Here is a 72089-nt window from a genome sequence, read left to right on the forward strand (position 1 = left end):
CAAAAATTGAGAGGTTTTGAAGGTACAGATCACTCAATCCAACAAATACAGCTGACATAAGAGAGACTGGAAAATATAGATCAGCTTCATGCTTGAGAAGAAGAGGTATCAGGTCTGATGATCAGCTAATAGTCTTTTTTAAAATGTACATTTAGATAGATAGATACATAGATAGACAGATAATACATATAACATTGCTATTTAAATTAGTCTTAGACATGTTATTTCAGAATTGCAGTCCTTGCAGCAGTCTTAGCATTAAAGAAATACATATGATATAAGAAAATTAATTTTTGTACTTTTCTCATAATATAGAAAAAGGCTGGACAATTTTGCAGCAAATATATCAATATAGAAAATGAAAAGAGCTACTCCATAATAGATAACCTTCGAAGAGAGCTGCATACACCCTTCCAAAAATAAATACATTTCTATTCTATAGCTAACCCAGTGGATAAGTGATTTTAATCCAGAGAGAAATCATCTAGCAAAAGACTATGCTATTTTAAAATGTTCACTTTTTCTTATCGAAAAGTTTTGCATTTCAAACCATACAAGTTGATATAGTTAAGGGTTGGGGAAGAGAACAGAGAAGAGAGGATTTAATTTAGCGGTTATGTTTGAGCTGTAAAATTTTAGGAGCACGATTCAATGTATTCCATATGCTTCTTCTGGCTTCTTTCTTTCATCTTTTCTATAATGTTTTAAATTACCTTGTCGGGCTTTCCTTTCATTGTATTTTCATTTTCACTAGTTATTTCTGACATGTAGAAATAGTATACCCCTTTTCTTGTTGTTTTATCAAAACCAATGGCTTTAGTTATCTTGTCTATTCTTAACTTATTATATGTCGACAGAGTATTATTACAATCATTATGAGAATTCTTTTCTTCATTTTTAGATACAAAAATTCCCTTGATTATTTGCACAAATCAAAAGAATCGAGGCAAATAATTCATGTGACCATTAAAAGCACAGACTGTAGTCCGATTCCCTGGGTTTGAATGCATGATTTTAAGAAAGTTACTGCACCACTCCTTGCTTCAGCTTTCTCATAGGAAATGAAAATTCTATTAAGATAAATCTCACAACTATTAATATTTTAAGTAACTTTCAATGGATTCTGGTATCAAGTAAGTGCTTGCTGTATGAATAAATAAACTAATAGTATTAGAAATCATACAGAAACTATAAGAATATCTAAGGATTTTGCATATTCAATGGAGTTGAAGAATTACTTTTTCACCATTCTCAAGGTAGATTTGAATATGCTACCTATTGCTTATATATCTCATTTTCTTCATCTAAAAATATATAAAAATGCTTAACATTTCATAAGAATGTTTCTATAAATGAACTGAAATTTAAAGGGTTTGACAAAGTGGTGTTTAGATGACAAATGAGGGAGAAGGGATACTGAGTACTTAATGAAGGAAGAATATTATGTAGTTCTAATATAGGTATTACTCAGTAAATGGTGATGAGGTACCTGAAAAATAATATAGCAAAAAGAATTTTAATTTCTATATTACTTCTTACATTAACATGAACTTAGACATAAAAGTGAATTATCCAAACTATTAGGCAAAAACAGAAATGTATTTATTTATAATCTCATCAAATGCATAAAATCATAAAAGAAAATGTGTTTTACTCCACTGACGTAATAAAACTTATCTACTAGTTTAGAAGAACTGTTGCCTTTGAAAGCATGTCATAATTACTTTTTATTACACTAGAAATCAAGCCTTCTGCCTGTAAGGAATTTAAAATTTAGCATGTTTTCAAATAAATTAACTTAAAACATAAACAAACATTAAATAAAAACAAGGAAGAAAATGTGTTCAAACAGGTATGATTTGTAATTCTGGTGAAGTTATGTCAAATTTGGAGAAAAGTTATATGAAATTAAGAATCAAAATTGCTCAAAGTAAAATTAATTTCTATTTGTGACATATTTCTCCATGAAACCTGTCTAGACTTGTTAAAAATTACCAAATATTTTTAATATCACTCAGAAATGAATAGAATAATTTACAGTGAATGAACCCAATCATAGTTGCTTTCTGCTTCTTGATCTGTACACTTATTTATATATCTTTCATTAGACTCTGACACGAGCATGGCCCTCTGGGTTTTCCCTGACAAATAATGGGAGACTACACTGCTATTCCATAATCCCATTTGTCAGCATTCTTGTGATCCTATCTGACACTGCTTTCATTTGTTTTAGAATTTACTTAGCTGTATCAAATTGGATGCTGAATTAATTTTCTAAAGAGTTAAGTTTGAGTTATCCCTCAATTAACTTGTCAAATTATTAAAATTGAATCATGCCATCAAGGAACACTATCCAAGTGAATAATCTTGTTTCTGTAGGCTGATGCTGCCTCTTCATTCTGGAGTGACAAATGCAGCTACAAAGTTATCAAACTTTTGGATGCTATTAAACCTATATTCTTACCACTTCACAATTTAGAGTTCTGCCCATGGTGACAAAGGATCCACAATCAAAGTTCAAAAAATGATTACAGCCTGTGTGGTTGTGGTAGTTAGCTTCGACATGACAATTTCTTTATAATCATCTGATTCACACTCCTAGGGTCAGATATATTACTTCTACCCTTTCAGGAAAATTGACGTTCTATTTGATTTTTTTTAAATTATTTCTGTCTTAGGTACTTTATTCTTGCTTTTCTCTGACTACAAAGATTTATCTGGAATCCTCTGCATGCTTTTAATTCTTCAGGAGTTAAAACTTCTAGAAAGTTTTAAAAAGTTTCAGACTTTCAAAAGTAGCACACTGTTCCCATGTGTCCTATACTCATTTTACACTAATGATTAACATCTTGAGTTACTATGCTACATTTGTTACAATTAATGAACCAATATTGATTCACTGTTATTAACTAAAGTCCATATTTCATTCAGATGTCCTTTACTTTTTACCTAATGTCCTTGATTTTTGTTCTAGCATCCCATCCAAGATACACCACATTACTTTCTGGCCACCCTATGTCCTTTGTCCCCTCTAGGCTGTGAGAGTTTCTCAAGACTTTCCCTGTTTTTGGTGACCTGAAAAGATTTGTAAGACATTTTATGAATATTGCTCACAGGATTTATCTGTTGATTTTTTTTCATGGTTCCTCTGGGGTCATGAGTTTTTGAGAGGATGATCAGAGAAGTGAAGTATTAATTTCATCATGTTGTATGAATGAACATATCAATGCATCACTGGTGATGACTACCTCAGTTGCCTGCTTTATGTAGTCTTGTCAGGATTCTCTGCTGAAGGTCATTCTCTTTTATACATTTTGCCTACTGTTTTCATTGGAGGGGAGTCACAGTACATAGTCCACATTTAACATAAATGCAGCATGATACCTATATATGTAATGTGAATTACTTCTGCACAGTTCTATTCTCCCCTATTTTCTTATTGATTCAATTTTATTTATTTATATTAGTATGGGCTTATATTTTATTCTTCAGCTTATAATCTAATTCAGTAATAACTTAATTATTCCAGTTTTGTCCATTGAGAATTCTTGCAATTGGCTGCTAAATCTTTTTGACATTCTCTCATCATTATAAGCTTATTTTTATTTGAGAACTTTCTCATTCCAGGCTCATCTTGAGTATTTCTTATCCCAGTCCTATAATCAGTCATTTCTCCCAGGATTCCCTGATTTCTTTTACTTTAGAATATAAGAAACCAAGATTTGGACACTAGGTGCAACCATTATTACTGGAGTGTCATTGCCTCTATGGTTCTTAGCTCACACAGCAAAGAAATACTTGTATATATACTGACTCATGTATCAGTAAATATGCCCATGAGAAACCATCTGTATTTATACTAAGATAAACATGAGTTTATGCCAGGCTTTCTGACTTTAAGCAAATTGTCACATAGATTATTTTTGCTTCCATCTCCTGTTTTTCTATAAACAAACATAGCAACCATGAGAAACAAATCACTATTTGCATTTGGTTATTTAATTGATCAATTAAGGAACACACACACACACATGACACATATATGTAATGGTACAAAATTGTGAATGTATATTTGTATGGAATCCCAATTTATTAGAAGGGTACAATGTTTACATAGTTTTGCTTTTACTCTTACAGACTGTACTCATTTCTAAAATTACTAATATTGACACTATCCCCACCCTTATCACACTTCCTTCAGTTGGATTTTTTCAGACATTTTTATCTGAGATGACCTGACCACTGAAATTATTTTAAAATGTGCATACCTTAAAGTCCATACATTGTGTTATAAAGTCTTATGGGTTTAAAAATGTAAAGGGTCATTTATATAGCATTTTAGTATCCTAAAGTTTCCTCTTATAACCCTAAAAACCAAAAATCTTTTTGCTTCACCAGTTCAGATTTCTTTACCTCCCCTGGAATGCTTTGGAACCATTTAACTTTATATTATTGCCACAGTTTTGCCATTTTCAACATGTCATATAAGTTTAATCATAAAGTAGGTATCTGCTGGGAGCCATTAGCCAAGTAGGTATGACAATTTCCTTGCCAGCGTACCCCATGTTGCTTAGTGGAAGGACTTGTGGAAATAGGACATTTTGCAGTGACATTGCATGTAGGTGACCTTGCTCAAGGACCAGGGCGGATCCGGGTTTAGGGCGTTCCCGGTTTAGGACATTCCAGGTTTAAGGTTATTCCTGCTGAGAATAGGGCGTATCCTGCTGCCTGAGTTCCCCTTGACTTCTCACGGGATTCAGATAGTATTTTTTGGGAGACAGAAGCCCAGTGGGGGTGGATTTGGGCAGAGAACGTGGATTTCCCCAGAACGTGATTGTAGACGGCTGGTGTGAGTTTGGCTGGGCACAAAATCACGAGCCACCACACAGCTCGTAGATTCAAACAGCAACTCTTTATTCCCGAACTCACACCAGCCGTCTACAATCACGTTCTGGGGAAATCCACGTTCTCTGCCCAAATCCACCCCCCACTGGGCTTCTGTCTCCCCAAAAATACTGTCTGAATCCCATGAGAAGTCAAGGGGAACTCAGGCAGCAGGATATGCCCTATTCCCAGCAGGAATAACCTTAAACCTGGAATGTCCTAAACCGGGAATGCCCTAAACCCGGATCCGCCCTGGTCCTTGAGCAAGGTCACCTACATGCAATGTCACTGCAAAATGTCCTATTTCCACAAGTCCTTCCACTAAGCAACATGGGGTACGCTGGCAAGGAAATTGTCATACCTACTTGGCTAATGGCTCCCAGCAGGTATCTTTCTCAAATTGGTTTCAACATGTATTTATAATTCATCCCTGTCTTTTGGTAACCTATTTGATCATTTTCTTCTAATGTTGAATCATATTCTACTTTATGACATACTACAGTTTATGAATTCCTTAAAAGTACATACTGGATACTCCCAGTTTTAATTGGTTATGAAAAAAATGCTACATAAAAAACTCACATAGGTTTTTGTGTGAACTTTGATTTTCAAATCCATTGAATATATGCCTGGAAGCATGACTGCTGAATCATATGGTAATAGCATTTTTAGCTTTGAAAAATTGTCAAACTATTTTGCATATTAATTATACTATTTTACAAACCCACCAACAATAAATGAAGTTACTTATAAAAAATTGGTATGGTAAAAAGTTAAAATTTTAGCCATTCATGTATAGTAATATTTTATTATTTAAAATTATCTAAAGACAAATGATGTTGAACAAATTTTCAAGTCTGTTTTGTTTTGTTTTTTGTTTTTGTTTTGCCATTTTTACACCTTTAGTGGACTTTTCAGATATTTCACTTAGTTTTTAACTTCAATTCTTTTGTTAATGTTGATATTTAAGCTTTCTGTGTATATTTTGGCCAAATCTTTTATCAGATAAGTATTTTGCAAAGATATTCTCCTAGCCTGTCATTTATATGTTGATTCTCTTAAGATAGTCTTTTGCAGAGAATTTTTTTTAATTTTAGTTCAATCCAATTAAATTTTTACTTCTACAATGATACTCTTGATATTTTATCATCCCTATATTACTTAAAACACGATGTCTCTACTTCTGTGAAAGCACATATTCTTTGCATTTTTGTTATTATAAACTATTTTTATATCTTCACTAACTTATATATTCATAACTCCATCACTAACACTGAAACACATTTGGTGTTATATCCAATGAACATGGTTTTAAATTGGGATCTGCCTATCTCTACTATTTAGATCCCTGGTTAACAGTGTTATTGATTCTCTAATTTCCCTATCTGTGGAATAGAAGAGTTCCATTTCTTATGGCTTAGGGCCTGATTTAGACCACTTTGAAAGTAGCATCTGGAGACTAAAAGATGCTAAATTATACTGCTATTTTCGTAGAAATGTGGGCCATTGAAATATTTGGAATATTGAAAGATCTAATTAAAAGTGGGTTGAGAGGGCAAATTTTTGTAAAATATTGTATCAGATCTTAATAATATCAAATGAAATGACTATCCATTAGTGATGAAATACATTATCAAAAAGTGGATGTAAGTAGAACAAAATAGTCACAAAATACTCTTTAAAGTAGAAATAGTTGCTGTTAAAGTACTATTGAGCAAAAGGAGGACTGGAAATGTCTGTAATGTAGATTTTATTTGTTTAATGTACTAAATATATTCTAAAAGAACAAGTTGTTAAGTAACTAATGTAAAGTTTAAATCATATTAATGAAAAATCATTCTTAACATATAAAAACATGTGTTTAAGAGTTTCCTGAGTGGTCACATCTCCCTTGTTATACTTGGTGATGATATTATCACTTTCTTTTACTCCATGAATTGCATAGATGCTGTTAAATGTGAATTTAGTAAAACCAAACATGCATCTGTGGTCTATGATTGTGCATTACTATTACTAGATTATGGAAAATTTCTTGTTGGCATTAGATGAACAGTGAATTCTCTGAAACTGTCACACAGAATTCCCATGAAATCCACCAGCAGTGAGCACTGGAATTGATATAATATGAATTTGTAAAGGAGTTATTCTTAGAACTCAGTTTTAAAAGAATCATGTTTCATTGCAATAGCATACTAGACCAGCATAAGTCTGTCCTTCTAGATCCTTTTATAGAATGCCCTGAAATATATCTTATTTTTAAATATTTAAAGTTTATGGAATTTACTATATAGTTTAAAGGCAATGTCAATGTAACATTTACATAAGTAAATGTATAAGAAGAGATTCAGAGTGACAGAATATATAACATTCAATGTCTTGAATCTCATGATTATACTAAATGCAACATAACTACTAAAATGAAATAGAGAAGAGAAAAATCTGATTATGTGAAGAATTTTAGCTTGAACATTTGAATTAAAAATCACTGTAATGGCTACTAATAATGCTTTAACATCAAATCTAACCAACAAAACAACCAGAGTCTAAAATCACAAAACTATAAAACTAAACCAATTTTGAACATTTGCTTTGCATTTTTAGATGCACAATCAAATATTATTGCCAAAACTCAGGAAACAAGGAAGAGATTTGGAAATCAGATTAAATTTTCAACATGGCCTGGGAGAAATTACCAAGCATTAGGTTTTATAATATATGGTTTCTCATTCCAACACTAACTTGTCATGGGATTTGGGGCATTAACTTGTATCTGTGACTCCATCTGTCAACTATGGATTAAACTATCTTCTTGTATCACATGAGTGGAATAAAAATAAAATGAGAAAAATATAAGTATACATATTTTGAAAATGTTGATATACTAATGTAGTCTGTTACTGCTACTATAAAAAAATGCCTTTTGACTCAGTGAGTATAATAACAAATTTACTTTACACAGTTCTGGCGACTGGGACATCCAAGATCAAGGTACCAGCATTCAATGTCTGGAAAGAACCTTCTTGCTGCTTTTACATAGACGAAGACTAGAAGGGCATGTATAGACTCTCTCCAGCCCATTCATAAGACCCCTAGTGCATCCCTGCAGGCTCCACCCTCATGACTGACTCCCCTCTGAATTCCTCTCCTGTTAATACTATACCACTGGCCATTGAGTTTCAATATATGAATTCATGACTTTGAGAGAACACATATGAATACTATATTACAGTTATCAAAAAAAATAAGAACCAATAAGATAGATGACAGACACATATATAGATGGATGGAAACAAATTTACTTGAATTGTCTCAAGTGAAAAAAACTGATATTTACAAGCTGGGTCAACTTGCTGGAAATTCAGGCAAGATTTAATGCAGTGGTCTTAAACAAGGTCTGAAAAATCAGGCATATTTTGTTTCAGTTTGGAGGTAGCTTTCCTGCTCCTTCAAGTCTGTCCTCAAGGGTGATCTTATATTTTCCTGACCAGCTTGTTTAGAATTATGACCTAATCACCTATATCCCACCTTGCTTCAAACATTCCTTGTCTTTATTTCCCATTTTGCATATTGTTTCACTGAATTTATTGCCAGTAGACATACAACTTAATATTTCCAGATTTAATTTTATTCATCTATAAAAGAGTTCTTAAAATATTATTATATTATACACTAAGTAAAGTGCCTGGCCCAATAGTATTGATGTTAGAACCTCCTTTATTTGACAAGAGACATAAATTCAGAGTACTGTAAAACTGCTTTAAATTCCTTTTGACTATCCCAAAATTGGCTTTGTCATTGTCCAGGTAGGGAAAAAAAAATAGTAATAATATAAAATATAAAAATAGTAATATAACATAAAATATAAGAATAGTAATATAACATAAAATATAAAATATAAAAATAGTAATAATAGCATCTATGATCACCTGATGGATAATCAAGATTTAATAAGAGTGTGGCCACTATTTTCATCGCATCTGTTTATATAATGGTATTCTTTTATATACTGTAATATAGTCTGGTTAAAAATGTGATAAACAATTCCTGGATCTTGAAATTACAATTTTAGCTACAATAAGGTAAAAGGAGTTAAAGATGCAGTATTACACAGTGGTTATAAATCCAAGCTATTAATTTGGGTTTTCTAATATTTCTGCTTACCAACTATCCGATGTAGGTATATTAAGCAAAAATTTAAACAAGTTTTTTTCAAATGCAAAACAGCAATGATGACAAAAGTATCTGCTTTAGGAGATTCCTGTAAATATCAGAACAGATAATGTGTTAGTCGGCTTTGTGTTACTGTGCAAAGTACCTGAAATAATCAACTTATAAGGAATCAAGGTTTATTTGGGTTCATAGTTTCAGAGATTTTGGTCTATGGTTGCTTGACTGTGATACTTTTAACCCCCTAACAATATAGTACATCATAGTGAGGTATATGGTAGAAGAAGGTACTCACTTCATAGTAGCCAGGAAACAGAGAGAAGTAGGGAAAAGGGTCCAACATCCTCTCCAAGGGCATGCCCTCAGCAAATGAACTTTCTCCCACTAAGGCCTATTTATTAAAGTCCTACCAGAGATGCCATGGCCGATAACCAAGTCTTTAACACATGGGTCCTTTATCCAACCCATAGCAGATAACAATAACACAAAATTTGACCCCTCGTATGCTTAAACAAAAAGTGGGGTCCTTCTTGTCACTGTATGTATTCTTCTGTCATATGACCATTTTCAAAACTGAGGTGAAAAGGCATTAATGCAGTTACCCTGAGATTTTTTTTTTCCACAATAACAGTTCTACCCTGAAGGACACTCTATGTTGCCTCCTATGAAACACTACTGGCATCAAATTAAGTAAAAAATGTGCTGATTCTCATGCTAAGTGCCATAGTGTATGTGTTGGAGGTGGTACACAATGTAAAACCATTTAAGACAATCACTTAATGCAAGGGGTTCATATGAAAACTTACAATACTAGGCAATGTATGACATGTAATGTGAGAAAACTCAATCATCATTAGTGAGAATGCATCAGTCACAGACACTCTTTTTAATGGACAAACTGGGCTGGCTTTAAAATAACTTTTCTGTGAACAATGACAGAGATGGTTCAAACAACCCACAATGACATTTAAACCATTTGACACTATAGATTTTAAAGATGTCATTTGAAAAATTCCAAAGAAATAATTACTTTAATTGTTTTTGAGAGTGACCTAATTTACATACCATCACTCCACAGACATGAGCACAGGCTATCCCCACCTCAGGATCTCACTGAGTACCTAAAAAGGCCCCTTCATTATCCAAAGAGCTAAGAAGAAATATTTATACTCAGAATGAGTGTTTTGGGGAGGTAAAAATTTCTTTCTTATGTTCTCTGTCTCAGAAATAGTATATTCAATCTCAAGTTTCCTGGTTATGTATAAAGTTGAAAGATTTAATGTTTTTTTCTATGTGCTTTGGTTTTATTTTTATTATGTAATTTATTTTCTGGTTTTTTATTTGTTTGTTTTTTTAATACACTGGTTGAAAAACTAGGGAAGTAGCCAGGTACAGTGGCACATGCCTGTAATCCCAGCGGCTCAAAGACTGAAGCAGGAGGATCACAAGTTTGAGGCCAGCCTCAGAAACTTAGCAAAGTCCTAAACAACTTTGGGAGACCCTGTCTCAAAATAAAAAATAAAAAGTTCTGGGATGTGGCTCAGTGGTAAAGTGTCCCCCCCAACCCATGTTAAATCTGCATTACAAAAAAAAAAGGCAACAAACATATGAAAAAATCTTCAACATCTCTAGCAATTAGAGAAATGCAAATCAAAACCACTCCAAGATTTCATATCACTCCAGTCAGAATGGCAGCTATTAAAAATACAAACAACAATAAGTATTGGTGAGGAAGTGGAGGAAAAGGCACACTCATACACTGCTGGTGGGATTGCAGATTGGTACAGACAATATGGAAAGCAGTATGGAGATTCCTTGGAAAACTGGAAATGGAACCACCATTTGACCCAGCTAACTCACTCTTTGGTCTATACCAAGAGGACTAAAAAACAGCATACTACAGGGACACAGCCACATTAATGTTTATAGCAGCACAATTCACAATAACTAAACTGTGGAATCAACCTAGATGCCCTTCAGTAGATGAATGGATAAAGAAAATGTGGCATATATATACACAAAAAATATTATTCAACATTTAAAGAGAATAAAATCATGGCATTTTCATGTAAATGGATGGAGTTAGAGAATATAAGGCTAAGTGAAGTTAGCCAAACCCCAAAAACAAATGTTCAATGTTTTCTCTGATATTAGGAGGCTGATTCATAATGGGGTTGGCAGGGTGGAGCATGGGAGGATTAGAAACTCTAGATAGAGCAAAGGGGAGGGAGAGGCAGGGAAAGAGCATGGGGGTACGAAAGATGATAGAATAAGATGGACATCTGCTAAGAGCCACAGCCAAGTAATATGATGCATGGCATTTTTGGTTGAAAGGTGATGCCAGCAAGCCATTGAGATGATATGATTATGTTAAGATTTGCATTCATATGGATATTGGACTCCTGCTGTTCACCTCGGCCTGCTATGGGACTCCTGGAGAGTTCCCATTGGTTGGGGAAGTGCGGTAGGAGGGAATTCCGGAGGAGGAACTTCCTCTTGGGATCCGAGAGAACGCTGCGTGCATAGGTCGGCAATCTTCCAGGGAGCGTAGGGGGCATTGGCGGCAGTTTCAAAAATAAAGTTTGTTCCTGCTTAAGTGGCTCGTGATTTTGTGCCCAGCCAGACTGCAGCAGACATCATTATCCTAAGTAAAAAAACAAAATTGAAAAAATTAAGTACATGTATAAAGTTAAGTACACCTATAAAGAAACGAATGGTGTGATTATACTTTGTGTACAACCAGAGATATGAAAAATTGTGTTCTATATGTGTAATATAAATTTTAATGTGTTCTGCTGTCATATATAACAAATTAGGATAAAAAATGAATGAATAAATATTTTTTTAAAAAATGAAAAACAAAAATAACTGAAGAAGTAAATTATTAACTTTCATTTGAGAACTGTAAAAAAGAACCTGAAGTTTGCCTATATTTTAAGTAGCTAATTCTTCAGCCAATAAAATTTTTTATAATGTTCTTAGAAAATTAGTTATATTAGTATTTTAAAATATTATCTTTCAAGCAATCTCATTATCAAGACATTAGCCAATATCTAGGAACGTTAATAATTAACATAAAACATATACACAGTGATTTTATTTATTCTCACTATATTTACAACGGTAAAAATATTAAAAAGTTAAATATCCATCACTAAGTTAATTAGTGAATAAATCAATACATGTATATCCATATCAAGAATTATTATGCAGCCATGTGGAAAAGAAATTGGACCCCCATCCCCAGCATTTTGATGAACCAGGCTGCTTTTGAAAACCTCTCACTAACAATTCCTAAAGATGTGCATGATGAATGAAAATCAGTGATATTTACCTTTTTTAAAAAATATATATTTATTTTTAGGTGTAGATGGACACAACACAATGCCTTTATTTTTATGTGGTGCTGAGGATCGAACCCAGGTCTCACCTGTAGTAGGTGAGCACTCTACTGCTGAGCCACAATCCCAGCCCCAATAATATTAACCTTTTAAAAATAAGTTATAGTTGAGAATTAAAGAAACAAGCAAGAAAAATCCTCAAGTACCAATGTAATAAGTATGGCAGAAGCCAGAAAAAAAGTATGTGAGCTATGAATTTGTAGCCATGAAACTGTTTGGATTCAATATTGATTGAGAGAATAGGTTTTATCCTTTACCTCCACTGAGAATAGACCAGTCTTTATAACCACAGGAGAATGAGCATTAAAAGTGACATAGGAATAATAATATGGTAATATGGAAAAAATATAGAATGAGACAGGCATCATTACCCTAGATACATGTATGACTGCATATATGGTGCAACTCTACATTGTATACTACCAAATAAAAAACTGTGCTCCATTTGTGTATAATGAACCAAAATGCATTCTTCTGTCATATATAAATAATTACAACAAATAAAAATAAATAAAAACTCAAACCTTTGAAAACTCTACACACTAGGAGAAATATAATTGTAGCTAAAGAAAAAAAAATAATTAGAAATACTGAACAGAAAGAGTACAATTAATGTAATATTTTTCGAGTATCTGTGTAGGAAAAAATAGCTTATGGAAAATTGAAAACAAACCTCATAGAAGATGGGGTCCAATTTTACTCTAATAAACAAAAACTCAAGTTGAAATTTTTATTTAAAAACTTGTCCCATACAAGTGATACCACTTAACAAAATCAAATGCAAAATTTTTCTGGGCTGATACTTCAAAAACAGAGGACACGTGAGATTCTATGTGGGAAAAAAAAAAATCACTGTAGCTTAAAGATGAACTCATAGGAAAAAATATTCTTAAAATATATGAGACTAAACACCATGAGTAGGAGTCTGAGGATATGATACTAAAATTATAAACCATCTGCATTAGCCTAATAAGCAAGAATGCACAAAATCATAAGCTATCTACTTTTTTAAAAGATAGAACCAACAGAGCAGGGGAAAAAAGACATCAGGAAAAAAAAGCAACAAGTAGATTTTATAAATAACCAAACAGTACATACAGAAATGAAAGATAAACGTCGTGAAAAAAATGAATTTATATATTTATGACTGAAGTAAACAATATGTCTGATACATATATTCTTAAAGGCTGAGAGCTGAACTAGGTAACCTTAAGGTCTTAATAAAAGAAAAAAGAAAATATTAAATGACCAAATAAGTAAAAATTGTATCCATAATCAAATTTTTTAAAACCAATAGTAGCAAAAAAAAAATAATAATAAATAAGAACTTGTGTGTGTGATGGGGGAGGATTATAAATAGAAACAGTATCCAAGAATAAATTTTAAATTATTAACATAAATGAGGGGAGGGATATAAGAAATGTGTTGGACTGTAGCTGTAGCTCAGTGGCAGAGAGCTTGCCTAGAATTGTGAGGCACTGGGTTGGATCCTTAGCACTGCACACAAATAAAAATAAACACATGCTGCCAATACACAACTATAAAAAATTAAAAATAGAAATTTGTTAAAAATAGGTGAAATATTACTGAAATTAAAAGTAAATTCTATTTGCAGAAATGTATACAAAAATATGATAACTAAAAAAATGATAATCATCTCAGGGTGACCTCTTTAAAATTGTATAGAACATTAGGATGTCATATACTGAATATGAACAATTTATATAATAAAAAAAAAAAAAAAACAGAAAAGGAAAGGCTAATTTGATAGTTTAAAAAATTGCCCTCATTTTCACCCCATTCCTGCCATCCAGTAAAACTTAAAAATTTAGCTATAAGAAAGAAAAAAACCCACAGCAGTTATCTAATTTTATTTGCTCAGGAGGGCTTCTCTGTTGAAGAAATAGTCTTGGCACCTCAGTGTCTCCATCACTATGTTTTTATGTTAGTTTTTATTTGCTTTTCCTTATTTTATATATAATTTTCTTTTAATTCACATTTTCTTCTGAGGGCCTGAAACTCTCAAAGATGAACAAGAGTTTGTATAATTCATTTTCATATAGGTGTGATTGGCTATTTTGGTTTTTCATTGTGAGACCAATTTCTATGACTTTCAGGCACTTGAGGATGTCCATATTTGGATTTTAATGGCAATGTTAGACCTGTAATGTTCCTCATAAGGAATCTTCATTTAATCTTTCATCTTCTGGAAGATGATATTCTGCCATAGACACCAGTTGGAATTATCCTTCTGCTCTGTGATGGCATCCAAAACAAAAGTCTGATGAAAATTTGTTCAACATTCTCTGCAATCACACCATCCTTCTTATAATATTAATATCTATTTAGTATACAATATTCTATAGTTTCATGAGTCTGACTAGACCTTCTAAAATGTTTAAAAACTGAAGAGCTGGTTTGTTCAAAGTGCAAATTGTTGTTATGACATTCTCTACATTTTTTTTCTAACAATTCCTTTCATGAGCAAGTGTGCCAAACTGTAATACAAAAAGGTATATACTTTAAGGAGACCAAATGCATAGTAGAGATTTTCCTAAAAAAGTGATTTCTTTGAAACTCTGGATTATTTCCTGAATTTGAAGTAACATTTACTGTGTTATATTTACATAGATGCCTAGACTAGATCTCTCCCTTTTTCAGTCTTTTGAGTAACAACCTTTTACTTGGCTGCACCAATTGCCATCTCCATTAACAATTAAAGCCTTTCCAAAACAATGTAATACATGATTAAATAAAGTGAACTTCAGTTGCCATAACCTCTAGGGAAACTACCAATAGGTTTTACTATCTGAAGGGTCAAAGAAAGTGTTATTTGAGTTAAATGATCCAATTAATAAAAACAGCAGGCAGAAGATATACACAAGATTATTTCAAAGACCACAGACATAATTTTTGAAAGATATTGCTACTTTAGATTCTGGAAGGAAAGGGTGTACCATGGAAGTGGAAAGCTATTGATTTTAAGACTTTTCTGGGAAAGAAATGCCTAAATGCTAAATATTCTCCAATACCCCATAAAATGAAAATTTGATCCCCACATTTGTGCTATTAGGAGATAGAACCTTTGGGAGGTGGGACCTAGTAGGTGGATCTTAGGTCATTGGAAGTCTTAGGTCTTTGGAAGGCCATTCTCATGGGATGGTGGACTGTAACAAAATCCTGAATTTTGTTACATCTTCTCCCTCTCTACTTTGGGTTCACAATTGCCAACCATGTCATGCGGTGATGCAACCAAGGGGTGTCAACTGAGCCTGTGCTATGCCCTTTTGCATTTAGACTCTAAAACTATGTTCTAAATGAACATTTTCTCTTTGTAAAATTAGCTGCCTCTGGTATTTTACTATAGTAACAATGCTGACTGGTAGAAATGGTTTCACTTAGATTTGGTAGAAAATTCTCTACTCTCCTTTTAAGAGCTAAGTCATTCAATCAAAGCTGCCCTTTCTTCTTCTTCTTCTCCTTCTCCTTCTCCTTTTCCCTCTTCTTCCTCTTCTTCCTCTTCTTCCTCCTCCTCTTCTTCTTCTTCTTCTTCTTCTTCTTCTTCTTCTTCTTCTTCTTCTTCTTCTTCTTTCCCACCTCCCTTTAAGATTAGAAATTATAACAGGTCAGAAACCTTGAATTTCCTTATCTTAGAAACCAAATAATCCTCCCTTCTATTTATCTCAAAATACTTAGCACACTTCTTCATTGCTAGATGGGCTCTAAGAAATTTGTGTGAGTTGGGAAGAATTCTGCCTCTTTATGAATAATCAAAAACATAGCGTTGGTTGGGAGTGGAACTCTAGGGTAGAGCACTTGCCTAGCAAGTAAGAAATCCTGGGTTCAATCCCCAGTACTGCAAAAAATAAATAAAATTTTTAAAAATACAAAATTAAATAAAAACATGATCTCCTACAGACTACCAAAGCCCCTGAAGATCTAATATCACACAGTCCTTGGAAAAATTCAGTCCCTTAAGGTTGTAGATGGGAAGCCCTCGTTATTTAAAAGACAAGATCACTCCAGCACAAGGGGAAAAAAAAACCCACACATACAAACAAATAAACAAACAAAAAAGGTGAAAAAATGGCTGGGGGCACTGGCACAGGCCTGTAATCCCAGTGAGTGAAGAGGCTGAGGTAGGAGCATCACAACTTCAAAAACAAAACCCTTCTTAGGGGAAAAAAAGATGAAACTTTCTCCAGCCACCCACAGGAACCTAGACCAAGGTTAGCCCATGACTGCCCCACCCAACAGCAGACTCATGCCAGAGCCCAGGTCCAGGCATAAGACTACCTCCATTGACCAGCACGGAAGTCTAGGCCAAGGTTAGGCACGGGAATGACCAGCAGACCCACAGTAGATCCCAGACCTAACCCATCTCCATCTTGGGACACTGCAGCCATCACTACAACCTTCTCCACAGAGTAGTCTCTACCTTGGGATAACACATAGGGCCTGGAGACAGCTGCATCTCCAAACAGGGAGCCTACCTTTTTAGCCCCATCTCTGAAAGTGGATATAGTCATCTTGGGACACCCCACTGCTATCTTGAGTTACCTCTGCTATTGCCACTACCACATTTAGTTGCAATAGCATTTATCATAGGATGTCAGTCAGGGACTAGAAGACCAACACCAAGGTGGGGTAGAGGTAATCTGCAGGGACAATACAAGATTATAGCATAGAAACTGCAAGAAAGAAAAACATATAAACAACATGAAAAAACAAGGGAGGAAAGTGCCCCAAACAAACCAAGACACTACAGTAATAGAATTCACTGATAGCGCAGTTGATGAAATGTCAGAGAAGGAGTCCAGAATGTACATAATTAAAATGATCTAGGAATTAAAGAATAACCTAAGCAAATACAGGCAAAAATTTATCACTCCAACAGAGAGATAAGAGAGCAAATACAGGTAACCATTTATCACACCAACAAACAGATAAGGGAGCAAATACAGCAGAAAAGCTCTGTAGCATTCTCAGAAAAATATTCCAGGAGGAGGAAATGAAACAACAATGAAAATCAGCAAAGGGAGGAACGACAGTAAAGGAAAGGCCAATCAAAAAAGAAACCAAGACAAGTTAAAATTCAAAAAATAAACCAAAATTATCAGTAATGCAAATCCTATTTCAATAGTCATCCTAAATGTAAAAGGCCCAAATTCATCTACTAAAAGACATAGTTTGACAAACTGGATTTAAAAAAAAAAAAAGACCCAACAATATACTGCTTTCAAGAGACTCATGTCAGAGGAAAAGACATTAACAGACTAAAGGTTAAAGGGTGGAAAAAATGTACCACTTACATGGACCACATAAACAAGCAGGGGTTTCCATCCTCATATCATATAAAATAGACTTTAAGCCAAAGCTAATGAAAGGGGATAAAGAAGGACATGTCACACACTGTTTAAGGGATTAATACATCAACAAGACATATCAAACCTAAATATCTATGCCCCAAACAATGGGACATCTATATATATATATATATATATATATATATATATATATATATATATATATATACACACAACTACAAGAACCAAATAGACCACAGCATAATAATACTGAGTGACTTTATATACCTCTCTCACCACTGGATAGATCTTCCAAACAAAAACTAAGTGAAGAAACTATGGAACTCAATAATACAATCAATAATTTAGACTTAACAGATATATATAGAATATTCCATCAATTAATAAGCAAAAACACTTTCTTCTCTTTAGCACATGGATCCTTCTCCAAAATAGAGCATATGTTATGCCACAAAGCAAATCTTAGCAAATACCCCCCCAAAAAAGATACTACCCTATCTGATCAAAATGGAATGAATTGGAAATCAATGATAAAATAAAAATAGAAGCTATTCCAACATCTGGAGACTAAATAATATTCTACTGAATGATGCATGAATAACAGAAGACATCAGGGAGTTAGATGTGTGGCAGTTTGTGTATGGGTTTTGGGTCTCTGACAAACTTCATGACTGTGACATGCTTGGTAACGAGGAAGTTTCTGTGCAAAGACACAGGTGTGCCCAGCTGCTAGGATATACCTGGCTACTGGGAAAATCCTGTGCAAAAGCATGGGATGCCCAGCTGCCATAGCAATATTTACCCTGTCTCCCAGGCTTGGAAGGCCCAGCAGTTTCCCCTCCTTGAAGCTACTAAGATAATTATGCAGATGCACTATCTGGTTTCCTTAGCAATGTTCTTAGAGAGAAGGAGCTCTGTGTTTGTACTAACCTGGACCTTATCTCAGTTAGCTAGCATTTGGGGTTAAAGAAATACTAATTAGAATGTAGCCATGGTAATGTAGTATGTAACTTTTTGAGTTAATAAACTCAGCAAGAGGGAGGAGTGGACACTTCACTTCTACACCTCTTCTTCATTCTGTCCCCTCCTTTCCACCTGTCTTCCCAATTCTACCTGGTTTGTGTCTGTTCTTTTATTTGTCTCTTCACAGGTTTTCTTCTAGGTATTCTTTACAGAGATGAAAAAATTCTTAGAGGTAAATGTGAACTCCAAAACGACATGTCAAAATCTATGGGACACTATGAAGGCAGTGCTCAGAAGAAAGTTCATAAATGACCTGACATTACAGCTAAAAAAGAGGAACAAACCAACACCAAAAGTAGTAGAAGACAGGAAATACTTAAAATCATGGCAGAAATTAATGAAATTGAAACAAAAAAAAATAATTCAAAAAATTGACAAACCAAAAAGCTTGCTATTTGAAAAAATAAATAAAATTGACAAAGCCTTAGTTACCTTAACGAAAAGAAGGAAAGGAAAAACTCAAATTACTAAAATTCGTGATGAAAAAGGAAATATCATGACAGACACTATTGGAATACAGAAGACAATTAGAAACTATTTTGAAAACTGATACGTCAGTAAAATAGAAAAACTTGAAGACACTGACAAATTTCTAGAGGCATACAATCGACCCAAACTGAGTTGAGAGGACATATACAATTTAAACAGATCAATTTCAAGCAAGGAAATACAAGACCACATCAAACGCCTACAAACCAAGAAAACCCAAGGACCACAAAGACTGACAGCTGAATTCTACAAGACCTACAAAGAAGAATGAATATCAATCTCAAATTATTCCATGAAATAGAAAAGAAGGGAACCTTCACAAACTCATTCTATGAAGCTAGTATCATCCTGATACCAAAACCAGGCAGAGACACATCAAGGAAAGAAAATTTTAGACCAATATCTCAGATGAATATTGATGCAAAAATTCTGACAAATCACATACAAAAACATATTTAAAAATTAGTGTACCATGACCAAGTGGTGTTCATTCCAGGAATGCAAGGTTGGTACAACATATGGAAATCAATAAATATAATTCATCACATAAATAGACTTAAAAATTCTTGTCATATGATAATATCAATTGATGCAGAGAAAGCATTTAACAAAACACAGCACCCTTTCATATTCAAAATGCTAGAAAAGACTTCTACAAGGAAAACTACAGAACACGAAAGAAAGAAATTGAAGAATACACTTAGAAGATGGAAAGATCTCCCATGCTCTTGGATATGCATAATTAATGTATAGATACCTATACAGCTTCAATGTGATTCCAATTAAAATCCTAATGTCATTCCTTACAGAAATAGAAAAAGCAATCATGAAATTCATTTGGAAAAATAAGAGACCCAGAATAGTCAAAGCAATCCTTACCAAGAAGAGTGAAGAAGGAGGCACAATACTAGACTAAGGTATTCAGTCTATACTAAATACTTACTCTATACTACATAGCTATAGTAACAAAAACAACATGATATTGGCACCAAAATAGACATGTAGACCAATGGTATAGAATAGATGACACAGAGACAAACCCACATAAATACAGTTATCTCATACTAGACAAAGGCGCCAAAAATATTCATTGATGAAAAGAGAGCCTCCTCAACAAATGATGCTAGGAAAACTGGAAATCCTTATGCAGCAAGATGAAATTAAACCACCATCTCTCACAATGCACAAAGTTCAACTCAAAGTGGATCAAGGACCTAGGAACAGGACCAGAGACCCTGCACCTAATAGAGAAAAAAGTAGGCCCAAATTTTCATGATGTCAGATTAGGCCCCCACATCCTTAACAACACTCTTAAATCAATAAATAAAATCAAGAATTAATAAATGGGATGGATTCAAACTAAAAAGCTTCTTCTCAGCAAAAGAAACAATGAGGTGAAGAGAGAGCCTACATTTGGGGAGAAAATTTTTGCCATACCCATATTAGATAGAACACTAATCTTCAAGATATATAAAGAACTCAAAAAACTTAACACCAAACAAATAATCAATAATTGGGCTAAGGAGCTGAACAGACATTTCACAGAAGAAGATATATATTCAATCAATGAATATATGAAAAAAACGTTCAATATCTCTAATAATTAGAGAAATGCTCACTAAAACTACCTTAAGATTTCATCTCATGCCAGTGAGAATGGCAGTTAACAAGAATACAAACAACAATAAGTGTTGGTGAGCATATGGGGGAAAAGCCACACTCATACGTTGCTGGTGGGACTACAAATTGGTGTAACCATGATGGAAAGCAGTATGAAGATTCTTTAGAAAACTTGAAATGGAACCACCATTTGACTCAGTTATCCCACTCCTCAATCTATACTCAAAAAACGTAAAATTGGCATACTATAGTAAAGCCACCATATCAATGTTTATAACAGTTCTTTTCACAATAGCTAAACTGTGGAAGCAACCAGATGCCCTTCAATCGATGAATGGATAAAGAAGCTATGGTATATACACAATAAAATATTACTTTGCATTAAAAGAGAATAAAATTATGGCATTTGCAGTTAAATAAATGGAGTTCCAGAATATCATGCTAAGCAAAGTAAACCAATCCCCAAAACCAAAGGCTGAATATTCTCTCTGATAAGTGGATGCTGATCCATAATGGGGGGACGGGAAAAATGGAGGAACTTTGGTTAGGCAAAGGGGAGGGAGGGGAGAGAAGTGGATATGGAGGCAGGAATGATGGTGGAATGAGATGGACATTATTACCCTAGGTACATGTATGACTGCACATATGATGTGATGTTACATGGTGTACAATCAGAGAAATGAAAAGTTGCACTGCACTTGTGTACAAAGAATCAAAATGCATTCTACAGTCATATATATATATATATATATATATATACCTTATTGAAATAAATATTTTTTTTAAATACTGAAAAAGGACTGGGTATGTAGCTCAATGCGAAAGCATCCCTGTGTTCAATCTGTGTGCCTCCCTCAATGAAAATATATATAAAAGGTAAAGCTTTTGAAAAAATCATTCTATACGTTATTTCTGTATGCCACAAAGCCTGGGACTAGCTTATATAGTATACAGAAAGAGTATACTATATAAGATATTGATTTCCAAATATTCTACAGAACATATTTATTCAGTCTGAATGCACTTCTTTTCAATAGTAGTAATTAGAAAAGGAAAAGGAAGACATTCACTTCTACTAACCAAAGAGGGAGCTTTGTTCCCCACTAAATAGTGACAGATGAGCAGCACCTTTAGTCCTGTACCAGTGCTGCTTTTTACCAGGACTTTATAGTTCTCCTTTAGTAGGATATACTGACAAATCCCTAATCTTGAACTGGATAAAGAGAGGGTCTGATTAGAGCATCACTTAAGCATCAACACCCTCTTATTATAAAATAAAACAATCAATGTTGTCATCAATGTTGTCATCAGACAGGTACAGTTGCAATAAAATTTTCATATTATCTGAAATTTTCAATAAACATTGCTGCAGTCTAGCTGCAGCAAAATAACCGGGGTGTGGGGGGGGTGACGAAGAACTTGTGTAGATTGATACAGCAGGAATGGGAGCCATTTATTGTAGGACAGGAGCAGTATTTATACATTTTACACAGCTTATTTAAATTAGCATAAACTAGATACATCAGTCAACCAATAAGAAATCTCCACACTTAATGGCTTGCTGGTGTTACTTCACAAACCACTCCCTCTGGCATTTTGCCAGGCGCCATCCTGACTTGTTTACAGACTCTAACAATTGCCAGGAGCCATCCTGACTTGTTTACAGACTCTAACAAAACATAATGGAGTTATTTTGGTTTCAAATTATAAATAACTATCTCAACATAGCTTATAGTCCCTGAGAAAACTCAAGAAGACAAAGTATACTGGCCCATAGCAACAAGCTAGAAATCAGAGCTCAGAACATTTTGCTGTCTTTTACAGATGATCAATCTAAATTTGCTTAGCTTCCTCATCCACTCCTCTCTTTCATCTGATCCCAGATGACTTTTTATTGCTCTAAAACAAAATATGTAATCTCTTTTCCTGGAACTGGCCAGGAAGATCAAAAAGAGACATGACCTAACCTGTGCTAGTCAATCATTTACTCTGAAATTCAACAGGTTGGTCTGAGAGTCATCAGTATATTTTAAGTTTTCCAGATTTATGAAATAATAATATGAAGTGCCAGTTACATTTGAATTTCATATAATGGGCAAATAATTGTCAGCACCCAATTATACTAAAAATTATTCATTGTTCATAGGAAATTCAGATGTAACTCTGTGTCCTAAACTTTACCTGGAAACCTTTATATCCCTTGAGGATTTTGTAATATGAAAATAAGGAGACTGTCAGCTGCTAATGGCCATTCTATACAAAAACATAATGATTTTTGTCTTTACATGACCTCTTTGTAATTGAAGATGGTGATAACTAAGATTTTCTTCTTGATACACTCCTTTTCTTTTAAAGTCAATTTAACATAAGAAGATTTACTCAAAGCAGTGAACAGCTTTTTTAACTTAGTAATCTATACATCTAGATTTTTAAAAGATCAGAAAATGTACAATATTTCCATATTTCTTAATTTCTTAAGATACTTTCTCTTTCCAGCTTTCTTTTTTTTTTCTTTCTTTCTTTCTTTCTTTGTTTTTCATACCAGGGATTAAACTCAGGGCACTTAACCACTTAACCACTTATCCCCCTGCCTCCCCACCATACCTTTTTTTTTTTTTTCTTTGAGACAGGGTCTCACTCAGTTGCTCAGAGCCTCACTAAGTGGCTGAGGCTCACCTTTAACTTGCAATTCTCCCTGCCTCAGCCTCCTGAACTTCTGGAGCTGCTGGAATTATAGGCATGCACCACCATTCTCAGCTCTTTTCAACTTTCAACGATAAAACCCCAGGAGTCACTTGGAAAAACTTCTTAAAGAAATTTTAAGAAATTTAGTTTTAAAGCTAATTTCCTAATTGTAGGTCAGAGAGTCAGGATGAAAATGCTTCTGAAAGGAAAACCAGCCTATCCTGGTTGAATAAATAAAAAAACAACAATAAAATTTAAAATTTATTTTAAGATAGTAACAATGATTATTCGCATAACTAAACTTTGGGATCCTAAAACTGTGTACTTCCTTATAAATATGGTTTTAGCAAGAATTTTACTCAGTCTTTTAGCAAGAATCCCCATTCCCGGCCTACCTTGATATCTGATCACTGTTGATATCTGATAGGACTCCTCTCCCACCGTGATGCCTAGGTGGTATTGCATCATCCTGGTCAGACTGAAGCAACCCTCCCGTTGCTTTAGTCACAAGCCCCTTAGTCTTGCTGTTTTAGTAATGACCTTCAACCTCTTCGTTGACTATATGTTTTCACTTCCCCTGCTAAAGTCAGAGTTTAGTCCAATCTTCCTCCCCAGGACAGAATCCTATTGCAGTGATCCCTAGATCCATCATGAGGGTCATGAGTAAAGTTTACCATACTTTGTTTTAACAAGTATAATTGGATAGTTTTTCTATAGTAAAACTACAAAAACTTAACTATGGAAATTAAAACTAATTCTAATGTACAAATTTATAACTACCGATAGGCAAACATTTATTCTACAGAAAAAAAAAAAAAAAAAAATCTAAGGCACAGAACTGGTCTCACTACCAGTTTGAATTATTGGCCTTTTCCTGAGTGTCTTTCAAAAAAATTAAAACATAAAAAAATCCAGTAAATATATTACCTAAGAGCAAATCTCCTCAAATTAGCCAATGTTGATGGAAGAAAAATGAAAGGTTAAAATAGTTTCTATAGGCTCTTGCTCAGCAAGTTCAAGTTTTATTTACTAAATGTATCACAAATTATGCTTATAAAAATATCCAGTATTGCTACTTAGGCAATTATTGCTTCAATATATCAAACATCGGTGTTATTTATATTCTAATTTTATAATAACTTGAAAAATATTTTAAATATAGAAACATTTGCCTAAAATTCATGAATTGTAAAGCATGGGAGTTAGTGCTTTTAGAAGATTCATCCAAAAAAGTGTTAATTCTAAGTAGGTAAGGAATTGAAATACTAAGACATTCTAAACATAGCTACTGAGGTTTAGAAAAATGTGACATTTTATTAACACAACTGAAATTTTATTTAATAAACAAAAGTAAATTAATCCCTTTAGTCCTAGAAAGGCAGATAAGAGTATTCTACAAAATACTGAATCCATAAAATGTACCTAACCTTCCAACACACACACATAAAAACCAATGATTTAGAATAAAATTTTAATCTTGAAAATACTAAAATCATAAAAATATTTTAATGACTAACAAGTTAATTATCCTAATTAATTAAAGCTTCCTTTTAAATGAAAGAGCAACAAAATATTCTAGTCAAGTTTCCCAGGAGGATAAAGAATCAAGAACCTTAGGTTTAGGTTCAAAGTCCCTGGAAAAGAAGTTGATGCTTCTCTCAGTAATTTATTTATGTCCTCAATTTCTCCTTCTATCATGTGGAATGACAACACACAGCCAACTAGTGGGCATGTCAGAAGGTGCAAATAAATGATCTGTAACAGGGTTATTCAGCTCCATACATTTTTCTCATACTGATTACAGTCTCTAGTCTAAATTCCGTTTCTCTACCACAGTGTGTTCATAGACTGAACATATTTCTCAGACTCTCTGTGTGGAAACATTGTCAAAAGTGACAAATGCCACTCCAAGGCCTGACTTTTCAAAACCTGCATGATCATCTGTTGTCTCTCTCCTCTCCTCTTTGGACAGTCAATACTAAGAAACAACAGAAAAATCTAAGACTTTATGGGATTATGGAACCATGAAGCAGAAAGCAACTCCATTACTGAGTGGCTGATGAAAGTCAGTTTCCTACAAACCCACATTCTAAAACTAAATCAAATTGTTTCCAGAATGGAGATATGGAGATTGTAGCAAGCGTTAACCAATGTATTTAATCCATGGGCAAAAAAATTCAAAGATCCATATGTTTTTCAAGTATATGTGTTATAGACCCTACATCATAAATGAAACAATGATATAAGAATGAATTCAACTGCTGTAGATTCATTAGTATCATTGTATAATGACATAAAACAGTGCTATATGATACAAGGAATTACAGTTAACATTTGTTGAACACATATAATAAGCATTGTTTGAAGCATATCATGGGATAGATTTCCACTAATAAATCAAAACGATGAAGAAGACCTTATCATGATTCCTATTTTACTGATGAGAAATTGGAGCTCAGAGTTACCAAGAAACTTGCTCACATCCATCCAGTAGAAAGTTTTGAACCAGGTCTATCTATCAACAAAGTCCATGGAATTAACCACTTTAACAAATTGTTGTTCTGATTAGAGACCTGGAATGACCTCCAGAACACAAGGAAACTAAAATCAGCTGGAACACTAATTTAACTGTAATCCTATGCAAATTATTTCCCCTCTCTGGATTTCAAACTTCTAATGTCACTTCTATTGTGTAAAATTTGGGAGGGGGGAGAGGTGGATTGTCATCCAGGACCGAAAAGTTTAAAATTTCTCAGAGACTAACCCCTTTCTGAATCAACTTTTGTTCATATTTGTGTACTCATCTCCTGAAATAGAGGATATTTCTTAAAATCCTAATTTGTGACACTAAGATTATAATAGTGGTCCACTTTATGCTTTGAATATAGCCCTTATTGCACGGCCACTGCAGCTTATTTTTTAAATGGACATTTCTTTTTCTTTGTCTGTCCATGCTCCTCTCTAATTTTGTTCCATCCCTAATCTCAGGGGAAGAGATTGCCTTACTTCCCCATCCTAGACATAGTTGGCTGTCCTTGAGCACTCACCCAACATAGGAATAAGTAAACCAGACTTTGGGGATGGTACCAGAAGAATGACTATCTCCAAAATTAAAAAGTGAATTACAACTCCAAAAGAGAACATGTGGAATGTAGCTATTAAATCACCTCTTTAAAAGGCCCCTGTTCCTGTTAATGGGTAGAATAACAGCCTCTGGGACAGAAGACTCCTGTGTTTCTCTTTAGCTAGAAAAGCAATTAACCATCTTTCTCCTTTTTCTCCAAACCATGTCCCTGTTATTGGATTGGCATGGGGGACAAGGACCAAGCTTTGGCAACCAAATTAAAAATATAAAGCAGATATAAATCTGTATTTGGATATTTTCCTATCATTTATTCATTTACTTTTGTTGTTGTTGTTGTTGTTGTTGTTGCACTAGGGATTGAACCCAGCGGCACTCCTAACGCTGAACTACATTCCCAGTTTTATTTTGAGAAAGGGTCTCCAACTTGATATTTTCCTGACTCAGCCTTCCCAGTCTCTGGGATATGGATTTGTACCACCCTTCCCAACCAGAATAATGGTATGGGGTGTGTGTGTGTGTGAGTGAGTGAGTGAGAGAGAGAGAGAGAGAGAGAGAGAGAGGGAGTCAATTAGAAAATTAGATATATTATGTAACATATATTATATATATGTTATATATTATTACCTATTATATATAATATAGGTATATTATAATATATATAAGTATATTATATTATATGTTTTATATAATATATAAATATATAATATATAATTATATATAATATATAATATAAATAAGGTTGCAAGGTATGATATATACATATATATACGTATGTATATATTACATGTTCTATAATTAGCGATTTTGTCCTGTATTTTGTCCCAACTCATTAGCTGTCCTTTATTGAGTTTTTTCTATATATTGTAAAAATAAAAACAGTTGAAATTCTTTTTAGGCTATAGTAATTATCACTGAAGTCTTTTAAATGATGGCAACACTAGGTGAAAATTCTGCCATCTGCATAAATATTTGAATAGCAGTAGCAAGTTTGACTGAGACAAGAACAAAATGAAAGAATGAGAATTAACTACATTAATTTTTTCTTATTTAAATTATGAAAAGACTGTTTTAGACTAAAATCCCAGATCCAGAAGAAATAGCTATATTTAAAGAAAACTTTAGAACTGTAGCCAGACAGTAATAATCTTGATACTTTAAAGCAAGGAAATCAGTGATAGTCCCAAGGTATTGAAAGACAGCCAAATAATATAAATGCATAGCTCTGAAGGTCAGCCTTCAGTGACAGCCCCCACTTCTAAAAAAAAAAAAAAAAAAAACAGCAAAAATGCAAGTGACTCCTCCAGTAACCATATTTCTGAAAGTCACCAGTCAATAGTTGCCTTATTTCCAGGACCAAGCAGAGGTAAGTATACCAGTCCCTGAAAACTTCTGCTACAGAGCCCAGGCTTTCTAAAAAAATTGAGGCAGTGAAGAGACATGCCCCCAGCCTTGCCCCCTTATTCCAATTATTTTAATCAGGCCAGAAAGATTTCAGATATATTACTCAGAATAACAGGCATGAGGTTATTAGAAGAGATAGAAAAGGGGAAAAGGTACACTTCAAGGAAGAGAGTGGAAGGGCAGTTTTATTGGAGGTCCCAGGGAAATTTCCAGAATCCTGCACAAGTCCACCTTCTGACTTTAGATGTTATATGGATTGCCACCAAGAGAAAAATCTTGGCTACTTTAAGGAAACTGAGTTCCCCCCCCCCTTTTTTTTTTTTTTTGTCTAAATTTTCGGTCTCGTTAATGGGTTTAAATTTGAGTTCCCCTTTTTTTTGCCACAATTTCCCATCCCCTTAATTTGTTTATTACCCTTCAAATCAAATTTTTCTTGGGAAGGTCTTGATGTTTTGGCTATCGTGGTGTTGGTGAGTCCAGAAATGATACCAGTGTTCTAAGTCCTGTTCTCCCGGTTTTGAAGATTGAACAACCCAGAAATGTCAAGGCAAGAGCCAAAACTTTTAAAGAACAGAATGGAGGAACTTTGGATAGGGCAAAGGGGAGGGAGGGAAAAGGAGTAGGGGCCCGGGGGTAGGAAAGGTGGTGGAATGAGATGAACATCATTACCTAAAGTACACGTATGAAGACATGAATGGTGTGACTCTACTTTGTGTACAATCAGAGAAATGAAAAATTGTGCTCTGTATGTGTACTATGAATTGAAATGCATTCTGCTGTCATGTATGACAAATTAGAATAAATAAATACACTTTTAAAAAAAAGAAAAGAACAGAGAGAGAGAGACTCCTGCATAGAGAGGGGGTCCAAAGCTGGTGCCCAAGGAGTGGGGTGTCCTGCCTCTTTTATATATTTTAGACTTCCTCTGTTCTCATGCCCCCTCCTCCCATCCTGCCTACATGACCCAAAAGGTGGAGTGATCCTAGATTAGAAAGGAAGCTACCCAGAGGTACAGGCAGAAAGGGAGCCACCCAGGGGCTACTCATTAACAACTCCTTGCAGGAGAAATAATTCCTTGGAGGCAGGCAACTTTGGCAATAGGCTGGAGGAGGGGAAAGTGTTCTGAGGTATTAGCATTTTATTTCCTTTTCAATCAGCCTCCATCTTTCTGACCATATATTTTGTTATCTACACTTACAGTCCTTTTGCCTTGCCTCATGGAAGTTATAAAATAGTATCTGTGATAAGGGGGAATCCTGGAGACCTTGTTACAAAAGATAATGGCAACAGAGAGGGTAGTTTTCTTAATTAAAGCTGGGAGAGGTTTTCAGATACCAAGCCCCCATCTTCCAGCTGCATGTCTGCCAGACAAGGCTCCCTGCGGTTTTCAGTTGCTCTTCATTGTCTTCCCCTTGCTCACCCATTCATGACTGTCTGGCTACCTAACATTTCTGCTTCTGAAAATGCACAAATCCTGAATACCAGATTTCCCAACAAAATCTTACAAGTATAGTTCTGTCATGAGAAGTTCACCTTTCAAAACCAGATGGAATTATATCTATTATTAATTCTCATGTTCCCACTATGTCAACTGTTCAATCTATTGACCACATTAGTTATGAGTTTATGAGTGACAGTCGTGCTCACAAGCTATGAGATCAAATTTAATTTTTTTCAGTTCCACCACTGTTGGCAATTATCTTTTTCTATTGAATTTATGTATATTTGAACCTCAAAATGTCAAAAAACCAGTGTAAATTTTTGGATGAATTTGCTGAAAGGCAGATTTTATTAAAGAAGAAAAAATCCTTTAGAATCAATTGTACAATATGCAGTGGTTCATTTCACAACAAAAATGATGGAGAGACAGGCCAGTTGTGATGACATACACTTGTAATCTCAGCTACTCAGGAGGTTGAGGCAGGAGGTTGGCAAATTTGACACCAGCATGGGCAATTTAGCAAGACTCTGTCTTAAAAATAAAATTGTAAAAAGGTTTGAGGAGGCCCAGACAGGCCCAGCACTGGCCTGCCAACCTGCTAACTGGTGCCTGATCACCATTTGGAGCAAAGGACTGCACTTCAGCTCCCCAACTCATGTCTACTCCTGGCCTTCCTCCATCTTAGGATGCTGCAGCCATCACCATAGCCCTCCCCACATAGTATCCTCTACCTCAGGACAACTGACAAGGTGTGGAAGAAGCTCCCCTGTAGCACCACACACCACAGTGCTACATCTCCTAACAAGCCACCCAAAGCCATCCTAGGGCCTGCCTTTTCAGCCTCATCTCTAAAAGTAGTTGTTTCCATCTTGGGACACCTCCACCATCATCTTGGCTTACCCACTCCTCCACTCATACCACCATCTGCATTTAGGACAGCTACCATCTCAGAACACCAGTGGAGGACTAAAAGCCCATCACCAAGGTACTTACAGGTTTGATACTACCAACAACAACAACTAGGGAACTGCCGCTTCCATCTAGAGACAACAGCCAGGACCCGGAAGACCATCACTAAGGTCCCTGCAGGCCTGCTTACACCAGAGGTATTCCTGCTAGGTGTTCCAATAGTCACCATTTTGTTGCAGAGGCAGGAGAGAGCCTTACACAGGGTCACCCCTTTCTTTCTTTTCTCCTGTTAACAGCCATCTAATACCTCTGTATTCTCACTTCCTACCTCATAAACATCACACACTACACCTCCACCCTGCTTCTGTCTTTTTCCACCAGTAGAAACTGTAGATCCTTTTTCAAACCTATAGTTTATAGTGCAGATAATAATTGAATACATCATTATTTTGACAAACTATAATTGTCTAAACAGAAACTAGTTGGTTTAAAGCTGGACATCATTTCCATTGTGAGCTGTTAATATTGATCCCCCCTTGAAGGCAAGGCACCAGAAACCTACAGGAACACATTAAGATTATAGGGTAGAAACTGTAGTACATCAGATCTGCACTACTAGAGAGAAAGACACACAGAAAACACGAAAAGCCAGGGGAAGAACGTGCCCCTAACAAAAAAGATGACATAATAATAGAATTCTTTGACAGCACAGCAGATGAAATGTCAGAGAAGGAGTCTAGAATGTACAAAATTAAAATGATCTGCAAATCAAAAATGATGTAAGAACAAATACAGGCAACAATTGATCATCCATCAAAGAGATAAAAGAGCAGATACAGAAAGCAAAAGATTACTTCAGAAAAGAGAGATTCTGAAAAACAAAATTCTTGAAATGAAGGAAACAATAATTCCGATAAAAAATTCAGCACAAAGCACCACCAACAGACTAGACCACATGGAAGACAGAACCTCAGACAATAAAGACAAAATATACAATCTTGAGAATAAAGTTGACCACACAGTGAAGATGGTAGGAAACCATGAAGAGAACATCCAAGAATTATGGGACAACATCAAAAGACCAAATCTAATATTTATCAGTATAGAGGAAGGCACAGAGATACAAACCAAAGGAATGCACAATCTCTTGAATGAAATAATATCAGAAATTTTCCCAAACATGAAGAATGAATTGGAAAATCAAATAAGAGGTTTACAGGATACCAAAAGTACAAAATTATAACAGATCTATACCAAGACATATTATAATGAAAATGCTTTCTATATGTCTTCCTCTCTAGCAATGCAAAATAAGAACAGAATTTGAAAAGCCTCAAGAAAAAAGACTGAGGCTATATATAAGGGGAAACCAATTCGGATCTAGCAGATTTCTCAACCCAGACCCTCAAAGCTAGGAGATCCTGGAACAACACATACTAAGCTCTAAAAGAAAATGGATGCCAACCAAGAATCACATTTCCAGCAAAATTAAGCTTCAGATTTAATGACAAAATAAAACATTCCATGATAAATAAAAGTTAAAAGAATGTACAAATGAGAAAGCCTGCACAACAGAATATCATTGGCAAAATATTTCTGAGGAGGAAATTAGGCCAAGGTGAGAAAATTAAATGACTCACTCAAAGTCACAGAACTACAAAGTGGCAAATCAGAAATTGAAAACTAAGTCACTAACTTTAAATCCAGAGTTTTTACATGGATGAGTAATTTCTGTTTCTTCTTCAAAGATCAATATTCCAATAAGACATTCTCCTGACTGCCTTAAATTGACTCTCAAAAATATATTTGACAAAGATCAAGGGGTTTATTATTAAAATGTTTGCTTAAACATAGTGTAATGTTTTAGAAATATCTTTTATCCTGCCTATGACTATGAGGAATGTTTCCTCATTTTTTTCTATTCTTTTTTTTTCTGAAAACTTATGGTTTTTGAATGCAGTGAGTTCTTTTATGTTTGTCAATTAAAAATGTAGAGAGAAAAGATAATCCCACTAAATGCTATTGGCAGCATTCCCACTGTGAAAAACCCTCTCTCTTACTCTTTGTGTAAGTTGGTTGAACAAACTCAAGACAGACTGATCTGATTCCAGATGGTGTTGAAAAATCATGACAGACTCTGTCATTAATAGTTTGTTCCTAAGAATTTAAGTCGTACTGTTGTGAACAGGTGGCACATAACAGATCTTCCCCTTACTGCGGCACTACTTTGAATATAGCAGCTGTTCTGATAAATTTACTTTATTCTATTTTGCAACACTAAAATATTCAATTCTTAGAAAAATCAGAAATGTCCCTTCAGATAGCATTTCATTTTCCTAAACTGGTACAGAAAGGAACATAATATTTACTTCAATAATTATCAAAACTAGTAAAATTATATCTCTGCTAAAAAAATTAAAGATATTTATGTTATTAAATGTATTTATGTCCTAACAAATACTTTTAAAAATATTTTAGCATGCATGATTTTTTTAAAATTAGCATAAAAAGATTTTTTCACAAATGTAGCAAAATGCAGCCAATATCCTCTCTTTCAATTAGTGAAGAATCAAAGGGTAGATTTCATGGATGGCGCAAGAAGTTTATGCCCCACAATATCTTCTTCTATTCCATCTCTCTAATCAAAGCATTTGCCAACCCATGGTTTATGGTGTGAGGAATTTTTTAGGAATAATTACTGAAATCTTGTAATTTTATTTATTTCCCTGGTAATGTCTTTTTTTTTTTTAAAGTTAGACAGCTCAAGAGAATTTTTCATATCTATAACTATTCTCCAAATTCAAGTCTAAACTTGCTTCTAGGAATGATGGTGTATACCTGTAACCCCAGTGACTCAGAAGGCTGAAGCAAGGATGATTGGAAGTTCCAGCCAGGCTTAGCAACTTAGTGGGACCCTGTAACAAAATAAAAAATAAAAAGGTCTGAGTATGTAGCATCCCTGGTTCAATTCCCAGTACTGCAAAACTAAACAAACAGACTTGTCTGTGGGAGATAATCTTTTTTTATGGTTATGTTTTAGTGCACTTATATCTCCTAAAACATCTCTGGGAGATGGAATCTGAGACTGAACTGAGACAGTCAGGGACCACCATGTGGGGTCAGATGCAAGAGACAGATGTACTCCCAAATCCTGAAAATCCTGACCTATTACCCATTAAAAGTATGCTACATGTGTTCCTAATATCCCTCACTTTCCCAAACAATCTTATCAGCCATAGAAACCAGGTGCATCATAAAAGTTAGGCTGCCTTTGCCATAACATCTCCAAGAATAAACTCAAATGACAGAAAAAGCCAGTTAAGACCACCACAGAAAAACAGAAAGCAAACAAACTCCTGGGCCAAGAACCTGTTAGTAGTAAAAAATAAGGTACATGTTTTCTTCTAGCCCCACTGTGTGCTGTCTCAGCAGCTAAAACAACCCAACCTTACCCCAAGGCCAGGATGACTGAATGGGATGATAATAGAACTAGGAGTTCCTGGGCCACCAACAACCCCTCTTCAAGGCCAGGATGTCAGATCATCCCTACAACCCCTACACATCAATGACAGTTGCCTCCTTCCTTTGTCTGGGGACCAACCCTAATTCTTTCTCAATCACTAGAGTTCCAACTCTTCTCAAAGTGAATCCCACAGCTTTGTCTCTATGTTCATGCTCACTTGTCTTGGTTTTGTTTCTCCATTAACTGAGTCAGAAGTTCCCATATCTGATATCAGAACTAAAATAGGAATAAAGGAATGTAGAACCCAGGGAATGCATGAGAGGCATCTGTTTTCCCCTGGTCAAACTACAAAATACAATCTGAAAATAATGTTCTTGTTGCTACTGTATAAGAAATTAAGTAACAATTCTAAGAACTTCAAAAAAAATATAAAAACATACAGTTATAATTTGCTAAATACTTAATATTCAGGCATATAAACTAAGCATTTTATGGAAAATTCCCTTTTTTTGGTACTGGGTATTGAATCCAGGGGTGCTCTACCATTGAACTATATCCCCAACCCTTTTCATTTAATTTTTTAAAAATTTTGAGATAGGGCTTCACTAAATTGTCATGACTGGCCTTGAACTTGTGATCCTCTTGCCTCAGCCTCTGGAGTTGCTGTGATTACAGGCATGCCTATAATAAAGTAAAAAAGGGATGGGAATAAAGGTTAGTAACAGAGCATTTGCCTATCATATGAAGGACCTGGCTTCTATCCCGGGGGGATAAGCTTCAGAAGAAATGTATAAATTATCCTTATATCAAAAGTACATGATTAGAGCTGTGGTAGAAGCATGCTTGTCATCTCAGTGACTTGGGAGACAGAGGCAGGAGGATGGCAAATTGAAGAAGGCAGATAACTTAATTTGCTTAACTATCATAATTTCAATGTTAAAGTACATCAAAATATCATGCTGCACATCATCAATATATACAAATAAAATCTATCTTCCCTCTCAAATAGAAAAACATAATTATAAATATTAAATATTTATAATATTTATAATATTTTTTAAGGAGCACATTAGATTTTCCTCCAAGATTTTACAAGCCAAGTAAAAGATTTTCAAACCAAAGTTCATTTTAATTACCATCAACCTTAAAGTCACAGGAATGTTCATGTAATCTGTCATTTAAAAAAACAAAACAAAACAACAACAACAACAAAAACAACCATTTCTGGCAGTTTTTCTCCTACTATTTATTAAACAATTAATGATTTCAACATCAAAGTTTGCAAAAAGCTCAAGGAAGACCTGTTCAAGAATAAAGAATGGCTTTGTGTGGTGGTACATGCCTATAATCGTAGATACTAGACAGGCTGAGGCAGGAATATCACAAATTTGAGGCAAGCCTGGGCAATTTAATGAGACCCTATCTCAAAATGAAACAAAAAAGGCTGGAATATGGTTCAGCGGTGAAGCATTTGCCTAGCATGTGCACGTGCATGGATTCAATTCCTAGTACCCCCCCCCCATACACACAAAAGAATAAAATCTAAAAAAAGCAAAATAATTATAATATAACCTAATATTGTTTAGAAGCATATTATATGCTATAAGGAAAGAAGAAATTTTCTTCCAGCTTTTTATGGTTTCTGTGTAGGAAAGGAAAACTGACAAACAAGAGAACAGAACACTAATTTACTTAATAAATTGTATCTGACATGAAAAGTTTCATAAGGAAAGGAAAATTCAAAGAAATGAGTAAACCTGTGTATTTTTAGGCTAAAATTTATGAAGAAATAGATACTTGTGGGGATGTATGATTAGACAAAAAATATATTATAATGGTAATAAAGTAGAGGAAACATAGCAAGACCTGTTGTTCAGTTTTTTCTCTGTGATCCTGTATCTTCAGAGATAAAGATGTTCTTCTCCTCCAGGTATAGGGAGGGCATCTCTCAAATGAAGATCTTGTGAACTGCTACACAGCAATGTAGAAAAGCCTTCCTACTTTTTTCAAGACCTCAATCAAGAACAAAGTGTTGGGGAGGGGAAGAGTACATTTTCTGCTTCTGCTGCTTCTTCAGATGCCCAGGTACTTTTGCTGAAAGCTTGTCCTTGTCCCCAATGCCAATCCAATGAGGACACAATTTTGAGAAAAAGGAAAAAGAAGGTTTATTGCTTTACTAGCAAAGGAGAAACACAGGGGAACCCTGTCCCAGAGGTTGTAATTCGACCCATCAGTTGGAACAGGGGGATTTTAAAGAGTTGATTCAAAGGCTACATTCCACATGTTCTCAGTAGGAGTTGCAATTCACTTGTTAATTTGGGAGATCACTTCTGAGATCTTGTTTTATCCCCAAAGTCTGGATTACTTGTTCCTACTGTGGGTGTGTCCTCAAGGACAGAATCTGCCTGCAATGGAGAAGAAAGATAATCCTGTTTCCCCTGAGATCAGGGAGGTTGAGCTATTAGGAAGAAGCAGGGAAGGAGAAAGAGAAAGAAATCTGTTCATTTTAAAAATAAGTTATAGTGACAGAACACCCAGGGCTACATTCAAAGCATAAAGTAGACCATTGTTAAACTACCGTATTCTAGAATAGCATGTTCTGAACACTATCAGTACCAAGAAATGTGCTACATGCATTACATACATTGCATTATTTTGTCTTATCAAGCACCTGTAAAAATAATACTCTTAATTTGTCCAAGATCACGTTATCAGTAACAACAAAGTTAGGGTAACCTGTCTCATGATAACATTCTTAATTCCTGTGTCAGCTACCCACCTGAGCTTTGGTTTCTCCATTTACTTCTGTAGCTACTTAATAAGTTAGTTAATATTCATTTCTAAGATGTATATTTGGCATACTTAATTGAAGATATTGCAGCTACACCTCCTGGATTACATACATTCACTCTTCAATTCTATACATTTGGAATTTCCAAACTATACATTTGGAATTTCCTGAACCATAGACTTAACTAAAAGGCTTAATAAATTCCCTGGAATAGTCAGTCTAATGTTCTACCAAGTTTAAGAACTATTGAATTAGATTAATAACTTGTTTAAATGGAAAATAGCATCAATTTCTAGAAAAATGGATATTACTATAATATGGACGGAAGAGTTGCACACTCAGGCCCTGATTCGCTTGCAGTCAGGAAAAGTTTTTAGGTTTACAACCTGGGATTTATAATATTTGAAATTTAAAAAGGACCTATATTCATATCTGTTATACTTTGAACTTTATATAAAATTAATTGATTCAGTAAAACTATGTATAATTTCCATCATTGATCCTTTGTTTAATAATTCTCAATCCTTTTTAAATTTATTTAAAATTTAAAATTCTCAATCCGTTTAAAATTTCAAGTTAATGGTTAAAGATTTTTCCAAAAATTAGTATTATAATAAAAAAGATATACTTTATGGATAACTATAACAAAATAATGTTGTCTAGGTTTGAAGGTCTGGTTGTTAAAGTATGAAACAGATGCTGCTTTATCAAAACAAAATAAAAAAACTTCCTAAGAGTTCATATTATTATAGACCCCTTTAGATAAATTCCACATAATTGTTTCAGAAAAACCACACAATTTGAAGAAATTTGAAAAAAGAAAGCTGAAGTCAAAATTTCTCAAAAACTCTTTTTCTTCCTTAAAATACATCAAAACATGTATGTACATGATATATGAGATGGTTGTTAGGGCTACTTGCAAATATTTCAACTTTTCTCTTTCTAGGCACACGGAAATATTGGACAATGTTTGCACATTTAAATGGAAGCCTTGGCATGCAATTCTCTTTAACCAATAAAAATGTAAGAGTGCCACATGTCATGACTAGAAGGAAGTTTTAAGTACTGGTGCATCCAAACTACATTTTCCTTTGATTTGAAATACAACTTGAAATTTTTCAGATGGTGATTCTGGGTCCAGGAGTAAAAGATACAGGAAGCTGAGCTACTATTGATGGATGAGCTACTCATGAGCTAGTGATGTAAGAAAGATGAGGCTGAACACCCAAGGAATTAGCAAGAAGCAGGTTGATTTCATGCTGCAGAGGTCTAGAGAAGGCTCATGCTTAAAAATCTCTGGACTATGAATCTAGAAATTCTTTAATCTCTATACCCAGCAGGAGGAGGGGTTTGATGGTTTACATGAAAACCTTTATGTTCCCCTTTTTTTCTTTTTCTTTTCTTTTTTTGACTAGACAGAGGTTTCACAACTCTTTACCACAAAAAACAGAAGTAACAATTCTTGTACACCATTAAATTAGCGGTCTAATTTAGCTTTTGCAAGACAGAGCACTTGGCCTTTACAAAAAAAAAAAAAAAAAAGAAAGTTTCAAACCATGTTGAGTACTTTGCAGAAATTTTTGCAGATATTCTGTTAATAAGAACAATTATGGTGAGGGTCTCTAGAGAAGCTTAATTAAGATTCTTTGGTGGAGGAGGGCGTGCCACTACACTAGCTCAGATGGATATGGCACGTGAGCAAAAAATAAACTTCTGTTATTTTAAGCATGAAGACCTGGGGTTGTGGTATTACTTCAACACTGTCTAACTCACTATGCCTGATTCATTTGCAGAGCAAAAGTTATCATGCTTTTCTTTAAAATACATAGCTAAATCAAAATGATCCTTTTCAGATCTGAATTTTTAATTTAAAATTAATTTTGTAAAACTAAATTAATAAATAAAAATTAAAAACAGAAGAATACCTGTTACAACAATATACTAATATAACTCAAGTTTTGCTGAGAACGGTGACTTTTGCCTACAATTCCTACTTTTGCCTACTTGGAAGACTGAAGCAGGGAGATCACAAGTTTGAGGCCAGCTTAGGTAACTTAGTAGGACCCTCTCTCAACATTAAATTAAATAAAACGGGGATGGACTGTGCTCAGAGGTTATCTAGCATGTGCAAGTCCCTGGGTGCCATCCCCAGTTTTGCTGAAAAAAGAAAGAAAAATCAAAAGAAGACAGTTCTTTTTATATCAATAGTTCATAATAACTATGAAGAGCAACATCAAGAAGAAAAAAAATCAGCATTAGGTCTTGAATGTGAGTGTAAGTTATGCAAAATAAGATGAGTAGAATTTTAGTGTTGTTAACAATAAGAAAGAAATGGTTTTAAGACCTTTCAAAAGAAGAAGCAAACTCTTTAGAATGCAATCAATAGAGTTTCAAAAACAAATTGCTCTATTATTGACAGCCACTCTCTGCTGTGTTCTATCTGAATGGTGGAAAGGAACCAATAGAGATTCAAAATTATAAAAGAAAGCACATTCATCTCAGGCGGGAAAGATGTAAAGCTACAAATATTAAAAAAAAAAGAAGTGTGTCACATTAGATTGGGTAGAGAGATGTGATGGGAGGGGAGGGAAGGGAAAGGGGGATAGGAAGGGCAGCAAAATAAAATAGACATTATTATTGCTGCATGTATATAGGTGACTGTATGACCAATGTGATTCTGCAACCTGTACAATCAGAAAAATGAAAAATTATACCCCATTTGATTCAAATGTAAGAATTGTCAAGATCATTGTACTGTCATGTGTAAGTAATAAAAAAAGAGAATATGAAAGTAAAAAAATACAGATTTTAATGGCACTTCAAAAAAATAGTTACAAAAACATCTGTTAATCATAAGTCTCTATATAAGATTAATTCCCAAATTCTGAATCTTTTCTATATCAGTAGCTCATAAAGGTTGTAGAAGCAAAAGATTAATTCTTACAGAGATTCCCTCAGCTTTTTGGAAATTTGATTTTTCTCACTTCTAGAAACTTTTATTTTTTTTAACTTTAGAAGTTTAAAAAGAGCTGATATGTGGGAATTGTTCATCATGCCATAAAAATTGAGAGTGAATGTTTGAGTTAAGTTATATAAATTTATCAGGTCCCTGTAAATAAATATAAAACATCACACTATAGCACTTTCTATAGGGTCTGGCAAGTAATAGTCATTCCATTTGCTACCGGATTCTTAAGCCAGAGGCCTTGCTCTGAGGATTCAACAAATCAGGTCTAGCCACTCACTCCCCAAATCAAACAGAAATATGATGGTAAACAGCATGAAATGGAATGTTAGTTGATGCAGTGACACAAAGAGGACAGGTTACCCATGTCTTTAGCCATATCATTGAGGCGCTGACTACATCTCTGAGATTTTACAGAAAGGGAAATAAGGGCAGGCTTTTTGCAGCTGTCAAAGGTGATCTTGATTAGGTGGTCTGTCAGGATGGGTCAACCAGGGTCTTGTCCCTGATAAGAAAGTTTCTGTTGTATGGGGGGTTGGGTGGATCATCATAAGATCTTATTAGATCAGACCTTGTTCCTTGAATCTGAAGTGACTCCAAATAAGAAGATGGACACAAAATGGAAGGAAAGATGTCAAGTCTTTAATCTTGTTTTTAGCCACCCATCAGAATTTGAGAGGCAAAAGTGAAGAGTTCAGGGCTGGGGTTGTGGCTCAGTGGTAGAGCGCTCGCCTAGCATGTGGGAGGCCCTGGGTTGGACTACATAAAAATAAATAAACGAAATAAAGGTTTTGTGTATAACTAAAAAATAAATATTTTTTAAAAAGTGAAGAGTTAATTCCTTATTCCATATTTTCTTCCCAGAAAACAAAACACATTTCATCTTAAATCCCAATTTCACATTTCAGGCTTAAATAACACAACTGGTGTTAAATACATTTTAAGTATTAAGGGGAAACTACCCCAAATATCAACTTGTTTTTATTGTGTCAGATTACATCTCTCTCCAGTATGAAATTTATGGTCAAATTCTAATAAAATGAGAGATTTCTTGAATGTTTTATAAGCCAATCTTTCCTAATGCAAAATATTGAAATAAATAAGACAAACTGCATCCTATTCTGAGTCCTGTTTCCCTTTATGTCCCCTGTACTAGAGATTGAACCCAGAGTTGCTTTACCACTGTGTGTGTGTGTCGGGGGGGGGGGGGTTGTTTCTTTGTTTGTTTGTTTTTTGTTTGTTTTTTAAGATAAAATCTCACTAAGTTACCCAGAATGGTCTCAAACTTACAACTCAAAGTTGCAATCCTCCTGTCTCAGCCTCCCAAGTACTACCAGGACCTATTTTTAATGAAAATAACTGTAATTTCACTATTAAAATATGCATAGTTAAACTACACTGAGATTTTACCTCTCCACAGTTAGAATAACAATCAAGAATATAAATAATAATGAGTGCTTATGAGGATGTGGGGAAAAACAACACTTATCTAATGTTGGTGGGATTGTAAATTAGTATAACCGCTGTGAAAATCAGTATGGAGATCCTTCAAAAGACTAGGTAGGAATGGAATCACTATATGACCCAGTTATTCTTCCTCGGTATTTATACAAAACCTAAAGTTGGAATACTATGACACATGCATTTGAATGTTTATAGCAACACAATTCACAATAGCCAAGTTATGGAAGCAGCCTAGATGCTTATCAACAGATGAATAGATAAAGAAAATGTGGTATATATACATAATGGCATTCTACATAGCCATATAGATGACAAAATTTTGTCACTTGCTTGTAAATAAATGGGAACTGGATAGCATCATACTAAATGAAATTACCCAGACTCAAAGTCAATGTCCACATATGTTCTCTCATATGCAGAACTAGAGAGAAAAAAAAGGAATAAAACAATAAGGGGATTTCATGAAAGGACATTAGTAGAGGTAGAGGATCAAGGGAGAGGGAAGGAGGAAAAGAATAAAATCAACCAAATTATGCTATTGCTTAAATGAATATATCACAACAACTCTCACTTTTCATGTATAAATAACATGCCAGTGGGGGGTGGTACACATGTGAGATAATGCTACAAAATTTTGAGGTAAAATGATTGGGTTATAAGAGTCTTAGCCTAATCAGTGAAATAATCCCAATAAGGATTAGCTGTAGGCAGTAGGGTATGGTTGAGGAAATGGTCCCTAAGGATGTGACTTTGGGTTATGTATTTTATATCTGGAGAGTGGAGTCTCTTCCTCTGCTTTCTGATTGTCACGTGAGCCACTTAACTCTGGTACACTCTCCCACCATGATGTCATTCCTTACATCAAGCCCTGAGGAATGGAGCCAGGTATCTATGGATGGAGACTTCTGAAACCATAAGCTCCCATATAAACTTTTTCTCCTCTAATATTGTTCTGGCCAGGACTTTTAGTCACAGCAGGGAAAAAGCTGATTAAGGTAGAAATTGATACCAAAAAGTGGGGTCGTTGCTGAGACTATTCTGATCATGTGGTTCAGAAGATTTTGCAGTTCTTTGGAATTAGTTGAAGGAATTTTGAAATGTGTATCAGTACAAACTGGAAATGCTTTACATGGCTGTAAGCAAAGCTTAATGGCCGATTCTAGTGGGAATGCTTATAGGACTAGGGATAGCAAAAAGAGTTCAAGAGGGTTTAGAGGAAAAGAGCACTATTGGTAATGGGACTAGAGGCCTTATTTTTTATGTTCTGCCCATGTCTTAAGACTTTTGTGAGGCTGATTTTTAAAACTGATAGACTTCTTCATCTAGTAGAAGAAATTTCTAGGTAGCATAGCATTCAGGCAGTGGCATAGATATAGCTTTAAGCTTATGGATAATTTTTGTGTGTGTGTGTGTGATAAGAGCAGAAAGCAAAGTAGAAAGATTTGAAAAACTTGGACTTGAAAGGTGGGAGTAAAATGGGAGGTAAGGAAATTGCAGTTGCTAAAGGCATTGCTACCACTAAAGAAATGCTGAAGACTTTCCCCAGAGACAATAAGAAAGATGGTTTGAAGGCATCTCAGGAGCTGGCAAGACCATACCCACCTCAAGCTCAAGGGAGTAAAAGTGAAAATTCTCTTGAGAAGAGACTAGGGGGGTACCCTTCTTGCACAAGAGGGTCTAGGAAGTTTTCTCAGCATGCTCAGCTACCCAGGGTCCCTGGAGGCTTGGCTACTGCTTGAGATGTCAACAGACCTTGGCATCAACCATGGGGTGCTGGTTCTGTAGGAATGCAGGATGCTGGAGTTAGTGGGTCATGGAGGCTTCCACCAATATTTCAAAGGAAGGACTGGGAGGCCAGGCAAAATGCAGCAGGATTGGAGCCCCTGGGGCCACCCCCTGAGAGGGCATAGGGATCTGTTGAGGAAACCAAAGCTGCGATGGAGACCTCCAAGACTAAGAAATACCATGGAATGTCTGCTGAGGAAGGTTGGAGGAATCAAGCTGAGACAAGCCAACAGAAAGCCACTTGGACTGCAACCAACAGGGCCACAGGGACAGAGCTATAGGAGACTTTTGGACAGAACGTTATCATGTCCCATGCTCCAGATGCCAGATATAGAACTATAGGACGTTTGCCCAGCTGGATTTCAGTCTCACTTTGGTCCCATCCCTTCTTTTTATGCCCCCATTTTTGTGAGTGAAAATGTTTACTCTGTACCTTCATATACTGAATATTTGCAAATTGCTTTTGATTTTTATAGGAGTCACAATGTGAGTTTGCCATGAGTCTCAGAGGAGACTTTGGAGTTGAACTTATGGGAAATCTTGGCACTGTTGAAGCTATGGGGATTCTTGGAAATTGACTAAATGTATTTTACATTATGAGATGAGCATGAGCTTTTGGGGGCCAGGTACAGAATGTTATGGTTTAGATATTAGATGTCCCCAAAAAGCTCATATGTGAGACAATGCAAGAAAGTTTAGAAGAAAAATAATTGGGTTATTACAGCTTTAACCCAATTAATGAATCAATTCCCTGATGAAATTATCTGAATGGTAACTGAAGCTGATAATATGGCTGGAGGAGGTGGATTCCTAGGGCATGCCTTTGGGGTATATATTTTGTATCTTGTAAGTGGAGTCTCTTTCTCTGCTCTCTGATTATCGTGTGAACCCCTTCCTTCCACCACACTCTTCTACCATAATGTTCAACCTCAAGCCAAGAGGAATGGAATCAGCCGTCTATTGACAGACATTCCTGAAACCTTGAGTCCCAAAATAAACTTTTCCTCCTCTAAAATTGTACTGGTCAGGTCTTTTCATTTCAGCAGCAAAATAGCTAAGACACTCAAAATATGCATATTATATTTTTATTAAGTAGAATGAGTATTCTTGACTGCCTCTACTTTCCCAACCTTGAAACTCAAACCCATAAATGAAATATCTACAAAACACAAATTTCTAAGTCATGTGGGAAGACAGATTTTTAAATGAAAATAGATATATTAGATAATCAGATAAATGTGAGTAAGGATTACAGAATACAGCTGTCTTGACCTATCAAGTATTTAGAGATAGACGTGGCAGAAAAATATTTAAAGATGAAGGCATGTGACAGATACACTTTTGATAATGCTCTTCCCAAATAAGTTTTGAAATAACAATAGTTACCTTCAGAAAATTGAGACTGCACCAACTACCAAGATGTAGTTTTTTTATTAATCTAAATGCATAAAAATGCTTTATGCACAAAAGGAATACACAGATCTAAAGTGAGTCAGATTCTAGATTTAACCCTGGTTATTCCACTAACTACCTTTGTTAGTAAACATTAAACTTATACAAACCTTGGTAAATTATTAATAACTAAGCAATACAGTCATTATTAGCATTAAATGAAATAATGTATGTTCAGTCTCCTAGGAGCCGAGTACTCAATAAATATAAGCTCCAGGGTGAACTTAACTAGTGCTCAGAAATACCCAGAGTGTGTGTATGTTTTATTTTGCAGGAACATAGATTATTCTATTTCTGAACTTGTTCACCACTAAGCTTCACTGTGTAACTAGTAATAACCATGTATCAAAAGTGCCAAAGTTAAAAATAAAAGACCTCATATTTTACGTAGTAAAACTACTATAGACTGAACAACTGTCATGTCATCATGCTGGTTTCTGAAGAATCATGTATAACAGAACCATACTTCAAACAAAACCAACATGTAGCATGAGTGAAAAATGTGTTAAACCAGAAACTGGTATCAGGAATAATTTGCTCCTGAAAATAAAATATAAAATATGTAGCACTAGACAAAGATTTTTTTTTTCTTTTTAGTGGGGAAAAAAATTAGAATCAATGAAGGCAAAAGAGGAGTATGGAGAGAAACTCAGGAGAAAGCTTGCATGTGTCCCCTTCAGAGGAGGAAAATTTTCACCAGATTATGAAATAATGATTTTTTTTTTCTTTTAGGGAAAGAGAGTAAGTAAACAGGTGGACTTCCATATTCAGTGGTATGTTTGACTGACATTGGAAGCATTTGGAAACACACTAGGGGAAATGAATGAGCTCAAGAATGAATGAGTCATAGAACAGGCAGAAATAAATGGGAATAGAAAGATGTGTTATTCTGCTGATGAAAGACACATTTATATCAGATAAACCTTTCCATCAAAAGCAACCAAAGGCCATCAGAGAACAACAGGCAGACAGTACCTGAGTGGACATTATCTGATAGAGAAGTAAAATGACTCACAATGAGCCCAGTATTCTGTGTTGCCTTACTATATACAGTTGTCAATTTATAATCAGCACAGACAAGCTGAGAAGATGACTAAAAAGCAACAACCAGGAAGCACTTGAGCTGAGCAGAATTTTAACAATCTCCCAGGATTTGGAAGAAAAAAATAGTGAAGCTTAATTCAGAAAGAAGCGAGATTAAATGAACCCAATAGTATATATTTACCCATAAGGAGTTTCCTGATTCATAAGTGTAACGTAACCAAGATAGTGAGAAATCAAGCAGAAAGCTGGCACTGAGGCAGGGAATCCAACACAACTTACTTAGGTTTCACAGTATTGGTGTGTGAAGGGTCCCAAGACCACCCTTAGGCTCACAGAGTTACTACAGGGCTCACAAGACTCAGAAACTGTAGTTTTCATGCTTATGGTTTTATCACAGGGAAAGAATATAAATTAGAATCAATGAAGGCAGAAGAGGAGTATGGAGAGAAACTCAGGAGAAAACTTGCATGTGTCCCTTCAGAGCAGTCAAACAGGAATGTGGTTCATTCTCTCAGGAAGTATGTGTGACATGTTCAAATCCAGAGCTTCTGTAGAAAATTAGTCACATAGGCCTACAATGCCTGCATGACTGACCTTAGCTATTTAGACCCCAGTGCCCTCGAGCAAAAACAGGCATTCTTCACAAATCACATGGGCAGTATAAACTTATCTGGTCACAAATACAATGTGGCTTAAGGACTCAGGCATATAGAAATGCTTTAATAAGGCAGAATATTCCCAGTATTTAGAGGTTACTACCCAAGAGCCAGGCCAAAGCCCAGTCCTGAAAACAAGGCTCTCTTTAGAATGTACAGCATTCAACAACCTCTACCTTCTATTAAGCTTTCCAGCATAAATGGGGAAACAAAAAGTGTGACTGAAATGCCCCTGAAGAATGGTATAACCAGTTAGTCATCATAGGCTAGGTGAGAGGCAGAACAGTGCTCCCCCAAAAGTGTCCACATCCTAACTGCCTAAAATCTTTGAATTTATTAGGTTACCCTGAAAAGAGAAATAAAAGATGCAGATGAAATTAATATTGCTAATCAGTTAACTCATATGTGGAACCTAGGCTGATTTTTTCCAGGCCCAATGTAATCATGAGGGCCTTAATCATGGAAGACAGAAGCAGAAGAGAATTTCCAAGGCAGAAAAGGGGATGTGATGAGGGAAGCAAAGTTTGGAGAGATGTGATTTCAAGCTTCATAGATGAATGCCTTTGAATACAAACCAAAAGCCAATGAATAATAGCAGCCACTAGAAGCTGGAAAATGTGAGAAAAAAGATTACTCCTTAGAACTTCCAGGAAGAACCTCGCACTGATACGTGAAGTTTAGCCATTTCATTTCAATAGCTGATCTCCTGATAGCCTGAGCAAGATTATTAATTTGCATTTCTTTAAGCCATTAAGTCTGTGGTGATTTGTTTCAGTAGTCACAGAAAATACATGCTATAAGCATATTATGTTCAGGGAAAACCAAAACATCATAGTCATTGTGTGACGTTAATACTTTGTCATCAGTATCCAAAGAATCATCCAATGAATATACAAGGAATTTTCAAAATGGACATATTCTAGACAAATCTCAATAAGGACAGGTGTAATATGCTTTAAGCTCTCTGACCATCATGAAAATATGTCAGATATGCACAAATATTTGGAAATCAAGAAAACTCAAGCCAGGCATGGTGGTGCACACCTGTTATCTCAGCAGCTCAGGAGGCTGAGGCAGGAGGATCTCAAGTTCAAAGCCAGCCTCAGCAAAAGTGAGGCACTAGCAATGCAGTGAGACTCTAAATAAATTACATAATAGGGCTGGGGATGTGGCTCAGTGGTCAAGTGCACGTAAGTTCGATCCCCAGTAACCCCACAACAAAATAAAAATTAAAGAGGTCAATGGAAATAAAATATTATAATTTTTTTCACAAAGTATTATGCATAAAGTTGTACAAAAAGCAGTGAAATCTTTGTTTAGAAGAGACTAAATGGCATAAAATGTATATGATAGAAATGGGCAGAAAGTTAATAATGTAATCACCTCAAAAAGATTAAAAAAGCATCTTAAATCCAAAAGTAAAGTAAAAAACATAAATTAATGAATTATAAATAAAAATGGGTTGTATAATTTACTTGTTCAGAAGCCAAATACAATCAGTATGTGTGGAAAACAAATGGAAATTTCCTATTCATACCCATGTATTTCTAGCTTCATCAGTCTTGACAAGAAGATACTAGTCATTTTGTTGCACAGAATATAGCTATCTTTAGCAGATATGTATGTATCCTAACAAGGCAATTGTCAAAAATCCATTTTTCTTTAAATTAAATTTAAATTCCTCTAAGCCCGCTTAATGAATGAAGGCACAAATCTTGGTGCTAGGAGATTCCTGAGTTCAAAACATTCCTGTCCCTTAATGGTTGTACAACCACAGCAGGTTATTAACTCTCCTTAAGCATCAGCTTTATCATCTATATGGCGAGGATGACACTTAATACTAGCTATTGGGTTTATTTTGAGGAATAAATGAAAAGGTGTGGAGTCCCTGGTACATTATAAGTACTCAGTACATAGTAGCTATTACTACTTTTCTGACAGAACTGATAGTTTATCTTGAACTTTAAAGTCCTGCAGTCAATAATGAAACTAAACGTTTTCATGTGGCCTTATTTATCTGAACCACAATTCATATAACACCTACTTTAATTTTTTTAAAAAAATCATACGAAAAGTAAATGTAATTTTATTATAATTGGCTAATAATTTATTCTCATTTTGAGGGGTGAGTTCAAAATAAACTGAGAACTACATATTTTCTTCTTTTAAGCAGAGTACACAAGTATCAATTGTCTCCCATTATATCAAGATTAAATGTCTTCTTACAACAGACAAGTACTTAAATTTCATTGCCTTATTTTTCTTTTCCTTGACATATTTTGATGGTTCTACTAAAGTCAAATGCAAAAATTTTCAGATTTTTCATTTAACATTCTTATCTTTGGAAATAAACAGAAATAATATACCTCAAGTGCTTTGGTGTCATCAAAAATAGACTGAAGAGGAAACAGAACTCAGAGGTGGGAAGGAAACATTTAAGTAATTTAGCAGAGGTTATGCCTCATGGAGAGATGAAATGTATTTGCTGCTTCAATGAACCAGTTTAAATTGATCAGTCTAGATGGAGGTGAATGGTCTCTGAAAAGTGTTTTCTAAAACTGTTTTGCCTTACATGGTATATTGCTGCTGTCTTTTCAGACCATATACTTTCCAGAGGCAAGGTTCAGGAATTTGAGCCCCAAACATTTTATAAATATATAATATAATCGTTGGGCTTTAGGAAAAGTTATCTAGGAGTCTTCGGTAATTGGGAAAATACAGTTTACTTCCAAACAACTAGCCAAAATACCAAGAGGTAAACGAATCTCAGTTCAGCAACTTAGACCACTGGGGAAAATAACATGATCAGGGAAAATGAAATAGCTTTCGTTGTTGGTGGTAGTGGTCTTGTTTTAGAGGGGTGTGGGAGGAGTGAGAGGGAGTATTGAACCCAGGGGAGCTTTACCACTGTGCTATATCCCCAGCCCTTTTATTTTGAATCAGTGTATCACTAAGTTTCTGAGTGTCTTCTGATACTGGCCTTGAACTTTCAATCCTCCTGCCTCACTTTCCTGAGTCTCTGGGATTACAAGGGTGTGTCACCACTTCAGACCTTACATATCTTTTATAAAAGAAAGAATTATTTTCTATGACATGCAACATTCAATCGTGCTTCATGGTTATTAAAATATAGGGTTATTAATCCTCTTTTCTAATGAGTCACAGAGCTATGACATGCCTTGCCTATGTCTATATATTCCAGTGACTAAACTATAATTAATTTTTCTCATTTTATAGTCCTCTGACATTTGCTAGTAAACCATGCAGTCACCAAAGCTCAATTCCCGCTTTTCACTTCTGGGCTATTCTTTATGTTTTACCTCTTTGCCACTCTCCAAAAATCCAATTTCTTCATACTCGCTATTGGCTGTTAGAAGATTTCTTATTGAGAGTGCCCTTAAACTTGATTTGTCTCACAATGTCACCTGCTCCAAAGTTACAGTTCTTTTTTTTTTTTTTCTTTTTTGAAAACCTGTTCATTTCACAAACTAATCTCAATAACAAGATACATGGTAACAGATTCTATTTTGAAACCAAGGAGTTGTGGTATTTGCACAGGGCTGGAAAATATTTGAGTCACAAAATTCAAGGTCAATAAAAAAATTAATTGTATTTTTACACACTAGCAACATTACTGTGAAATAAAATGAAGAACAAAATGTGTACAATGACATCAAAAACATAAGATATTTGTAGAAAGATAACTCATGATCATGATATTGAAGAGTTCATTATTCATAAGATGTAAATTTTCCTGAAAGAGATTTATGGCTTCAACATAATGCTTGTCAAAAGCCTGTGAGACTTGTTTCTAAATTAACAATGTTTTTCTACTATACACATACTAGAATGTTTAATATAAATCGAATAATTACATCAAATGTTGGAAAAACTGTAGAACAACTATAATCCTCCTACAGTGTTTGTGCAAGAATAAACATATACATTCAAAATCAGGAACCGGGCATGCTGGGGATGGTGGTGCATGTCAGCAATCCCGGAGGTTTAGCAGGCTGTAAGTTTGAGGCCAGCCTCGGCAACTTGGCAAGACCTCATCTCAAAATAAAAATAAAAAAAGGGCTGGGTATGTAGCTCAGTAGTAGAGTGGCCCCAGTTTCAATCCCCAGTACCACAAAGAAAAGAAAAAAAGTAAACATGTCACACTAGAATTCAGAAATTACTGTTTTAAATATTTATTTTCAAGAAGTAAATACAAAGAGATTTGTGTAAGAATGTTTGTAGCGAATTTATAATCTCTAGACAAAAACTATAAGGCAATCACCACCAGAAAAAAATCAGTAAACAAATTTTATGTAGGCTTAAAATGAAAAATTAATTCACAATAAAAAGTAACCCACCCATCCAAAATGTCTGAATCAAATACATTATGCTGAATGAAAGAAGTGAAACATAAAACCTGAGTAAATAACATATTATTCCACGTACATGAAGTTCTTAAACATGCAGAATGAACACATGATGAAGTAAATTAGAACAATAATTTATTTGTTATTTGTTTATATTTTTTATGCTAGGGATTAGACCCCAGGTCTCACACATGCTAAGCTCTGGTCTACCAATGAGCTATACCTCCAGCCCCAGAATAACAGTTACTGAAATTGGTGATGGATTACTTCAAATCAACATGGCAGACATTTTGGGGAGTAATTGAAATGTTCTGTACCTTGAAAGGACACAGGTACATGAGTGTATGCTTTTCTCAAAATTCTTAGATCTATACTCTAAAAATTTGTTTATTTCATTGTGTGGAAATTGTTTTTCAAATTTAAAATACACAAAAAGTATTTTATCTGCTCAGGATATAACTATATTAGGGATACTCAGAAAGTTTGATGAATGGTGGAATAAATTTAATAATGGTTGCAAAAAGCCTAGTGGAAATTCGCTTTTCAAATTTTCAATTTTTTTTTTCAAAAAGTTAGTTGTTTAGGGAATATACTTGCTTTGTAATAATTAATAATAATTGCAATTTAGTAATAGCCATAATTTACATAGATAAATATGAATAAGTTAATTGTTCTAAAATTAGAGTAATTTTTCTCCACTCAACATTGACAGAAGGTAATGATGTACTCAAATTGCATCTGTCCCAAATAGCACATTAGTAAATAATAAAAGGTCTAATTGTAAAAATTATAGTAGTTTACATCGACTGAATTCACTATGTATCACCCTTGTTTCAACCACTTACCATATGTTAATTCATTTCATTCTGACAAAATTTGAGATAGGTAACACCATTAGTTACAATTCTGATGAGGAAATGAGGCATGAAGATATTTAATAATTTTTCCATAATCAAACAGATGGAGCCAAACAGACAATTTATTTCAAGTTTTGCTGTTAACCAGTAGGCCATGCTGCTCATGATAAACACTTGTTGGTACATATGCTCACACAAGAACTGGATCAAAATAATGAATCAAGATGCAATATGCTGATAAAGGAAAGAGGCTAAACTTGGCCATGCTTTCTGAATTTCTCCCAATACCAGAAAACTTTTTTTTTTTTTAAATTATAATACATGATGTTGATTTCCAAATTTATTTCTGCACTCATACATCTTTCTAAATCAAAATGTATGTCCAACCATTCTACTTAACTTCTCCATTTGGATATCTATTAAGCACATCAAATTTAACATTTTCAAGACCATGAATATCAATTTTTCCCATCTCACTCCATGAAAAATACTCCTCTATGAGTTTTCTCCAAATTGACAAAGAATATTTGCATCACCCTAGTTGCTCAAGCTTGTTTGAGCAACTTTATGTTTTCCCTGTGTTTTCCTCATAGCACTATTAGATTTATAATATGAACTACTACTGTCATTTATTGCCTGCCCTTCTCCGATAGAACATCAACTCAATGATGACAGTGAATTGACTATTTTAGTCATTGCTGTAGATAGCTACAGAGCCTAGAACTCAGGAAACTGTTCAATAAATGAACAAAGTAAGGATAATACATCTAACCTTGCATGCCATAGTCCTTTGGAATCACCAATGATTAAAATCCTTTGTTAGAAGTGAAGAAAATTCAGCTTTTGAGTTTCAACACAATAGAATCCTACTCTGCACCACTGCTTGTTTCCTCCTCTGAACCAAGAAATATTTTCCCCTTGTAGCCCAAACCATCCTTCAGTAGACCCAGATTTTATATTTTATACACACACAAACACACTCACACACATACGTGTATACATGTGTATACATATATATATGAAATCTCATGATTCAGATGGTTAATTCAACACTTACTAGGTGGTCACAATCTCCAGAATTGTATCTCTTCAAGTCATTCCAGTTCTATCAAGAAGTTTATCTAGCTTCAGTCCATCTAGAGGAATCCTCAGAACAGCCATTTCACCATCTGGAAGCAAGAGGAGAATGAAATCATGCACCACTAACTGGATGTATGGATTGCTATTGTTATTAGAGCCATGCTCTATGTAGAGAGGTTTCATTCAACAATATACTGCATATACAACAGTGGTCCAATGAGATTATCATGTCACTGAAAAATACCTGCGGCCTAGGGATGTTGCACCCTCTTAATGTCACAGCATAATACATAACTTATATGATTGTATAAGCAAACCTACTGAACTGCAAGTCACGTAAATATGCAGAACATGCAATTATGTACAGTACAAAGTACTTAATAATGGTAATAAACAAGTATATCACACTTTACACATTTACTATACTACAATTTTATCATTACTTTAGAGTGCACACCTTCGACTTGCAAAAAGTACTTTACTGTAAAATGTTATACCATGTTATATCACATCTCATGTGCATCACTCTCTTTATTGCATCAAGAGGCACATCAAGTAATCGACCTATGCCATCTAGGTTTGTGTGAGTACACTCTATGATGTTTGCACGATAATGAAAATCACTAACAATGCGTTTGTTGGAATATTTTCCTGTCATTGAACGATGCATGACTGTACTTTAATTCCAACCTTTCTTATGTATGCCTACTTGCTATGCAGTGCAATAATGACTATTCAGGTCTTCATTCATTTGTGGGTCGGTTGTAGGACATGCTGATAATTATCAGATTCCATTTCCCTTAAATCAAAGGGAAGCTCTGACTCCAAAGAGTGGAATAGAAGAGAAAGCCTGTCCCTAGGTCCCAATAAAAGTGGACATTAAAGGCTAATGTAAATTTTTATGATTTCTGTGGGCCATAGGAAAAGTAGAAGAGAAATAAAAAGCCCCTTGGAGCAACATTGGGGAACCATATACTCCAAGGGCAGGGCAGAAACATTGTTAATGTAGGAAATATTATTTCTATATATGAACTAAAAGTACATTGTCTCTTAAAATATTAATGTTTGTCCTTGGAAAAGAGGTACTTATTAAACAGGACATTATGTATTATGTAATAGTAAAGGACCAAAAAGCCACAGTTCCTACTAGAAGGAAAATTGAAAAAGGAAAGTTGAGTTGAAAGCAAAGTATTTTTCTGGCCCATGGCAGTGACATAGAGCCCATCTCCAGCATACCCCTGTACTTGTGACCCCTTCCACACTTTTGTGAAACTAAGAGCCAGTAAAAATTAGTGTTCTGCTTGTCTTGAGTTGGTCTATGAGAGTAGAGCCAGACACAAGGGACAAGGTGAAAGAAGCCAGGAAATGAGCTCTCTCATTACTGGGAAAAGATTTAAGTTTCATTCTATTGTTTGAAAAAAAATTGAGTTTTAAAATGAGAGGTTCAATAAAATGGCTTCTTAGAAAATCCATGTCAGCCTAAAGTCAAGAAATCCAGGTCCTGAATGAAGGGAGAGGTTCACTGGGGCCTCTCCTCCCAAAATGCAAGGAAAGAGCTACTGTGGTGAGCCGCTTCTGCCATTTCTGCAGATTATGGTCGCCATTACAAGATGATGCTGGCTCCGCTGTGGTCTGTGACAAACAACTCCTTATCTGGGAGAGTTGGCACATGATTTTTCACCACCCTGTGAGAAAGCTCCACGCGGCAGCTTTGCATTGGGGCTTGGGATGCTTTATTAAGGCTGGGAGGGGCATCCGAGAGGGTGAAGAAGAAATATCCAGGGCCTGAATAAACTGTTGAAAGAAGATTCTCGAGTTGCGTCTTCCTTGCGGGCAAGGGGTCGCGACAAGTGGTGCCGAGACCTGGGAACCAGAACTTTCAACAGTCAGGGGTGGTGCATCGGTTAGTCCCAGGTAAGTGGGATCCGCGATCAAAGCGGGGTTAGTCCCAGGTAAGCGGGATCCGCGATCAAAGCGGGGTTAGTCCCTAGTAAGTGGGATCCGCGACCAAAGCGGGACAGCTCCTCTGTAATGAAAGAGAGAGCCTTACATTTTATTGCAGCTGCACTGTGTACTTTCGCTCCTACTTTCGCTTTCTTTTTTTGTGCTTCCTTTGTTGTTGTGTCATGGGTGCCGCATCTTCAAGTCCGCTTCTCCTGGCCCTAGATGGCCTGTTACGTTCCAAGGGACTGGAAGTGAAACATAGTACTTTACAGAGATTTTTACAGAAGATAGATATCGCTGCACCGTGGTTTGCATTTTCGGGCAGCCTTACTGTGCCTAGTTGGGATAAATTAGGCAAAGATCTTGACTTTGCTTCTCAGCAGGGCATATTAGAGGGTGGGGTGATACCCCTTTGGAAAATGGTCCGTGGTTGCCTTACAGATGGTAAATGCCAGGAAGCTGTAAGTGAGGGTCAAGCTATTCTTGAGCAGCTGCATGAGGAAAAATCTGAAGGATCATGTAGTGAAGTGGCAGAGAGTATTAAAAGTAACAGTAGTGAGAAGGCAAAAGAGCCTGAAGATAAAAATAGGAGAAGGCTCTACCCAGACTTGACCGAATTAAAAACGCCTGAGAACACAAGCGACTCAGAGAGTTCTGAGGACCTTGATATATTGTTACAACAACTACATAAGATAAAAATGAAAAAGAAGAAAAAGGAGACACAGGGCACGCAGGCCTACTGTAAGAAGGGGAAGGGAGTTAACATCGGTCAACAAAACTCTGAGGAGGAGGAGGTAGAATATCTAGAAGAAGATATGGTGCCGATTGCCCCACCTCCGTATGTGGGGGGGAGCCAAGGTTCCGGGAGATCTTCTCATGCACAAGTTTGGAGGACAGTTAATACAGATATGGGACTTGCATACCCTGTATTTCAGGACAATAACAGTGGAAGATATCATGAGCCTTTAGACTTTAAGATAATTAAAACCTTGGCAGAATCTGTCCGCACTTATGGCATAGATGCCGCTTTCACTCTCACTCAGGTGGAGGGACTTACTAGATTTTGCATGACTCACTCAGATTGGGCTAGTCTAGTCCGCGCTTGTGTTTCCCCAGGGAAATATTAGGAGTCCAAAGTTGGCTGTTTAATGTTTCTGGCAGTACCCAAGACTCGGAGCGAGGTAGGAGGCTTAAAATTTCTGCAAATAATTCACAATTATCTAATGCTACATTACCCTCCGCAGCAGTCCGTCTCCAATCTCCGTTCCTGTTTCTTTTGGCTAATGTTACATTACAGGGGATGCTTAATTGTTCTAATATTACCTGTTATTTGTCTGAGTGTTGGAATGGCTCTTGGACTATGGCAATGGTTATGAAAATTCCAACCTTTGTCCCGATCCCGGTTACTGCAGATCCAGAGTCATTTCCTATTGTTGAACTGATTAGAGCCCGTAGAGATTTTGGAATTACGGCAGCCATAGTGACAGCTGTGGCGGTATCTGCTGCTGCAGCAGTTACAGCTGGAGTAGCCATGGCCAGCCAGGTACAAACTGCTGCCACTATTAATCAGGTTATTCAACAAACATCCACCATACTTGAATCTCAAAGTAGAATTAATCAACACATTTTATCTGGGATTTTGGCTGCTAATCAAAGGATAGATCTGCTTCAAGCTCAAGTTGAGGAATTGTCTGACCTAGTACATTTGGGTTGTGTTGATCAACGTGCACATTTATGTATAACCTCTGTCAGATTTTATGATTCCAGAAATGCCTCCCACATCATCGGGGAGTATCCATCCGGAACCTGGTCCATGGAAGCAGAAAACTTGATCCAGTCTCAACTAACTCAGATTGCTGTCCTGAATAGCACCCGTGTCGAACCAGTGACTTTGGGTCAATTCACCAGTTGGCTATCCTCTGCCTTTTCCTTTTTTAAGGAATGGGTGGGAGTGGGCATTTTTGGTGCAATGTGTTGCTTCGGTGTTGTACTTTGTTTGTGGCTTCTCTGTCGCCTTAAAACTCGCCATGCACAAGAAAAGGCTATGATCATACAAGCTCTTGCAGCTTTAGAAAATGGCAACTCACCTCAAGTCTGGCTTGCGCATCTTAAGCAGTAAACCTTTGTCATGGTCGTTACACCCCAAGTTATTATAACATTGCACTGGGATCGACATGACTTTCCTTGTTATTCTCTTAGTGTTGGAAAGCCCTTGCACTCTGCCGGTCTTACTGCCATTGCACGCAGATGGGTTTCCACACTAGTACTTTTCTATCGCCTTAAAGTCTGTGCCTTTCTTTCAGGGTGCTGTCAACTTGTTTGTCGTTATAAACAGCCACAGTTCAGCCTCAGCTATCCCCCTTCATCCACCATCGTCACGATACAGGATGCGAGGCAAGGCACTGCACTTGAGTGATCCTTGACGAGGACCTCAAGGAGAGCATGTCCTATTGCATGCGGGTTAGACGCGTCCACGCCCCGCCCCACGAAAAAAGGCGTCGGCTGATATGGCCTCAGATCTGGGGAAGGCGCCTCCTTAGGACTGAGCCATACTATGCAGCCACTTCTGCACAGTGGGATAGGACCTCTACTCTCGCCTGTATTGTTTTAAGAAAACAGAAAGGGGGAACTGTGGTGAGCCGCTTCTGCCGTTTCTGCAGATTATGGTCGCCATTACAAGATGACGCTGGCTCCGCTGTGGTCTGTGACAAACAACTCCTTATCTGGGAGAGTTGGCACATGATTTTTCACCACCCTGTGAGAAAGCTCCACGCGGCAGCTTTGCATTGGGGCTTGGGATGCTTTATTAAGGCTGGGAGGGGCATCCGAGAGGGTGAAGAAGAAATATCCAGGGCCTGAATAAACTGTTGAAAGAAGATTCTCGAGTTGCGTCTTCCTTGCGGGCAAGGGGTCGCGACAAGCTACTTTGCTAGAATTTTAGCATTTAAATTCTTTCCATGTAATTTGCCTTCATAAATCGCCCTGGTTCTTCCTTCTGCAAAGATACAGGTGTACTGGGCTAGGATGTAGCTCGCTGGCAAAGAGCTTGCCTTGCATGCACAAAGCCCTGGGTTTGATCTTCAGCCATGAAAACAATGAGAGGAGAGGGAGAGAAGGGAGGGAGAAAGGAGAATAGAGGAAGGGAGGAGGGGAAACAGGGGGGGGGGGAGGAGGAAGTGGGGGAGGGGGAGGGGAGGGGAAGAGAAAAGGGTGTATATGTGTAATATGAATTGTAATGCATTCTGCTGTCATACATAACAAATTAGAATTTAAAAAAATTGTACTTTATGTTAAATATGATGATTAACCATCCTGTTTTAGCTGGACCTGAGGGACAGTCCCAGCAAAAGCATATAGCATAACACATAACTTCTTTGCTATTTGCTGGAACTAAGTTTTCTAGTCCACAAGACTTTTAATGCTGAAACCAGGATGTTCCCAACCAAATGTGGAAGAGTTTCTTCCACCTAGCTCAAACTATGGTGATTTTAGTATCTTCTGATGATTCCCCCAATGTCTTGACATCTCAGCTCTTCCACCTCTACTGCCTAAACTTCATCGGTGCTTAAGAAGCACCTCTTAAAAACTTTTCAAAATCCATGGATGGATATTTTTAACATCTATAATTTCTGATCTAAGTCAGCGCTTTACCATGTTACCATAATGCTTACTCGTTATTTCCCGTTAGGCCAAAAAATACTCATCAATTTCAATTTTCACAAATCTAGAAACTTTTGTATTTCAATACTTGTAAAGAATTGTGACACCCATCTCTGAAATCAATGTAAACAAAAATCATTGTATTATTAAATAGTTAAATAATTTAAAAGTGAAACGATCATACCATTTTGCTAATAGCCAAGTATTAAAGTCAAAATTCATCCATAGCCAAGTTGGAGACTAAATATTGCCATTACAGAATGATATTTAAAGTATAAAGCAAAAATGCTCACTTCGTGAAAAATACTCCTTTTTGAGTATTTGAGTTAGAATGAAACTCAAATCTTTTCTAGCAATGAAAGAGCTCATTTCCATCACAAAATTATGAAATGGTATTACAACACTGTTACTGCATATGTGTATGTAGTAATGAGCATTGAACCCAGGGTCTCGTGCATGCTAGAAAAGGACTCTACCACTAAGCTATACTTTCCAGTCTAACACTAGAATTTTTCAAAGGGTAGTATCAAGATTTTTTGTTATTTTGAAATCACAGAAAAGATATTACTCAGCACTGTCACTTGCTAATTCCTTCTACAAATAATATTGAATATTTGTAGTACTAAAACAGATGCTTGTCTTTAGTGAGATTACTGAAGGAGTATTATGTATTTTGGCTCAGTTAAAGCTAACTCAACTTAAAGTCAAGGGTCATATTTCCACAATAATTGTTCTTTTATCTCTAAAAACAACCAATTAAAGACAAGTCTTTAAACTTTTAGAAGATTTGGGTAATGATAATGTTGAAATTTCGTTGATGCAATCCCACAAACTGAGGCTTTGTGCATGATTTGAAGATGTTGAACTTTTACATAGGCAGGTTTATCACTCTTGCACTAAGTTGCATTTGTGACATTTTGTTTGCATTTATGCTGCATAACACAATCACTTTGGGGAAATGCCCTTAAATCTCTGATACATAAACATTGCATTGGAGCTACATACTTGACTTTCATGAGAAAATTGCCTTGGGATTGCCAACTGCGTTTCAAGATTAATTGCATGTATACCTACTTTAGCAATTATTTCTAGGAATAGCATACAATCCTCATGTAAGAAATATCTGAAAGTAGGAAATAGTTTGTGTGATTCAGTAATTCAGAGTAAATGATCTCTTTTTAAATGCAGTCATTGGCTGTTAGTAAATATACTTTGGTATTAGTTTGCCATTTTTTATATACATATATCTACTTCACTATTTGTATCAGCAATCATATTAAAACTTTTCAAGAAATATTTTAAGCATACAATCACTGCTCTCAGATTAAACATTGTATAAGTGCATGGAGAACTTTTTCCAATCTTTTTTTAACATTATGCAGATTTTTCATAGCTGAAGGATGATGAAAGGGCTCCATTTTCTTGTTGCTAGCCAAGTGAGTAATTTTGTGGTATATTCAGTGCTATAATTGGATTCTGAATCCAAAACGTAAAACATGCTATGTTTCCAAAATTATTGATAGCACTTGCATGGTTCTTCTATTCTTGATATTACATTTTGTTAAAAGCAGATTTTCAGCTATTTGTTTACTTAAGACCAAATATGAAATAATGAAAAGCAACCAATTTGAGCCCTAAACTATGATTGAATCCCAAATTCCATGCATCCTTTTATAAACCTATGAAGCCCTGGATATTAGCCTTGTTGGGACTGATGTATAAAAAAGAAGAAAGAGAAACACACTTCACCCCACCTCCTTGGCTACAGTTGAGAGTAGACATTTGCATGGTGAATAAATGAGTGCTCAGGATTCCAGGTGGTGGTCACTGCTCCCAGAGCAACCCCTGGTACAACAAGAGCAACCCTGCACTAGATGCCATCACAGGCAGAATGGGTATAATATTGAGCATATGTGAATCCTTTTGATTAGACTCACAGAGTTTGAATACATTGCCTATAAATGAAAGCTTATGAAAGACACAATATTAGTACCAACCTAAAGCCTTTATTTTTATTTACTTTTAATTTGGTTTTCAAAGGAAAAAGTAATTCTGCATATTTAATTAAACATCCATAATACCATCTTACAAAAGGAATTGAGTTTTATAATAGTAAAATGTTGCTATCTTATATAATGCAGCTGAGAAAATGAGGAAATATTCAAAATCAAGACACAAATGAGCAGAGGATGGAACATTTAGCCAACTACAGCATTTAGATAAGAAATAAAGATTCATTTTAAACGTTCCTCTCATTTCACTCACTTTACATTTTTATGCTTTCATGGGCTTTGCAATAGACTTTTTATATAAATATTGCTACAATATGAATTGTTTTAATAATAGCACAGCTCTAGCATTACCAAGAGAGAACCACAAGTCACAGATAGTGGGCTTTCTTTTTATTTTTCCAAGTTAACAAAGGATTGAATTGTCAAATCAGATTCATGCAAATTAGAGATCTTCCTCATTATCAAGTTTCTTTTAATAATTTTAAGAATGTAAGTAAACAAGTGTCATAGAAAAGACATGGTATGTGGCTCCCCAGCTCATCCTTCCTTCATGTACATTCTGGTCAGAAAAATAGATAAAGTCTTGAAGTTAGAGTCATGGATTAGCTCAGAAAGCAAAGAGGGTTAATTAGGAGGTAACTATTTTATAAGCTTAAGAGTAGTATAGCTTATGTGAGATTTACCAAGGAGCTATGCTTCGTTCAATCTGAACATGGAAGTTTAGTTTACCCAAAGTAGAAGCAAAATAGAAATATCCTCCTCAAAGCACTCTATAGATAAGAAATCACCTCTTAGGAAATGCCATTAGCCTATTTATCCAGAGACAGTGTATAAGAGGAGTAGACAAGTTATTTGCATTGTTTTCTTTTATCCTTACACACTGAATATTTTGTGTCTCCTCAAATTCATATGTTGAAGCTCTAACTCTCAATGTGATGTTATTTGAAAACCAAAATCAGACAATTGGGAGATAATTAAGTCATGAAAATCAGGCCCTGATCTGATGGAATTTTTATTCCCATGAGAAGTGCCACCAGATGTTCCCACCTTCCACACCCAATAGATCATGTAGGGTCTCCCAGGAAGTCGACAATCTACAAGCCAGGAAAAGCCCTCACCAGAACTCAACCATGCTGGCACCCTGAATCTTAGTCTTCCTGCCAGCAGAATTATGAGAAAATATTACTGTTGTTTAAGCACTAAGTTTATGGCATTTTATAATGACAGCCTAAGCAAACTATAATAACCTTAGGAGAACAAGCCTATGTGGTGGTGCTTGCCTATAATTTCAGCGGCTCCTGAGGCTAAGGCAGGAGGATTGCAAGTTCAAAGCCAGCCTCAGCAAAAGCAAAGCACTAAGCAACTCAGTGAGACCCTGCCTCTAAATAAAATACAAAATAGGACTGAGGATGTGGCTCAGTGGTCAAGTGCCCCTGAGTTCAATCCCTAGGTACCAAAAAAAAAAAAAAAAAAAACCCTTAGGAGAAACAGATCAGAGGCCTGTGGCTTTCACTCCTACCCCTGCCCACATTCTCTCCCCTAAATTTTCTGACAAATTTGCTTTTAAATATTAAGAATATCTAAATATTTTCATGAAAGTTATTACTAATTCTACCAAAACAATAACTAACTGAATTTAAATTCTCTTATGATCATGTCATAATTCTTAAGTTTTGTTTTTATATACATTTTTATTAATTTACTTTTTTACATGATAAATGTTTATTGGGGAAATTAGAAAATATAGCTAAAACTTCAATACCTTCTAATATAGTAATAAGTATTATTTCAACATTTCCTATATGTCTACACATAAGAGACTTACTTATAAACATTAGGGTTTTTTGTTACGTAGTATTTTTTTAAATAATATATTGTAAATTCATTCCCAATCTATTAAATGTCCTTTTATAAAATCATTTTAATGTCCATACATTATTATACATTGACACTATATCATGCTTATACAAGAGAAAGCATATATTTGTGATATAAATGAATTAAAAGGGTGCAATGATTCAGACAGTAAAGAACATATGAATGCATTTACCATTTCCCTTTTGATTAAAAAGTTTTGTAATATAATCAATTATCTTCAGTAGTAGAAACTTCTATACATACAAAGTCTATTTTCCCCTTCTTCCACACAGTAAGGGAATATACCTTGATTCAAGTGCAGTCATTTAACTAAGTTCTGACACACAGTATTATTTTTTTTTTTAAAGAGAATAAATGATGCCTGCTATCCCCATTGCATTCCTATACATTCATATGAACTCATCCCTCTTCCCCATAAGCTGGAAACCAGATTTCGTGATATCCTTGCTTTGGTTAAAGCAGATGACCAAAGTGCCCTTGATGGAATAACTTAGAAGAAACATGGGTTCTTGGATGGCTGAGGAGAGCTGCTCCATCAATTGACACCATTCACTTTTAGCTATTACATTGTTGGATCAATCTCATTTTACCCTAACTAATATACTGCTTTCTTAGTAAAGTGAGGATTATCTGAAGCAATTTACCACTCCTAGGTAGCTTCATCTCCAATGGTACATATTTGAACTTTGTTTTTTCTGATATTAAGACTATGCTTTAGGAACATCACCATTTTACCTTCCACATCTAAATCCTGGCAACTATGTATGACAATGGGGAATATTCATTTTGTCCACAAGGTCAAGAGAGCTCTCATTTTTTTCTATTTCTGAGATTACTGAAACATGATTGAAATAAGTAATATCCACCTACTACCGAATAGGAGTCTCTATAACCTGCCCAGATGATTTCTCAGCCATGACTAATGTTAAGAAACTCTTCAGATCCTTATATAACTTAGCTACTCAAGTGAAGTTGGAAATAATGCAGTTAAGAATCTTACAAATGCAAGAAAGAATGCCTAAAACAGAAAACTTGATCAACATCACAAAGGTAACACTTTTTACAAAATCATGATTAGATGTTAGAAATCTTATTTCCTAGTTGAGTGTACTTTCATTTGCTCTAAAATAAAAATGCAGCAAAAAGGTGGAATTCTTTCCCAAAAATTCTGACCTTGAATTCATTACTGTTCTCCACCTTTGTTATGCATCACCTATTATATCCCCAATCACACAACAAATTTCACTCACTCAGGCTGAATTTTAATTATTGATTTAAAAAAATTACTACACACCAAAAAATGCTTAGTTAGAGGACTGCTCCTAGTGAACATTCTATTTCATTTAGTATTCTTGTATTTTGCAAGATAAATACAGAATACTATGGGCTTATATAATTCCGACTCTTAATGGTCAAATTTCTAAACTTGATTTTCATAAAAAAATCTCCAAAAAAATGGCATAAAAGGTCATCTAGTGGGTTGTGGATGTAGCTCAGTAGTAGAGCACTTGCCTAATATGTTTATGGCTCTGGATCCCTAGTACTACAAAATAAGGAGAAGGAGAAGGAGAAGGAGAAGCAGAAGGAGAAGGAGAAGGAGAAGGAGAAGAAGAAGAAGAAGAAGAAGAAGAAGAAGAAGAAGAAGAAGAAGAAGAAGAAGAAGAAGAAGAAGAAGAAGAAGAAGAAAGGTAATCAGATAAAGGGAGATAGGAGAATGGGGAAAACCATATCTATGGAATTTAGTGAATTTTGGAAAAATCCTAATCAACCTCGATTCCTAACTCCTTGAGACCTACTGCCTATTCTCACCATCTCATCTGCTGTATTGTAATCCACTTCAGTTTAAGCAACATGACATTCTTGCTACAGCAATTGTGTATAATATACACAATATATACAATTATATTAAAATTCTTTTAATTCAAAGAAAATAAATGAAAAAAAACTTTGTTTTACCAGTTACATTTCTTCTTTACCATAGCATTATTATTTCACCAAATATAATTTTATGATACTTCAAATATGTTTCTCATGCATGAAGATTCTTCAAGATTTGTGGGGCATTCAGTAACAAACTTAAATGTGAAAAGACTAAGGAAGTTAATGAACATACAGAGTGATCTCTTGCTCATCAATAATTTGCTTTTCTAGTACCCATAGTTAAGTATGAGTGTGATTGATAACATAAGTGCAGATAATTTTAACATACTTCTGGCTTTTTAAGAAAAAATATTAAATATGACTATTCAGTTTTATTGAATTTTGTTAAATGTTTGAAAGATTTATATACCATGTTTTATAAATACATTTTATGTGCCTTAAAGTACATTATTTTCATGAAATTAAAACAAATGTATATAAATTAGAAACCACATGGAATATATAAGTAAAATTTGTGTTTTATGAACATAAAATGACCTTTATTTTATCATATTTAGGAAGTTCAGTTTCAAAATAAAAATTACAAAATTCTATTAAGAAATATTTGTGCTTAAAATCCAATATGTAATAAACACAAGGAAATATAGTCTTTAAATAAAACAATTTCAGCAGAATACAACAGACACTAGTATGGCAATATGTAAATCAATGGATGTGTAACAGATGTGATTCTGCAATCTGTATATGGGGTAAAAATGGGAGTTCATAACCCACTTGAATCAAAGTGTGAAATATGATATATCAAGAACTACGTAATGTTTTGAACAACCAACAATAAAAATTTTTTAAAAAATTTAAAAATAAATAAATAAATAAAACAATTTCCATACTATATGTAACAATGAGTTTAAGTCTGTTATTTACTTCTTAAATATCAATGACCTTTCTTACCAGTAGCAAAAGCTCTACTAAATTGTTGTTTGCATTGTTCTAAAACATGAAGCTTTATGTTATGGTACACAAGAGGCATTGATCTCTGTTTTTTTCTCAGTTTAGTGTCACCAGAAAATTAATAGATATCTAAATTGATAAATTCAGCAAATATATGAATTGAAGTATAGAAAATTAAAATACAATACTAATCCACTTGTATTCTCGGTATTTTTATACAATGCCATAGAATATTCATAAAACTAAGTTCTGAATTAATTTTTACATATAATAATATAAAGAGTAAAAGACAAGAAAAACATCTAATTACAAAATGTAGACTATACCTATTGTACATGGCTTAAAATAACTACTAGTAGAAAACACTCTCAACCATAATAAAATTCAAGTCCAAGAGTTGTAATTCAGTATTATTTTTATATTTCCCTAAGGTAAATATTTTCACATAACTCCCAGTCTTACCCAAACAAATCTCTTAGCTTTACCTATTGACGTGCTTCACTGAATTCAAGCAACCTTTATGACATGACAGCATCCTGAATTGTTCAAGGAATTATCATATTTTACATATTTCACCCATGTATGTCAAAGCTTTTCCAACAAATTTTAAAAATGTTGGCACATACTCTGACTTCTGACACTTACTACATACATTAGGTTGATTCAGCAATGACTTGGGGCTGAGACATAGCAAGTGTAATACCATTTGCTGAATGCCTCTGGCTCTCTGACTTCTAGGAACAGGTTGAGGTTTCATGTGGCTGTATGGCCAGAATTAGTCCATAGAGAAAGAGGTGAAAGGAGCACACTCTTGACCTGTGTTAGACACATGACATGGGTAAGATATAACCTTCCATTGAAATAAATTTCTCAGACTCAAGGGTAAGTACTACGGAAATATCTGGCCCACTTCACTCATGTCACCTCTAAAGAGAGCCTAAATGGGTTAGTCACATGTATATATTTGGTAGACTTTATAACCTAATTGATATCTATGAATAACTTTTAGCATGAAGCAGACAAAATTCAAAGTGGTCATCTATATAATCTCATATAGAAAGTAAGAAGCATTCTCTGTTTTTCTTTTGTTTGTTTGTTTGTTTGTTTTGTTTTGTTTGAAAAAAATTCTATAAAGTTACTCTCTAATATATTATCCTCTCTAAAATAATGGTGTAGAGATCAAGGTCAGCCTTCCTATTCCATGACATCCATAAAATCTATAATTCTCACTGGAAAAAATTAAAAGTTAAAAACATTTCTCAAATCGGTGATCTAATCACATACATTGTCAACTCACTATCAGTAAATTAGTCCATCTGTAGGCCAACCTTAAAATGTTGATTTTTAAGATTATAATTTTCTATATTTTAATTAGAAACTTTACTTATATTCAAATAGCATGACATTCTAATGGCATAAAAATTACTGATTAAATATTAACACATTTTATGTATTCATATGTTTTATGGTAAGCAATTAACAAATTATTAAACAATGGAATGTTTAAATTTTTTATAATATGTTCTTTGATTAAAAAAATACCTTCTAAAGCAATTTTACCTTAAACTGAACTCACAACTTGTTAATGGTATTGGAAAGTCTCAACAAAGAAATTTTCATCTTTTGAACATGAGCACAAGAAGTATATTTGAATTAATGGTGGTTCACATAGTTGTAGCACATTTTTTTTCTGTTACATTTTTCTAATTCATTTCATATTTATTCAGTTAGTTATTTGTGTTCCAGGGATTGAACCCAGGGTGCTTAACCACTGAATCACATGTCCAGACCTTTTGTAATTTTTACTTTGAAACAGAATCTAGCTCTAAGTTGCTTAGGGCCTTGCTGAGGCTGGATTTGAACTTGCAAACCTTCTGCTTCAGCCTCCTGAATTGCTGCGATTATAGCATGTGTTACTCTGCAGCTATAATTAATACTAAATTTTACTTTTTGATTTTACTTATATGTAAAGCTATATAAATTCACTAAGAAAATTGTTAAAATGTCGGCCCTGCTGTTCTATGAGTTGATCAATGGTATCATATCATAATCCTGGAAAGAAAATTCAAGGTATATTTTCCAAATCTGAAAGTCTCTAATTTAAATAATAGAAAAAAACATCTATTTATGCTTACATTAGATCTGCTTATTAATTTATTTTTCTTATTAGATCCTTGGCTGAACTGTGTTGCATTATTTTAATTATAGAGTAGAATTCACAAACAATAAAAAACTTCCTTAATAATTACTTGCTGAAATACATTGAATAGAACATAAGTATCCTATGAATCTATTACAAAAACTTAATGATCATTGTAGAATATTGACTTCTTGCCAGCATGGTGGCACATCCCTATAATCTTAGTGGCTTGGGATATGGGGCTCCCATTTTATACCCTGGGATCTTAATGAGGTTCAAGTAGAGCTAATTTCAAATAAAGGGAGAGATTAACAGTAAAATTTGTCATTTTTAGCAGGAAATTGAATATGTTTTGACTTATTGGGAAAACTACATGCCTAGAGTACAACTCCTAGCATTCTACACAGTAAGATTCATGCCAAATATTATATTTTCTTTACAAATATATTGATGAGCTCCATAAAAATCAAGATTTAAATTTTGAGTGTTTGGGGTTTTTTTAAATTTTTTTCATTGTTAACAAAACTGATGAGTTGTTGTCAAGAATTTTTCTAACTGCATACTAATTCTCTTTAGAGTTTGCACTTACTTTCTGATTGAAGGCTATATTATCCACACTTTCCCCTATTGATTCTGTTTGTCTTGCGCTGCCTTGTAACTCTTGACCTCATAGAATTTAGATATAAAAATTTTCCTACTTACATGCTTTGATTTTTAAAAAATGCAGAAAAGTGTATGTTATGGTTTCATTGTGAAGTGTTCCCCAAAAACTCACATGTGAGACATGCAAGAAAGTTTGGAGGAGAAATGATTGGGTTATAACCTTAGCCTAATCAGTGAGTTAATCCCTGGTGATGGATTAACTGAAGTGGTAAGGATGTAGCTGGAAGAGGTGGGAATTAGGGTGTGGCTTTGATACATATTTGTATCTGGAGAGTGGAATTTCTCACTGTGAAGTGAGCTTTGTCTACCATCCTCTCCTGCCACAATGTTCAGCCTCACCTTGAACCCTAAAGAATGGAGCCAGCCTTCACTGGACTAAGACCTCTGAAACTGTCAGCACTCAATAAACTTTTCCTCCTCTACAATTGTTGTTGTCAGGTCCATTAGTCACAGAATCAAAAAAGCTAAGACAGTATACTTGACCTTGTGATATGAGTATGCAACTTATAAACATGTATTTGTTGTTTTGTTTTTATTTCTGTTAACATTCATCTTATTGCTTCTGGAAACTTCTGCATATTGAGTATAGCCAAATTGAGAATGTGCTAGTAAACTCCTTATTGTATATATTTTTCTCATGATTGCTGTGTATTTGTAAAAGACTCCAAATTCCAAATGTTGCAATGTGTTGAACTATACAAAGTTGAACTCTCATGAAGCAATTCTATAATTGCTTGCTGAGGCTGGATTTGAAGTCGTAAACCAAGAGGAGAAAATGCAGGCTATATGAGTGCTTAAACATTCTCTAAAATCAGAGCTATGGCCCCTATTAGACTCTAAATAAAAAGGAATTACCATCCTCACTTGAAGCCAGGTGGACTCTGTTAGTTTATGGCCAACTGCAGTCAATCATACATTTTTTTTTCCATCCTTTTCCTCAGCAATGAACATCATGCTCAGTACTAGCCCACTTCATTTCCTTCCACCTGCTATTCTTGTTCCCTTTGGACCAGTATCTTCTCTCACCTTGACCAATATAGTAACCTCCCACTGACTTTGGTGCTGGGTAAATATATCCATAATTCTCTTTCCTGGCCATCAGTCATTGCAGATATCTCCTCTGGCATTCATTAGTAGGTGATCACTAAGCTTCACTCATACATTTCCAATAAAAGGAAACTCCATGCACACATTTATAGGCCATTCATTTTTCACTCAACTAAACTTGCTTTAAAAACTTCGTGCCTCTAACTAACTTTATGTATTAATTTTAGTTCTACCTAGTGGAGTTATCCAGATTAAAGTTTTCTTTACCGTGTTATATATCTCAAAACACTACTTCCTGGCATCTCCTCTACATTTTTGTCCACCTTGTTATAGCTCATATGGATAACAATGTTTCTGGTGTTCAGAAACATTCATACTCTTGTTTCCACTTATAAGGACACTTCACTTGCCTAGACCTCACAACAGAGGACAAATACAGAGACAACTTGTGGAACAGTAATGTAATATGTTCTGGACTCTCCCCCCAGAGAAATGTCCATAACTGGCAAAGATTATTAAAACAACACATACAACTATTAACTGTTTAAACCCCCAATATCTTTCAAAACTCAAATGTTTAAGGGAAGAAAATTATAGTTTTCAGTTAAAATATACACTGAGTCATAAAAGATAACTATAAATGAGAAGGATTATTTTGTAAACTGAGGATAGTATCTTAACTTTGTAAAGAACAAATAAACCATCACAGTTTAGATCAACAGAGAGGTCCAGACTGAACCTTCACTACCACATTAATTCAAAAATTATATAAAAAAGTAACCACACCACTATTATGAATAAGTTGAAGTCATAAGCTAATTTAATTTTTTTAAAAAATAAAAATAAACTAAAAATAGAACAGACCTTTGGGCTCACTCAAAAGTATGTGCCATAATTTGCAAGGACTTAGTACCTTCTTTTAAAAATGAAATACTTGCTCATGAAAACTTCAGAGGTCCCACAAGTTGTTTATCACTCAGTAGTTGTAGGATCAGTTGAGGAAATTAATATAATTAATAATGATAAAATTATGAATAACATCTATTGAGTCCTAAAATATGCCAAGGTCTAAGTTAAATTCTATGCATACAGTATCTTGTTTAATCCTCCAAACTTAGATTAAGAAATGGAAGTAAAAGCACCTAAGACAGACAAAAGAGCACCAAAAGCTTTGAAGTTCAAAGACTAAGTGTTTTATTCAGCCTTTTTACTGTTGTGACTAAATGATCTAACCAGAACAATAGTAGAGGAGCAAAAGTTTATTTGGAGGCTTCCTGTTTTAGAAGTCTCAGTCAATAGACAGCTAGGTTCACTTCTTAGGACCCAAGGTGAGGCTGAATATCATGGTGGAAGAGTATGGCAGAGGGAAGCAGCTCACGCAGTGATCAGAAAACAGAGAGAGTCTCCACTTCCCAGATACAAATATACAACCCAAGGCCATGTCCCCAATTACCATCCCCTCCAGCCACACCCTATCCTACCCTTTATTTATCTTACCCCTTCAGATGTCATTCAGTTAATTCCTATCAGAGGATTCCTTTATTGATTGGATTAAGACTCTCACAACCCAATCATTTCTCCTCTGAAACTTTTTGCACTGTCTCACACGTATGAGGGGACACCTCACATCCAAACCATAATACTCAGGCTCTTAAGTAAGGGACTCTGTTTTTTCCTAAAGCAAAAAGCTTAGGAAGTCATTGTATGTTTTTATTATTATTATTATTAGTTGTTCAAAACATTACATAGCTCTTGACATATCATATTTCATACATTTGATTCAAGTGGGTCATGAACTCCCATTTTTACCCCATATACAGATTGCAGAATCACATCAGTTATACATCCACATTTTTACATACTGCCATACTAGTGTCTGTTGTATGTTGTATGTAAGCCATCACGCCTTATGCAGATCACTACATGCAAAATCAACAATGCTCAATGGAGCACTGAAGGTCATTTTTTTTTTTAAAGCTAAATACAAAGTTTGTGGCGACATGGAAGGTGCCTGTGCAAACAAGACAGGATTTGAATCCCAGTCATGCCCCTTGCCAATCATGTTTAATCTCTGGCCAATTATGTAATATTTCTGAATCATGTTTGTTAAGCCAAAAAGTTAGAATAATACTGTATTACTTTATAGGGCTTCCATAAAAAAATAACAGAGACAAATGATGACTGAAACAAAATTTGGGTTTTTTTCAAAATTATGGAATTTAGAAGTTCAAGATAAAGGTGTTACAGGTTCAGTTTCTTCTGAGCTTGCTATCCTTGGCTTGGAAATGATTGTCTTCTCAATGTGTCCGTATTTGGGCTCCCCCTATTCTATACTATCTGTGTCCTAATTTCTTCTAATGAAGACATGAGACATATTGTATTAAGGCCCAGCCTATGAACCCCATTTTACTTTAACAACCTCTTTAAAGGCCCTATATTTATATAGTCACATTCTGAGATAATGGAGGTTAGAACTTTGACATCTGAATTGTTATGGGACACAAATCCTCCTGTGACATTTACCTTTCAGATTTAAAGCTATGGAAACAAACAGTTGCCTAAAAATTGGAAAGTCATTGAATTGTCATCTCTGTATTGCATATTAGTAAAGGCAATGTTATTTGGGTAGCAATTATCTTCCCTTATAGGTATAAATTGGTACAAATAAACAGATAAGTCTAAATGCTAATGTGACAATAAAGGATTAAAGCATGGACAGTTTTGATTCTCAGAAAAATGAGAACTATTTAAACTCAGCTATTTTAGGTTATCTTTCAATTTTTTAAAAGACATGTAAGAAAACAAAAAGGAAACACCCTTAATGATGGCAAATGCTTGCTTTTACATGCACTTTTACATGCACACATCTCATGTTTTTGAACAATTTTGTAATCAATGAAATATAATTTTAAATCATGGAATTCCTCATAATCCTACTGGATAAGCTTTGGTTGAATGAGTGCATCATACTCTTAAAACATGCCTTTTAAAACAAAAATGGGAATCTAGCCTCTCTCATATTAATCATGCTTTAAATATTGTTTCATTTACAGTTAATGTGCTCAATTTGTAATACAAAGTTAATACTTACAATTGGTCATCTGCTTTGGATACATATTTTATTCCCAAACTGCCATTAACCAAAAATTTATGTAAAATATAGGTTTCCACCAGACCCAGGATGACAAGACCCCATGCCTCTGATCACATGGGGAGAAGGATAGACTGCTATGGTTACACCAACAGGTCCTGTTTGGATCACAGCTCAATGCATGAGATCTATCAATTATGGACATTAGAGACTTCACAACCTTATCTGAGTTTCATTTGACCCTGGATGAGAATGATACCACCAAACAAAAGATGACCACTCTCCTCAAAAGAGAAGGAACACTACAAGAAGGCCCTGAGATACTCGACCTCCATTGACTTGGGGGGATATGAAGTCATTAACAAACAGCCTCAGCTCAACAGCTCCTGTCTCAAATGGGGTTAGAATGTACTCTGGGAAACTTAGTTACTGCTTTGATTGCTAAACTCACAAAACTCTGTAAATG

The sequence above is a fragment of the Marmota monax genome, unplaced genomic scaffold (assembly GCF_021218885.2).
Source record: "Marmota monax isolate L192 unplaced genomic scaffold, Marmota_monax_Labrador192_F-V1.1 WCK01_AAM20220418_F8-fsc00019, whole genome shotgun sequence".
Lineage (NCBI taxonomy): Eukaryota > Metazoa > Chordata > Mammalia > Rodentia > Sciuridae > Marmota > Marmota monax.